At 45.2% G+C, this 71305-nt stretch overlaps 3 protein-coding genes and 2 pseudogenes across 4 annotated transcripts in view; all 5 read right to left on the bottom strand.

The window, feature by feature from the left end:
• Nucleotides 1-10780, bottom strand: part of NUP93 (nucleoporin 93) — a 113157-nt gene extending 102377 nt beyond the window's left edge. Inside the window, exon 1 of one of the 2 annotated variants that reach the window (XM_023209982.3) lies at nucleotides 10638-10780. The gene's annotated coding sequence lies outside the window, so the exon portion shown is untranslated. Of the gene's footprint in view, nucleotides 1-1164; nucleotides 1198-10637 lie in introns of those variants that run through there. The other variant, XM_023209983.3, reaches the window with a different exon arrangement.
• A 41934-nt stretch (nucleotides 10781-52714) lies between these two features.
• LOC111541456 lies at nucleotides 52715-53931 on the bottom strand (annotated as a pseudogene).
• A 2652-nt stretch (nucleotides 53932-56583) lies between these two features.
• Nucleotides 56584-58332, bottom strand: LOC111541273 (metallothionein-1X). Its single transcript, XM_023209981.2, has 3 exons — nucleotides 58195-58332; nucleotides 57528-57593; nucleotides 56584-56814 (listed from the first exon to the last, which is right to left on the bottom strand). The coding sequence occupies exons 1-3, from the start codon at nucleotides 58220-58222 to the stop codon at nucleotides 56723-56725; spliced, it is 186 nt and encodes a 61-aa protein (XP_023065749.1). The 5' UTR covers nucleotides 58223-58332; the 3' UTR covers nucleotides 56584-56722.
• Nucleotides 58333-63045: 4713 nt separating this feature from the next.
• On the bottom strand, nucleotides 63046-64293 carry LOC111541271 (annotated as a pseudogene).
• A 4336-nt stretch (nucleotides 64294-68629) lies between these two features.
• LOC111541269 (metallothionein-1F-like) lies at nucleotides 68630-69958 on the bottom strand. Its single transcript, XM_023209979.1, has 3 exons — nucleotides 69863-69958; nucleotides 69199-69264; nucleotides 68630-68856 (listed from the first exon to the last, which is right to left on the bottom strand). Exons 1-3 carry the CDS (start codon nucleotides 69888-69890, stop codon nucleotides 68765-68767), a joined length of 186 nt encoding a protein of 61 aa, XP_023065747.1. The 5' UTR covers nucleotides 69891-69958; the 3' UTR covers nucleotides 68630-68764.
• Nucleotides 69959-71305: the final 1347 nt, after the last annotated feature.

Raw genomic sequence — 71305 nt, 5'->3', positions numbered from 1 at the left:
TGCCTATTATATTAAAATCTCACATATCTGTTTTCTGATATTATTAGTTCATTGGTTTCTTTTATTTTTAAAGCACCAGCCACAAGTAGAATACCTCTCTTCCTTTACTCAGGCCTTATGGACTCTCAAGCTGGGGAATCATTGCGGTCATCCCAGAAATAGCTATTACTCACTAGTTCTCTAGACTTAAGCCTATGTTACTCCCAGGATATATTCCAGAAAAATAAAGCACCAAAGCTGAAAAAGGGAAACAGAAAATGAAACAAAGGAAGCTATAAAAGAGCCTCAGAGTCATCCATCCTAGACATATCTGCCAAACGCTTGCCCAGTTTCTAGTCTCCCAGGGCAAGAGTGAGCAAACTTCTTCTGTAAAAGGACAAGTAGTGAATAGCTTGGGCTTTGTGGGCCAGGCTCTGTAGCAACTACTCAACTGTGCTGTTGTAGCTTGAAAGCAGGCACAGATAATATGTAAACCAACAGGCATGGCTGTACTTTAATAAAACATTAATCATGAACACTTAAATTTGAGTTTCATATAATTTTCACATGGTTATAAAATATTTTTCTCTGGATTTTTTTCCCCCCAAGGATCCAAAGATGTAAAAATCCTTCTTAGTTTATTTGGCACATAGGCCATAGTTTGCCAACCCTTGGGCCTAAGGTATTGAAGCTAGACTTGATAAGTAAGCTACCCTAACTAGGCCCCAGTATGAAAACATTGTTAAAAAGATAAAATGAGTGACACAATAGGTGTGTTGCCATCTTGTTTCCTCTTTAAACTGTTCATTTGGAAAGCATATTTGGGGAAGAAATCTGTTTTGTAAATGACAATGCCTGTCCCATTGACCTAACGCACAGGATGCTAAAGGGAATCCACTGCTCTTTGTAAGTATAATGCAACATATTAAACCCATGTGAATTTTCCCTTTTCCTTATCACTCACAATCCAAACAGCACATTTATCCAAGAAATACAAAGGGCTGAGAAAAAGATGAAAGAATAAAGACAAAGCCATCTGTCTTTTCTTCCATGTTAAAGAAATCTCTCTCCAATCACTGACTTGCATGGGGAGATGACACCAGCTATTTTCCTGCAGAATTACAGTATAATCAAACAATACTGACTGAGGAATTCTAATTTAGTAAAATGTATGTAGTAACATACCCAAATATTGTCTCTTTCAACTTCAAAGATCATGCAACCTAAAAAAGACAGTTGTTAGGGCTGTTATTTTTTTTTATGTTGTCAAGGGGGGAGATTTTATTTACATCAGAGAAAGTAACAGATGTTGCTATTTATATCTTTTCTTCCAAATGTACAACTGACAATGTTCTTCCTTTTTTATTTTAAATACTTGATTATTTAAAAAATTTTAAATAACAGTAAAATAACAGTAAACAGTACTGTTTTTAATAACAATAAAAGAAATGAAAAAAAACATATTTTAGACAGAATGGGTGAGAAGATTACACTGTGAACCTAAACACCTGGTTCCAATCCAGACTGTTCATTTACTAGCAGATAAACTGATCTCCCTCTGAGATAAAACCCCAATTTCTCTGTCTCAGTTTCCTCATCAATCAAAAATGATAATTTCTACCTACTTCAAGGAGCTGTTGACACATAAAAGTATCTTATAAACTCTGCTGATTTATATCATTGTAAAATCCTATTTTAGCTTTTTTCCAAAGTTGCCAATTTGGCAACATTTTATCATTTAATTATAAACATCTCTGCTTCAAAAATTCTTTTAGTAAATATTTAATCCCAAATTATAACTTATTTAATCACAACTTTGTATCATTAAGTAAGAACTTCTGGAAGACAATTAAAATGTTGAAATGTATGTTGTACTGCCCACTATCAAATATGCTTTTTATTATAAATCCAAATTCCATAATGAAGGTGTGATTCAAAAGAAATTTAGCATTTAATTTTAAGCAGAAACTTTGCCCTCAAACCTTATTAATCGCACTATGACAGGAGTAAAACACAAGAATGGTGTTCAATATTCTTGTGAATGATTCTGATTCTTTGATTCTTTTCTCATCCAAGATTGATGAGAAAAACCTCACTCAAGGTATCGAAAGTTTAATATTGATTCTGTTCTCTTATCTTTTGAATATATAAACTAGCTAGATGACAGTATCATTCCACTTTTTACTATTATCTGTCAGCTGTCAATTACAACAACAACTCCCCAAAAATTACATCTTGACATCAGTTTCAGACACCTCTGGAAGAGAGAGGAGAGGATAAAAAAAAATTGTTGTTGGAAAGTTCTTTATAGCCCTGTGAGACTAAGTAAAAGAGTTAAACCTTATCATTATTCAGAAGGTAGAGTTCTGGAGAAAACAAAAGACCTAAAATAAATTAACCTAGACAGAAGAGAAAGACTGGGGTGATTTAGTAGCAGTACTGCCCTCAGTGACTCAATATTTGCAATAAGGAAAGCATAGTATCAGCTTTCCTGATACATAAAATATCACTTGTATCATTTCCTCTTCAATGAGCAAAGAGAAGTAATAACCTGGCATCACAAAGAAAAATAAAATATCCACATAAGTAACTTTATTAAACTTTTGGCTGTCCAGTCCTGCAGAAGGCCCAGCTGGGAAGAAAGTGCTGTGGACTACAGCTTGGCTCCGTCCCACACCAGCCCTCTGACCCTGGGGTTGGATCCTCTCTGGATGAGGGGGTTGCTCAGGTGGTATCTAAGGGCCTGCTCACCTTAAAGAATTTACAAATGTGAGATGTTTTAATAAACTTACTTGATGCTTCCTGGGAAACAGCCCATTTTAGTGGTGATGGAAATTATCTGTACAGAGAACCTTAGGAATGATATTAGCTGTCTTACAACTAGCATAAACTAGCATAAACGGGCAGATCGCCAAGTCAGCCCCCAAAGGCCTTTGGCTTTGGCTCTGGCTCTGGCTCTTCTCTCTAAACCAATGCTACTCAACTCTGCCCCATAGGGGACATTCAGCAATAGCCAGAGACATTTTTGGTTGTCACATCTTGGGAGGCAGAAGGTGTGCAGATTCTAACAAAAGTCTGGGTTCCTCCCATAATAATTTTAAAACCACTGCATGTACAGAATTATCCCAGTTGGGCTTTTTATGGCAGTATATTCATACCTTGGTAAACACACAGCAATGGAAAAGATCAAACTACAGACTACACAGAACATGGATGAATTTCACAGACATCACAGTGAGCTCAAGAAGCCAGATACAAAAAGAAAAAAAAAAAAAAGCACTGTATGACTCCATTTATATGGATCTTAAAAACAAGAAAAACTAATCTATGGTGCTAGAGATGAGAATACTGGTTATCCCTGGGGGAGTGCTGATTGGGAGAAAGCACAGCAGAGCTTTTTGGGTAGTAAGGACTGAATTGTGTTCTCTCAGAATTCCTATGTCGAAGCCCTAGCCCACAATGTGATGGTATTTGGAGATGGGGTCTTTGGGAAGTAATTAGACTCGGATGAGGTGACGTGGGTGGGATCTTCAGGATGGGATAAGTGCCCCTAGACACACCAGAAAGCTTTCTTTCCTCCACCTACCTCTCCCCACACATACATATCAAAGAAAGCCCGTGACTACACAGTGAGCAGCTAGGAAGAGGGCCCTCACTGGAACCTAACTATGCTGGCATCCTGATCTCGGACTTCCAGCCTCCAAAACTGTGAGAAAATAAATTTCTGTTTAAGCTAGAACAACAGATATTTTGGTATTTTGTTATGGTGGTCTGAGCCGACCAGGGTACCAGAAATGCTCTGTATCTCAATATGGACAGTGGTCACAAAAGTGAATAAATGTGTAAAAATTCCCTGAGCAGTATACTTAAGGCTGACTCACAGTTTTTTAGAAGGAATAGCAAGAAACAAAGCACTAACTTAGCAAGAAACAATCTAGCATTACGAAGGTGAGAGTTGGGAGACTTTTCTACTTTTCATTTGATTCCCTTGTCAGTGCAAATTCTTTTCCATGAGTATATGTGATCTCACATAATTTTTAATAACTTGCTAATTTTAATATTGCTCTAAATTCCCTACTTCAGAGGGTGTGTCTCACCACTGCCCCTGAAGCCTCAATGACAATGACTGTCAAATCCACACCTGCCCCCGTGCACTCAAACTCCAACCATGAGTTTCCAGGCACCACTGGTGCATCTCCTCTCAAGCACATAACTGTCACACCCACCATGTCTCCAAATGCAGTTATCCACCCCCAACTCCTCCTCCATCTTTGCCCCTGGCTTCTGTCCCTTCTCCTTTGTGTCTCTGTGTGCCCTCAGATTGTTTACTTACAGGTGTCCCTCCACTCTCAGACTTAGAAACCAAACACATGTAGGTACATTTTTCCACAGCAAGCAGGTAGGTATTCCTCATTATCCAAACTATGGCTACTCTCTAACTAAAACTCAGGAAATGAAATACTATAGACTCAGATAACATGAGATTCCTCTCTCTCCAAACTCTCATTACCGAAACAGATTGATTGATTGATTGATTGATTGATTGATTGATTGATTTTTGAGATGGAGTCTTGCTTGGTTGCCCAGGCTGGAGTGCAATGGCGTGATGTCGGCTCACTGCAACCTCCACCTCTGGGGTCCAAGCAATTCTCCTACTGACTCAGTCTCCCGAGTAGCTGGGATTACAGGCACGTGCCACCACGCTGGGCTAATTTTTGTATTTTTAGTAGAGATGGGGTTTCACCATGTTAGCTAGGCTGGTCTCGAACTTCTGACCTGAGGTGATGCGCTGCCTCAGTCTCCCAAAGCGCTAGGATTACAGGTGTGAGCCACTGCGCCCAGCTTCTAAACAGATTTAAATGGCATGCAGTAATCATATTTTTGCAACATCCTCTAACTGTTGCTTTCACCCCCATCACTATCACCCAAGGCCAGACCTTCATTCCCTTAAGTCCAAGTCCTTCTTAGATGCTAGAACATGGCCTTCCTCCTTCTAGCCCTGCCCCCCCACTCCATGCACCCTACTCTATCTTCCTTTTTTTTTTTTTTTTGAGATGGAGTTTCACTCTTGTCCCCCAGGCTGGAGTGCAATGGTGAGATTTCGGCTCACTGCAACCTCCACCTACCAGGTTCAAGCGATTCTCCTGCCTCAGCCTCCCAAGTAACTGGGACTATAGGCACGCACCACCACGCCCAGCTAACAACTTCTGTATTTTTAGTAGAGATGGGGTTTCACCATGTTGGCCAGGCTGGTCTCGAACTCCTGACCTCAAGTGACCTGCTCGCCTTGGCCTTCCAAAGTGCTAGGAATACAGGCGTGAGCCACTGCGCCCAACCCCATCTCTCTTTCTGACATGGCTGTTGCCCCTGCTCAAAAAAACCTCACTGGCTCCCACGCACAGGGATCCAGGTGAGATACTGCTTTTAACTTTCTACCTCCCAGAATAAACCTTGTGTACCAGTCACCTGATTTACTTGGTCCCTGACCATCCTTGTACATGTCCTGCTCTGTGCCATTTTTCCCAAAAAGAAACACCTACCCAACCTTCCACAGCAGCCCTGAGCTCCAGCCAGCTCCTTCACTCTTTAGCTAGATGACTCTGCCCAAATTAATTACTCTCTCTGGGCCTCATTTGTGAAATGGAAAAATAACTGTATCTCCTTCACCTGTCACATAGTAACCACTCAATAAACATTAGCTATCATTATTACCACCAACTCAAGTCCTACCTACCAAATGGTCTTCCTCAATACACATTACCTACAGAAATTTTCCCTCATCTAAATTCCTTTTACTCCATTCATTTGTTTGCCCAACATCATCTCCTGAGCTCTGTTTGTGTATGAGTCCCCACTATGGGCTTTATTTGTATAACCTAATGTCATCCTCACAGCAGACCTCTCGTGTCCAAAGGAGCCGACTGGTACACGGGTTTTTCAGCAGGGGCAACAGCCGTGTCACAAAGACAGAGATGGGCACAGAGAATAAGGTGCATGGAGTGGGAGGGGTTAGAAGGAGAAGGCCGTGTTCTAGCATCTAACAGGGACTTGGAACTTCTCCATCATCCTCATTTCAGTAAATGGTATCTTCATGCTAGAAGTTGCTCAGGCCTAAAACCTTGACATTGTCCTTGACTTCTTTTCTCCCCTTATACCCTACCTAAGCAATTCATTCCTACACTACATTTATTCATATATACATGAGTCAGACCCACTTTTTGTCTCTTCTACCACTATCATCCTGATGCAAGCCACTCTCATGTGTCACATCTAGGTGATACAGTAGCCTCCTGTCTCCCTGTCCTTTGTCCCCTCCCATTTCCCAGTCTGTTCTCCACACCACACTGGGAAGGAGTCTTTGAAGGGGCTCAAACCTTCAATAGCCCCCAACACTCACAGACTGAGATCCAAAGTCCTTACCCTGTGCTATGAGGCCTACATGACTGCCTCCTGACCCAACTCTTCTGTTACCACTCTTCCCCAGGATTATGTGCTTTGGTCCTATGACCTTCCGCTCTTCTTCAAATACGCTAAATATACTGCTGACTAGGGCTTTCACAGTCACTATTTCCTCTGTAGCTGCAGGAATATTCTCCTCCAAAATGCCTACCTGGCTCACCCCCTTACTTCCTTCAAATCTCTGCTCAAAGGTTTCCTTTTTAAAGAAGCCTCTCAGCACACCCCAGTTAAAGCAGTCCCACTGTCCACTCTACCACATTTCTGTTTTATCTTCTTGGTAGCACATTATCAATTTCTGGCATCACATGTCTACCTGTTTGTTCATTTACTGTCTGTCTCCTAATAGGCTCCTTGAGTCTGGGAACCTGGTCTGGTCTGTCCACAGCCCCATTCCTCATGCACTGAACAACAGCACCTAATGTTCAATAAATATGTGTTAAATGAATGAAGGAAGAGAAGACTATAACTTTGGTGTACCTTACAGATCAATGTAGGAATTTCTGGCAAGGTTTGAGGAAGGTTCTTCTGGCAGTTAGCAATGTGTATGGGGGATCTAGCTGTTTGAGGACACTGTTGAAGCTATAAAAAAGTATAAAGCTAGAAAATATTTCAAACTTTATGTTATTTAGGGGAGAAGAGATGTAGGTATTAATAGACATTAATATAAAGCAAATAAGTGAGCTAGGAGGACGCTAACCTACCAAAACAAAGGGGATTCTCATATCTCTATGTCCAGCCCAACTCTTTTCCCAAGCCAGTATTTCCAACTGTCCACCTAATACCTACACCTGGATGACTCATAGGTGCCTCAAACTACACATGTCCCAAATCAGACTCATCACTTCTCTCCCCTTAGCCACTGCCACCACCAATGCTTCCTTCTCGTGGGTTCCCAGTCTCTTTTGGTAAAACAATTAGCATGCAGTCAAGTAAGCCAGAAACCACCTTTGAGTTACCCCGGGGTCCCCATTCACCTCTTCAACACTCAACCAATCTCAAGATCCACTTCTCAAACCTTTTGCAAAGTCATACCCTCATCTCTCGCCACTTATCTGACTTGCATGCCGACTAAGCCTTCCTGTTCCTCCAACCAGCCTCCCCATGGTCAGGAAGGTCTTTCTGAAATGCTTTCCTGCCTTAAGTCCATCAGGGACACCTTCCATCCCCTACAGAATAAGATGCTCATGTTTTGACAGAGCTATAAAGGGTGCTCTCCACAGAACAGACACTGCCACCCTTACTACCCTCATCTCTTGCTGCCTTCCCCCAGTTATACCCTAGTAATTCTCTATTCTTTGGGATGCCTGCTTCCTCCCTTCATACTCCTGTACGTGCTAGGTACACACTCTCTATAACACATCCCCAACCCTATCTTGTCACATGGGGAACTCCTATGTATGCTGCAGCCAGCTGGGAAAGTCTCACCTTTGCCAAACCCCTCCCACACTATTCTGAATCTTCTATACTGTTCTTCCCTAGTGCAGTAGTTGTGATTATTTCATCACACATATGTCTCCCTCTCTAGTGGCAAATTTCCTATATGGTAAGGTCCACAGATGCTCAACTCTGAGTCTTCAGCATTAAGTCTGGCACATAATAGGTACCAGATACATGTTTGTTGAATTAAAGTGACCTGTTCCCTGAACACACCTTGTGAAAGATCTTCTTTCTAACTCCACATTCTTTAAATAAACTTTTTCATGAGGAGTGGCCCCTCTCACCTTCGGATCTTTGCTCCAACCTGTCCCTCTCCTTGGCACATCCATTAACCTTATTTTCTATGTCAGTCCATCAAGAAGCTGGTTCAGACCCTCAGACTCACTACATCTCCAGCTGCTCACACTGCAGAGGCTTTGCACTTGCTCTACTCCCTACCAGCAGTGCTCTCAGATAGTTCCATGACTTGCTCATTCATTTCAAGCAGGTCTCTATTCAAATATCCCTGTCCTCCTTTAAGAAACAGCCCTGACATCACACTTCCTATCTGTGCTTTTATTGCTAGTGGTACCCTCCATAGGCATATCAGTTCAATGAGGGCAGGCCTGTCTCATTCACCACTACATCCCCATGCCTGCAAGAGTGCCAGCAACATTCATCCAGTTCATATTTTTTGAGCACCTACTGTGTGCCAGACCTAGGTGCTAGGAACACATCAGGGAACAAAACAGATAAAAATCCCCTCGCATTCTACAGGGGGAAGACAATACACAAGAAAAATACATAAAATGTAAGTGCTAAGAACAACTAAAGCAATGAAGGGAGGTGGGAAATGGGGAAAGCCTCACTAGGTGCCTCCCTAGTAAAGAACCTGAAGAAGTGAGTGCAAACTACATGGATACTAACTTGCAAGCACAAAGGCCCTGGGCCAAAGCATGTCTAACGTGTGGAAGGGGAGGGAGCAGAAAATGAGACTGGGAAAGTAACAGTGGGTCAGATTATGTAAAGCCTTATAGCTCACTGTAAAGGGGTTAGTCTATCATATTAATGAGATGGGGACCCAGTGGAGGGATTTTTTTTTTTTTTTTAAGTAAAGGAATGATACAATCTGACAGCTTGTGTTTTAAAAAGATCCCTCTAGCTGCTGTGCAAAAAATAGGGGCCAGGACAGAAGCAGGAAGACCAAACGGGAAACCATTTCAATAATCCAAACCAGAGGTGGTGGCTTGGCCCAGGGTGGCAAGTACTATTTGTGGCGTTAAACACAGAGGGCTGGGTGTGGTGGCCCACACTTGTAATTCCAACACTTTCGTGGGAGGCTGAAATGGCAGATCACTTGAGGCCAGGAGTTCGAGACCAGCCTGGCCAACATGGTGAAATCCCGTCTCTACTAAAAATACAAAAATTAGCCAGGCGAGGTGGCATACGCCTGTAGTCCCAGCTACTTGGGAGTCTGAGGCAGGAGAATCGCTTAAGCCTAGGAGGCAGAGGTTGCAGTGACACGATGACATGAGATCGCACCACTGCACTACAGCCTGAGCAACCGAGGGAGACTGTCTCAAAAGAAAACCAAAAAAAAAAAAGAAAGAAAAGAAAAAGAAAGAGAGCAGTCAGCAATGCCTCAAAAGTTATTAGCCAGGGTCTTTCCTATAATTCAGATAAAAAAAAGGCAACAGGAACAGTTTGGGGAGGGTAATGAAGGGGAGCTTCCTAGCCCTCTCTTGGCATGTTTGAGTTGCCTATCATCCATCTCAGCGGAGATATTAAGTGGGTGGCTGGATAAAGGTCAGGGGTGAGGCCAGCGATGGAGATATAAATATGGAATCTGTTAGCCTCTGATATGTAAGTATTTAATGCTATGAGATCACCATCAATGAAAATAAAAATACTGCAAACACAAATGCACAAAGGAAGATTTAAAGAAAAAAAATAAAGAAGAAAAGCTAGGATGACCGAGGATACCCTTCCACATCCCCCGGAAAGAATACAAAAAGGTGATCCTCACTTTTGCTGAAAGACAACTCGGTCAAAACAAAGATTAAATAAATAAAACCTCCTTCCCACGTCTAGCAGAAGGGCAAACCCAGACCAGAGGCTCTGTCAACGGGTCTTTCACACTTTCACCAAGGACCCATGGGGCCGGCCCCATAATTTTTCCAAAAGAAAGCCAGTGAACTTGGGCTTCGCCTTTGCAGAGGACGGGATGGAGTAAGCACAGAGAAGGGTGGGCCACCCCTGGGTTCCAACCACTAGCATCCTCTTGGATGTACAAAAGGTAAGCCAAGGGTTGGGAGAAGTTGCCCTCGCCCCAAAGACCCCTTCCCTCGCAGGGCAATGCCTCTCTAGAGGGTATGTCCACGAGGGGTAGGCGAGTAGGCAGGGCACGGTCAGGAAGGTAAGCAGGCAGGTGTTGTGGCGCAGGCTTAGGAAGGGTGGGCTCGCGGGGCACTAGGTGGAGGTGAGGGCAGGGGCGTGGCGCGAGGCCGCCACAGTGGGGAAGGGCGAGTCGGGAGGCCTAGGTTCTGCATTCAGAAAGTGGGCGAATGAAAGGCACCCCCAGGGGTGCAGCCCGACTCTAAGCCTCTGGGGCGGCTCGACAAGGCGTTGTGTCGCCGGCATCAGGCGTGCCCGGCTGCCATGAGGAGAACGGGAAGTGTGAGCGGCGGGGCTCCGAGCGTGGGTACGGCGCTCCACCCAGTGACGGGGTCCTGGATTCAAGGACAAGCCCAGGGTCGGAAGAACGCGACCAGACACACCCTTACCTTGTACTACAGCCGTCTCCGCCGCTCAGGTGCCGGCTTGAGGACGCGGCCGCCGCTTCTCGCGCCGCTCTACCCCTCTTCCTGATTGGCCAAGGCTGGCTGCTCCCAGAAACCCTCGCGCGGCGCGCCGCCAAAGGAACTTTATGGAGACCCGTGGGGAAGGACAAGAACAGGGGCGGGGGCGGGGGCCGGGGGCGGGGGCTGGGCCGGGGGCGGGACGAAGGCAGGGCCTTGGGCCAAACCGTCACCCCTGGGCCACAGGCAGCCGCAGACCTCACCTTTCCCACTTGGTTAGAGTGGGCTCTGCCGGGAGAAAGCGATTCCAGAATTCCCTAAGTTAAAGGAATTTCTTACTCCTTGAGCGCCATCCAAGGGCCACGCCCTAGTCTAGGAGTTGGGAACACAGTGGCGACCACGACAGACAAGATCGCTGCCCTCACTGAGTTCCCAGGCTGGCAGGGGAAACAAAATATAATAAATAAGTAACTGCAGTTCGCAAGAAGAGCTATGAAGAAAAAACAGGGTGATGGGAGAGAGAATGCTTGGATGTTGAAGGGAGGCCTTTCTGAGGTGGTGACATCTTGAGCTGAATAAAGAAGGATGAGAAAGGATGGGGCTTGCAAAGTTCTGGCTTCAAAGAATTCCAAGCAGAGGGAACAAGAGTGAAGTCTCCAGGGGAAGCCAGCTTAGTGTTTGAAGACTAGAAAGAAGGGGTATGTGGCTGGAAGATGGTGAGCAGGGACAAGTGGCGTCAGACTCATCCATAGAATGGATGGCTTACACACAACAGAAATTTATTTCTCACAGTTCTAGAAGCTGGGAAGCCCTAGATTAAAGCACCCGCAGATTCAGTGTCTGCTGAGGGCCTGCCTCCTAATTCATAGATAGCACTTGATAAGGTTTGGCTCTATGTCCCCACCCAAATCTCACCTTGAATTATAATCCCCATAATCTCCGCATGTCAAGGGTGAGACCAGGTGGAGGTAACCAGATCATGGGGGGCAGTTTCTGGCATGCTGTTCTCGCGATAGTAAGTCTCATGAGATCTGGTGGTTTCATAAGCCTCTGGCATTTCCCCCTGCTTGCACTCATTCTCTCTCCTGCCGCCCTGTGAACAGGTGCTTTCCACCATAATTGTAAGTTTCCTGAGGACTCCCCAACCACTCGGAACTGTGAGTCAATTAAACCTCGTTTCTTTTTAAATGACCTGGTCTCAGGTATTTCTTCACAGCAGCATGAGAACGGACTAATATATCACTCCTCTCCCTGTAACCACACACAGAAGAAGGGTGAGGGGATCTCTCCAATATTTCTTTTATAAGGGCTCTAATCCCATTCATGAGGGCTTCACTCTCATGGCCCAATCACCTACCGAAGTCCTCACCTCTTAATACCATCTCATTGGGGGGCAGAGTTTCAATATATAAATTTGAAGGGGGAGGACACAAACATTAAGAAGTCTATAGCAACTAGTGTCCAGCTTTGTTTATTTTTAATACCTCACACTGGCATATTGTGAGTTCACTATAAATAATTGGTGCTTTGCCCTGAAGCTATTAAATATGTAACCAGACTCTGCTGTGATCAGAGAATATCCACAGAGATAATAGTATCTTGCATCTGAATAATGTTTTATACTTTTACCTTGCTTTTCCTTTATGTCAAAAAAAAAAAAAAAAAGAACTTTTAATGACATAGACAAATGCTTGGGCAACATTGCCAATTGAAAATCCAGGACACTTGCCTTTTACAGCTGAGTATTTCTACATTGTAAAACCCAGCAATTCAACTCCTAGATATATGCCTTAGAGAAACTCTTACACATATGTACAAGGGTTGTAAGCAAGAATCTTCATAGCAGCACAGTTCATATTAGCAAAAAACTTGAAACAAGCCAAATATCTGTTAACCAAAAAAAAAAAAAAAAAGGATAAATAAATTGTGGGATATTATGCAATGGAGCATTACACAGCAGTGAAAAATGAGTGTGCTTTAGCCACAGATACACAATGGATGAATCTTGGAAACGTAATGTTAAATGGAAAAAGTGGCCAGACACGGTGGCTCACACCTGTAATCTCAGCACTTTGGGAGGCTGAGGCAAGAGGGTAGCTTGAACCTCAGAGTTCAGGACCAGCCTGGGCAACATGGTGAAACCCTGTCTCTACAAAAAATACAAAAAAATTGGCTGGGTGTGGTAGTGTGCAGCTGTAGTCCCAGCTACTGGGGAGGCTGAGGCGGGAGGATCGCCTGAGCCCAGGAGATCAAGGCTGCAGTGAGCTGTGGTCATACCACTGCACTCCAGCCTGTGTAACAGAGTGAGACCTCATCTCAAAAAACCTTGCAGTTTTCCAGATGGTCTTCCCATATACCTTCCTATCCCCAGAGATAACCACAATCTGACATTTCGTATTTATCATTCCAATGTTTTATAGTTTTATCACAAATGTATCTGTGCATAAACAATATATTATTCGGGTTTTTTGGTTTGTTTGTTTTTTGTTTTTAAGAGAACTGGGTGCATTGGCTCACTCCTGTAATCCCAGCACTTTGGGAGGTCAAGGTGGGAGGATCACTTGAGCCTTGAAGTTCCAATACCAGCCTGGGCAATGCAGTGAGACCCCCATCTCTACAATAATAACAATAATAATAATAATAGTAAGCCAGGCATGGTAACTCATGGTTGTAGTCCCAGCTACTCAGGAGGCTGAGGCAGGAGAATCACTTGAGCCCAGGAGGTGGAGGTTGCAGTGAGCTATGATCACGCCACTGCACTCAGCCTGGGCTACAGGACAAGATCCTGTCTCAAAATTAAATGAATAAATACACAAGAGACAAAGAAAGAGGATATCAAAATATGACCAAGTGGGAATGATGTCTCTCCTGGCTGAGGAACCACAAATGAGTCCTTAAAAGCTAGTGTACTTTTCAAGGTTTCTGCAATGAAATGACCATGCATAATTCCTGTAATCAGAAAAAATACACTAAAACCGAGTTGGTTGGTTTTGTTTTGTTTGCACAGAGTTATAACCAACATCAGCTTCCCAAGATTTGCCCAGGTATATGATTCAAAGAAGTTCCTTTGAGGATTCTGAACTCACCTCTAATGCCATTCCTTGAACTATCGTCTTGTCCAAATGCCACAGAGACAGGAGTTTTTATCTCCTGGTGGCAAGATCTGTAACCAAGCAATTTCTGGAGCTGTTTCTGTCTGTCAAGTAATTACATAGCTTAGAAGAGCTTTTTTTTTTTTGAGATGGAGTCTTGCTCTGTCGCCCAGGCTGGAGTGCAGGGGTGCGATCTCGGCTCACTGAAACCCCCGCCTCCTGGGTTCAAGCAATTCTTCTGCCTCAGCCTCCTGAGTAGCTGGGATTACAGGTGCCTGCCACCATGTCGGGCTAATTTTTATTTTAGTAGAGACAGGGTTTCACAATGCTGGCCAGGCTGGTCTTGAACTCCTGACCTCATGATCCACTCACCTCGGCCTTCCAAAGTGCTGGGATTACAGGCATGAGCCACCATGCCTTGCCAGAAGAGCTTTCTTAAACATCACTTTATCTGAGCTCAGAATCTTTCAAGAGCCTTTGCCTTGAGAATTGTTCTGAGATGTGCGCCAGAGCCCCTGCAAAGCCCCTTTCTCAGAGGTGGGGATTTTCAAGCTCTTTCCTACTTAAAAGGGAGCTGGGTGGTGGCAGAGAGTTCTTACCTTCCCTCATTTAGTCCTACTGGGTCCCAAACATTATTTAACAGAATCCTGTTTTTCAAAGGAAGTCTCTGATGGAACTCTGTATTGTAACACAGATTTTGCATGTCTTCTACACATACCAAGTGTATAACTCTACCTTTTTTGGCTGCATGATCATATCACACAAACACAGGCCTTTGTACTCTCATCTGGTTGAATTGTGCTTTTGAATATTCTTAGTCTTCAGATGAACTCATTGAGTATATAGGATGTGCATTCAATGCACTATACCGTATTACCAGACAGTTGCTCTCTAATGAGACGTCTTTTAACACTCCACTCCCCTGTGGAGTGTTCCTGCCCCAAATCTCAGTCCCTGTGTTTTGATTGGTGGCATGTGACTCAGGCATAGCCAATCAGAGCAGAGTACTGCAGTACCCTAGCCACAGGGACTGGTCCAGGAACTGGTTTATAACCCAACAGGGTCAAGAAAATGCACTCTTAAGATGTTCTGCTTAGACAGTTCTTTGTATGACTGGAATAAATTAGAACTGTGAAGATGTTTTTGTAGGCATTATCATCCCTTTTACAATTTTGTTTGTTTGTTTGTTTTGAGACAGAGTCATACTCTGTTGCCCAGGCTGGAGTGCAGTGGCACACAGTCTTGGCTTGTTGTAACCTCCGCCTCTCAGGTTCAAGTGATTCTTATGCCTCAGCCTCCCTAGTTGCTTGGATTACAGGTGTGTGCCATCACGCCCAGCTAATTTTTGTATTTTTAGTAGAGATGGGGTTTCACCATGTTGGCCAGGCTGATCTGGAACTCCTGACCTCAAGTGATCTGCCCTCCTTGGCCTCTCAAAGTGCTGGGATTACAGGTATGAGCCACCATGCCCAGCCTGTTTAATTGTTTATTATCCACAAGGGAAGAATTTGTCTGGGAAGGAAGACAATACAGAAGAAAGCAATGTAGTGATGGAGAGAGAGCCTGAACTCAAGCGACATTGTGACACAGCTTCTGGATCAAGCTGTGCCTAAAGCTAACCCTATCCCTGGAATGTTTCGTTGCATGACCCAGAAAATTTTATTTTTTGCTCAATTTCACTGAGGTTTTACATCACTTGCAATCAAAATAATCCTGAAGGATTCAGGTATTACTTGAGCCCTTATAGCATCTCATCTAACATGCTTGTTATAAGGTCAATAGGCCAGAATTCAGTAAGCTTAATTCAGTAAGCTTTTCTCAATCGAATTGCTTTCCCATCACATGCAATATAGGGAGGCATTTTCCACAATGTCAAGAAGAATGCTTTCACCATCAGATTACATTTTATTCTATCCATTAACAAAATAATATTAAACAGCTCCATTTACAAAGAAGCCAAGAAAGTTTTATTTTCATGTTCATTGCATTTTGTTCCAAAATGACATTGTAACTTGGCAGGGAATACAGAATTATATTGCATGGTTTTGTTTCTGTGTAAGTTCGATCAAGACAATGGTCAATTTTTATTATTAAAAAGATGAGACTTTTGGATACATGGTATTATAAATCTGCTTGAACCCACAGAATGTACAACACCAAGAGTAAACCCTAATGTAAACTACAGACTGGGTGATCATGATGCATCAACATGAGCTCATCAGTTGTAAGAAATGTACCACCCTGGTGGGGGATGTTGGTAATGGGAGAGGCTAGGCATGTGTACAGGCAGGGGGTATGTGAAAAATCTCTGTACCTTTGGTTCAATTTTGCTGTGCTCCTAAAACTGCTCTAAAAAAAAGTCTATTAAAACATTTTTTAAAGTAAGGCTCAGCTGGGCACAGTGGCTCACGCCTGTAATCCTAGCACTTTGGGAGGCTGAGGCAGGCAGATCACTTGAGGTCAGGAGTTCGAGACCAGCCTGGCCAACATGGGGAAACCCTGTCTCTACTAAAAATACAAAAATTTGGCTGGGCACGGGGGCTCACACCTGTAATCCCAGCACTTTAGGAGGCTGAGACAGGCATATCACGTGGCAAGAGATTGAGACTATCCTGGTCAACATGCTGAAACCTCATCTCTACTAAAAATACAAAAATTAGCGGATGTGGTGGCGCATGCCTCTAGTCCCAGCTACTTGGGAGGCTGAGGCAGGAGAAACACTTGAACCCAGGAGGCAGAGGTTGCAGTGAGCCAAGATCATGCCACTGCACTCCAGCCTGGTAACAGAGCGAGGCTCTGTCTCAAAATAAATAAATAAATAAATAAAAATACAAAAATTAGTTCGGGTGGTGAGCTCCTTTAATCCCAGCTACTCAGGAGGCTGAGGCAGGAGAATTGCTTGGACGTAGGAGGCAGAGATTGCAGTGAGCTGAGATAGCACCCTTGTGCTCCAGCCTGGGCGACAGAGCAAGACTCCATTTCAAATAAAAAATAAAAATAAAAAATAAAAATGAGTTATTGTTCTCTCATGACTTTGTGGGGAAAGGGCCTCCATCTGACCTTTCATTTTAGTCTCTTGAAAAATATTTGTTGAGTGCTGCTATGTGCTGAGTGCTGGGGATTCAGAATGAATGAAATTGACGGGATCCCTGGCCCCATGGAGCTCACATTCTAATATGGCAAACACACAATAAACAAATGAACAGATTTCGGGGAAGGTTAATTTCAGGGAGTGAGAAGCCTGTATGTAAAAAAATAGAAAGGGCCAGGGGCAGTGGCTCATGCCTGTAATTCCGGCACTTTGGGAGGCTAAGGTTGGGGATCACTTGAGCTCAGGAGTTCAAGACCAGCCTGGGCAACATGGCTAATCATCATCTTTACAAAACATACAAAAATTAGCTGGGTGTGGTGGCACGTGTCTGTAGACCCAGCTACTTGGGGGGCTGAGGTGGGAGGATCACGTGAGACCAGGAGGTTGAGGCTACAGTGAGCTATGATTGAGCCACTGCACTCCAGCCTAGGCGAGAGAGCGAGACCTTGTCTCAAGAAGAAAAAAAAAATAGCCGGGCAAGGTGGCGGGTGCCTGTAGTCCCAGCTACTCGGGAGGCTGAGGCAGGAGAATGGCGTAAACCTGGGAGGCGGAGCTTGCAGTGAGCTGAGATCCGGCCACTGCACTTCAGCCCCAGCGACAGAGCGAGACTCCGTCTCAAAAAAAAAAAAAAAAAAAAAAAAAAAAAAAAAATTGAAAGTGTAGCTGAGGAGAGTGGGTGCTGCTTCAGCTGGGGAAGTAATGAAGGACCTCTCTGAGAAGGTGGCATTTGAGCAGAGACCTGGATTCCCAAAGGAGCAGCCAAGTGGAGCTATGCAGGGTCAGCAAGTGTCAAGGCCTCTGGAATAGATAGGATTTCAAAATACAACTTCTACTTACCACCAAATCGAACAAACACACCAAAACCAGAAAACTCCAGGTGTCTTCACTGGTGAATTATTTCAAATATTTAAGGAAGAAATAATACGAATCTTACATAAACTCTTCCAGAGAATAGAAAAAATGAGAACACTTGTCAACTAGTTCAATGAGACTGGCACAACCTTGATTCCAAAATCTGACAGGACCTTACAAGAAAAGAAATAGAAGAACAGCCCTACCAAACATGAAGGCAAAAATCTGAAATAAAATATTGAGAAACCAAATCTAGCAATATAGCAAAAGGATAATACATCAGGATCATATGAAGAATTTTTTTTTTTACCAAGAATGTAACATTAGAAAATGTATGTAATTCTCTACACTAACAACATAAACGAGAAAAATAAATGTTTATCTTAATAGATGCCAATAAAAAGCATTTAATACAATTCAACATGTATTTATGATAAAAACTTTTAGCAAACTAGGGATAGATGGGAACTTAATCTGATGCAGGGTATCTATAAAAATCTTTCAGCAAATATCACTTAGTGGAAAAATATAAATATTTCTCCTAAAGTCATATAAACATAACAAAGATGTCAGCTGTTACCATTTATATTCAACATTGTATTAGAGGTCTTAGCCAGTGCAGTAGGCAAGAAGGAGAAATAGTCAGTATAAAGATTAGCAAGAAAAAAATAAAATCATCATGGACAGATGACATGAATACATGAGAAGAAAATCCAAAATAATCTACAGACAAAATATTGAAATCAATTAATGAAGTTAGCAAGGCTGTAAAAAACAGGTCAATATACAAAAATTAATTATATTTCTATATATTTGTGGAAAACAACTGGAAAATGAACATTTTAAATGATAACCATTTGCATTAGCATAAAAATCATATAAATAGGATTAAACCTCACAAAAAGATGTACAAGATTTTGATGCTAAAAACTACAAGGCATTAATGAGAGCAACTGAAGAAGACCTAAATAAATGTTGAGATAAGCCATGTTTTTGGATTGAAGACTCAAGATGCCAGTTCTCCCCAAAGTGATTTATGGATTCAATGCAATCCCAACCATAATCCTAGCACATATTTAATGGAAATTGACAAGCTGATTCTAAAATTTATCTAAAAATGCAAAAGGCCAAAAACATTCTTTTCACAAATTCTTAAAGAAGAAAATGTGGGAGAGGGACTTATGCCTCAAGATGCCAAGACTTATTTAAAAGCTGCCATAATTTAAAAAGGATGATCTTGGCAAAAGAATGAATAAACCAATGAAACAGAATAGAGAGCCCAGAGACAGACCCACACTTATATAATTACCTGATTTTAAAAAAAGTAACTCAGGGGGAGAAAAGATTCTATTTTCAATAAGTGGTATTGAATCTATTGGCTCTATAAAAATTTTAAAAAGAACAGCAGCATTCATCTCATCCCTACCTCACACCATATACCAACAATGAATTCCAGATGGCTTATAGACCGGAATGTGAAAAAAAAGAAAGTACAATAAGCTTTCTTAAAGATAAGATCATAGACTTAATGACCTAGAGATTCTGGGGGTTGGCAAACATTTCTTAAACAAGACACAATAATCATTAACCATAAGGAAAAGACTGATAAATTAGATGGAACTGAGAGAGTGAAAAGGCAAACTGCTGGAAGAAATTTGCAATACACTTATCTAACTAAGACTCATATCTAGACTATATAGAGAACTCTTATAAATCAAGAAGAAAAAGACAGATCCTGTTAGAAGTGGGTAAAAACCTAAACAGGTATTTCACAAAAGAGGATATGTGATGGTTAAATTGTATGTGTCAACTTGAGTGGGCTATGAAGTGCCCAGACATTTCATCAAATGTTATTCTGAGTGTGTCTGGAGGGGTGTTTCTGGATGAGATTAGCATGTGCATGGATAGACTGAGTAAATCAGATTGCCCTCCTTAATGCAGGTGGGCCACATCCAATCAGTTGAAGGCCTGAGAAAAATGCAAAGGCTGAGTAATGGAGAATTCCTTCTGCCTATCTTTAATCTGGAACATGGGTTTTTTTGTTTTTTTTTTTTTTTTTTCTGTCTTTTGACTCAAACTGAAACATCAGCTCTTCCTGGGTCTTGAGACTGTCAGACTGGGATTGGAACTCACCAACCACTCTTCTAGGTCCTGGGTCTCCAGCCTGATGACTGCAGATCTTGAGACTTGTCAACCTTCATAATCATGTTAGATCTATCTATCTATCTATGCACACACATCTGATTGGTTGTATTTCTCTGGAGAACCCTGACTAATACAATATCTGAATTGCCAATAATATATGCAAGATGCTTAACACAATTGGTCATCAGGATAATGAGAATTAAATCCATAATGAAAAACCACTACATATCTATCAGACCAGAATAACTAGATACTTTACAGAGGATACTTTCATACAAACAAATGCACTTGTTTTAAGAGTACACTTAGATATGTTTAGTACATGTACATATCTGTATGACCATCGCCACAATCAAGATGTAGAACATTTCCATCATCCTGGTGTTTCCCTCATGTCCCTTTGCAGTCAATGCCTGTTGGCTAAATTTCATGTAAATGGAATCATCCTTTATCTTTCGTGTCTGGCTTATTTAGCTCAGCATCATGTTTTTTTATGTTGTCCATGTTGATGTCTGTATCAATAGTTCATTCCTTTTTATTGATGAGTAGAATTCATTATATGGATATACCACATTTTATTTATCCATTCATCTTTGTTTTGTGTTTTGAGACAGAATCTTGCTCTGTGGCCCAGGCTGGAGTGCAGTGGTATGATCTCGGCTCACTGCAAACTCTGCCTCCCGGGTTCAAGTGATTCTCCTGCCTCAGCTTCCCAAGTAGCTGGGATTACAGGTGTGTGCCACCACACCCCGCTAATTTTTGTATTTTTAGTAGAGACAATGTTTCGCCATGTTGGCCAGACTGGTCTTGAACTCCTGACCTCAAGTAATCCACCCACCTCGGCCTCCTAAAGTGCTGGGATTACAGGCATGAGCCACCACTCCCAGCTTATCCATTCATTTTAATGGATGTTTGGGGTTATTTCCAGTTTTTGGATATGAGGAATAAAGCTGCTGTGAAAATTCTTGTACAGATTTTTGTGTAAACATATGTTTTCATTTCCTTTGAATAAATACCTAGCAATGGAAATTCTGGGTCATATGACACATATATATTTAACTCTATAAGAAAATGCCAAATTATTTTCTCAATGGGTTGTATCATTCCCACCAGGAGCAATATATGAGTTCCTGTGGCTCCAATCTTTGCTCACAGTTGATATTGTCAGTTTTTTTCTTTATTTGAGGCATTCTAATAGACGTGCAGAGTATCTCATTGTGGTTTTGGTCTTCATTTTCCTGACAACTAATGATGTTGAGAAAATGGCTATGCTTTAAAACTGACAATACTAACTGTCCAAGAGGTTGTGGAGCAGCTGGGACCATCATATGCAGCCAAGGGTTTATAAATAGGGACAACCACTTTGGAAAACTGGCAAAATATATTAAAGCTAAATATGCACATACTCTATAACCTAGTACATCTATCTATCTATCTATCTATCTATCTATCTATCTATCTATCTATCGATAGATCTATCATCTATCATCTATCTTCAGCATAAATGTGTACATATTTTCATTAAAAGCCATATACACCAATGTTCATAGCACCATTATTTGTACTAGCCCAAGAGTGGAAACAACCCAGAAGTCCATTAACAGAAGAAGGGATAAATAATGTTGTGGTCATATAATAAAATAATTCCGGAACAAAAAAGAATGAACTCCATCCGCAAGCAACAACATGAGTGAATCTCGCAGACGTAATGGCATACAAAAAAAGCTAGACACAAAAGTATAATTTCATTTATATAGAGTTCAAGTAAGGAAAAACTAAACTATGGTGACAGATGTCCTTATCATGAAGTAGGGAGTGGTTGTTGCCTGGGAAGGGGAATGAAGGAAACTTCTGAGATCTCTTAATGTTCTATTTCTTAATCTGGATGCTGAGTGCTTATTTATTTGTATTTATTCACTTTTTAAAAATTCATTGAGCTGCACATTTAAGATTTGTGCACTTTACCATACATATATTATTCATTATGCTACAATAAAAAGTAAAAATAAAATAGAATATTCCCTTCAGCATGGAATATTAAATATTTTTGCAATCCAAAATTCATGTCACTTTCCCTAACTTTTTGCAGTCTGGACCCTTGCTTTCCCTCTTTGGTATTCCCCACAATACCTGGCATGTGGTTCATGGAAGGAAAGCAATAAATATTTCTTAAATAACAGACAGAATCCAGCTCCACTAATTGTTACCCCCTATCTTGAGCTGCTGCTGCCAGAGAAGATTTCTTAGTGGGGAGTCACAAATTACATAAAGCTTGGTGAACTGTGGCTGAGTGATCAGCAATATTCTTCAAAATTCATTAAAAACTTTGGTTAGGCAAAGTGGCTCACATCTGTAATCCCAGCACTTTGGGAAGCCAAGGCAGGCAGATCACTTGAGGTCAGGAGTTCGAGACCAGCCTGGCCAAAGTGATGAAACCCCGTCTCTACTAAAAATACAAAAATTAACTGGCATGGTGGCACGCACCTGTAGTCCCAGCTCTCAGGAGGCTGAGGCAGGAGAATCGCCTGAACCCAGGAGGTGAAGGTTGTAGTGAGTCAAGATTGTGCCACTGTACTGTGGCCTGGGTGACAGAGTGAGACTCTGCCTTAATTAAAAAAAAAAAAAAAATCATTAAAAGCTTAAAAGGGAAGCCTCTTACTTTGCCCTTCAGATGGGTTTTCATGTCAGCGGCACAGAAGGTGACTTGACATTATCCAGGATAGCAAATGGGCTTTCTCTAGAACACCATCCCCTGGCAATTGGTTGAGATTGTGGGAAGCCAAGGGTTAAGGATACTAAGAGCAAATCCCAAATCCAGGCTCAGTGGAGGAAGTCCAGGACCATTTGATCTGCCAGTCGGGATGTTTGAGCTGCAAACAACCAGTTTGAAATTGGCCTGAACAGTAAGAAAATGTATTAGCTAAACTAATTAGAAGTCCAGAGGTAAGGTGAGTGTCAGGTTGGTCGATTCAGCAGCTCCCCAATCTTTCCATCTCTCTGCTCTGCCATCCTCAGTATACACTCCATCTTGGGGCCAGTAAAGATGTTTCTGGTCAAAAAAGGTGGGCAGCTCCTACCCTGTAAAATGGATCGTAATTATTAGGCTCTGTCAGCACTCCTGACAGATATGTGGGACTTAAAGGTATTCTCTCCTGCTGGGATCTGTTAAAGAGCAGACAAGAAAGGCTTGCAGTGAGCCAAGATCATGCCATGGCACTCCAGCCTGGGGGACAGAGCGAGACTCCATAAAAAAAAAAAAAAAAAAAAGTAGACAAAGAAGGAAAGATAAAAAAAAAAAAAAAGAAAGACCACAGCAATCACTAATTAAGCACAAACTGTGTGCAATGCCCTGTGCTAAGGTCTCTACAAGATTTTTCTCATTTAACCCTCACAATGACTCTCAGAGAGGGATGCTATAGAAAGCCCTGTTTTACAGACGCAGAAAATGAGGCTAGAGGGCCTCAGTATTTCAAGGCCATGTAGCAAGCCCAGTGCAGAACAATGATTCAAACAAGACTCAGACCCATGCTTTGTATTAATCCCAACACTACATCTCCTCCCTCAGAGTAACAGTGATACCCCCTACTGTAGAGGGAGCCACAGTTTAAAGTTAACAAGCATAATAAAGATCTAGAGCAACTAGAGTTCTCACAACTTTCTGGAGGGAATATAAAATTACACACCTCTAGCTGGGTGCCATGGCTCACTCCTGTAATCCCAGCACTTTGGGAGGCCAAGGTGATTGGATCATTTCAGCCCAGGAGTTCAAGAGCAGTTTGGGTAACATAGTGAAACTCTGTCTCTACAAAAAATGCAAAAATTAGCCAGATGTGGTGGTGCGCACCTGTAGTCCCAGCTACTTGGAAGGCTAAGGTGGGAGGATCACCTGAGCACAGGGAGTCAAGGTTGCAGTGAGCCATGATTGTGCCATTGCACTCCCGCCTGGGCAACAGAGCAAGACCCTGTTTTAAAAACAAACAAACAAACACACACACACACACACACACACCAAAAAAACCCACAATGGCTTTGGAAAACTAGCAATTTCTAAGAATGTTAAACACATACCTACCCTATGACCTGGGCGTTCTAATCCTGGGTTATTTACCCAAGGGAAATTAAAACACATGCACACACAAAAAAATACTTGTACAAAAATGTTCATAGCAGTGTGTGAAATATGCTCCTGACTAACAGACAAAATGGACTTCCCATGGCAAACTGAGGTACTCCAAGTTAAAACAGAATCAGGCAATGATCGAGCAGTCACATACTCTGTGATCTCAGAAAGATGTAAAAGTGTCACAGGACCTCCCTTTCTACACTCAAATCAAACTAGTACCTGTTTTCAGTGAGAAGATAAACTGCCCCTTCCCCCCACCGAGCCTTTCGAAAGAAACCTTTGATAGAGACTTCTGGTTCAGGGCTTAGAAACCACCCAATCAGGGCTCAACTAATTTTTTTTTTTTTTTTTTTTTTGGTGAGACAGAGGTCTTGCTCTGTTGCCCAGGCTGGAATGCAGTGGCGCAATCTTGGCCAACTGCAACCTCCACCTCCCGGATTCAGGCGATTTTCCTGCCGCAGCCTCCTGAGTAGCTGGGATTACAGGTGTGCACCATCATGCCTGGCTAATTTTTATATTTTTAGTGAAGACGGAGTTTCACCATTTTGGCCAGGCTCATCACAAACTCCTAACTTCAAGTGACCTGCCCGCCTGGGCCTCCCAAAGTGCTGGGATTACAGGTGTGAGCCACTATGCCTGGCTTAGGACTGGACTATTTTGACTAATCAGAACTGAACCAGTTTGAATCCTTCATTTGTATAAGCAGACCTAATTGAGAACCAGGGTGACAATTTTCCCTACTGAAGCCAGATCTACCTTTATTCTTCCCAGAGTAAGATTTCACTTATGCTGAAGACTGTGCCTCCACATTCTGCAGATTGTTTTCCATATATATATAGAGAGAAAATAAAGCTCTCCCTCTTCCTCTGCAGATTTCATGGTCTTTTGTTAACGGCAGCTTTATTCATAATAATCTCAAACTGGAAACAAGTCAGATGTCTACCCACAGGAGAAAAATTCATAAACAAACTGGGATAGCCACCCAGTGGAACACTACTCAGCAATGGAAAGGAACATACCACTGACTGCTGCACCAATAAAAATGAATCCCCAAAACCTATGTCAATTGAAAGTGAGACACGAAAGATTACATACTATACGATTATACTTATCTCAATTTCAAGGACAAGCAAGCTCTCCTCTAGTGATAGAGGTGAGAATAATTGTTCCTTGGAACTATGGGCCAGGAAAGAGCACAGGAAACTTTTTGAGGTGTCAGAAATATTCCATATCTTGAGCTGAGTGGCAACACAGGAGTATACATATGCAAAAATTTATCTATTTGTGTATTTATTTAATGTATTTTTTTTGAAATAGGGTCTCATTCTGTCACCCAGGCTGGAGTGCAATGGTACGATCTTAGCTCACTGCAACCTCCACTTCCCCAGCTCAAGCTAACCTCCCACCTCAGCCTCCCAAGTAGCAGGGACTACAGGTGCAGGTCACCACGCCCAGCTAATTTTTGTATTTTTTGTAGAGACGAGGTTTCACCATGTCACCCAGGCTGATCTCCAACTCCTGGACTCAAGCGATCTGCCCACCTCAGCCTCCCTAAGTGCTAGGATTACAGGCCAGGTGCCAGTAGGCGTGGCCATAAAAATTTATGAAGCTGTACACTTAAGATTTGTGCATTTTACTGGATGTAATTATTTCTCAAAAATTTTAAATTAGGGAAAAGTTGATTGACAGCTATTACTCCACTTGAGCCTTGCAACAACTTAGGAGTAACCAGGGCAGAGTTTATCATCATTATGTATCCTATAGGGAACCTAGGCCTCAAGGGGATTGAATGACTTTCCCAAGTCATGTAAGGAAAGAGTGGCAGACCGGGGCTTGCACTCAAGTCTTCTGAAGTCCAGGCCGGTCTGGGTGCAGTGACTCACGCCTGTAATCCCAGCACTTTGGGAGGCCAAGGCAGGTGGATCACTTGAGGTCAGGAGTTTGAGACCAGCTTGGCCAATATGGTGAAACCCCATCTCTACTAAAAATACAAAAATCAGCCAGGTGTGGTGGTGCGTGACTGTAGTCCCAGCTACTCGGGAGGCTGAGGCATGAGAATTACTTGAACCTAGGAGGCAGAGGTTGCAGTGAGATGAGATTACGTCACTGCACTCCAGTGTGGGCGACAGAGTGAGACTCTGACTCAAAAAAAAAAAAAAGAAAGAAAAGAAAAGAAAAAGAAAGAAAGAAAAAAAAAATCAAGGGCAGTTCTTTTTGTCTCAAGAAAGCCTCCAAGGTGAATTTAGAGCCCTTAGTTAACTCTGTTAAGGAATTATCCAGAGAAGTCCTTACATGGACATTCCTGCCGGCTTTCTGAATTGAGATTGGAATGAATCCCACACTTATTTAGCAGCAGCAGCTGACTATCAGATGACATTGTCAAGGTGGTAGGTTTTTTTTTCAACATCTGGTGGTTCTATTTGTTATTAAACATACTGACTGTTGAATGAGAAAAATCCCCATCCTACACATCTCTCCATTGCTGCTGTTTAAAAACAGCTTTGCCTACATCTATCAACTTTGTTTATGTCAAATTGCGCAATTTGTCACTGATGCTGAATTTGCCAAAAGAAAAGTGAATTTGATTGACAAAGCCCAAGGGCTTCTCTCTTTCCCTTTTCAACATTCCAGATGTTTAAAAAAGTTGGATCCACCCCCAGGAAGGCTCATCTGGGGGTGAAAAATGTACCAAAGGAGGTTGGGGGAGATGCTTTCGGTTTTTGTAGAAACTTTGCCTCTAAGAGACCCCATCTTCTTGATTGGTTCAAATTACCCTCCAATTTTAATTGCTGCCTTTCAATGGAGCCATCTGTTTCAAGGCCCATCTGTCAAGGGCTCTCTTGTGGTTGATTATTAAATGTATTTGCAGCTGGAGTTTCAAGAAAAAAAAAACTTAAATGATAAAAGAAAAGTGTCCCCAAGAGTGAAAGTAGAAAACAGAAACGGACTTGTAGCTATCGCCACTCTTAGAAATCAGAGGACTTAGGCCAGGCACGGTGGCTCACACCTGTAATCCCAACACTTTGGGAGGCTGAGGGGGGTGGATCACTTGAGGTCAGGAGTTTGAGACCAGCCTGGCCAACATGGTGAAAACCCATCTCTAATAAAAATACAAAAATTAGCTGGGCATGGTGGTGGGCACCTGTAATCCCAGCTACTTGGGAGGTTAGGGCATGAGAATTGCTTGAACCTGGGAGGCAGAGGTTGCAGTGAGCTGAGATCACACCACTGCATTCCAGCCTGAGTGACAGAGAGAGACTCTGTCTCAAAAACAAACATATATATATGTGTGTGTGTGTGTGTGTGTGTGTGTGTGTGTATATATAAATAGAGAGAGAGAGAGAAAGAAAAAATAAAGAGAGAAAGAAAGAAATCAGAAAACTTAGTTTTTCTCTGCAAACCCGGAAGAAAATTAATTATCAGCAAACAAGCATGGAGAAGAGTAGTGAATACGGCTGGCTTTGAGGCCTTCCAACACCCTTCTTTGGTAACTATACCAAGAACCTCTCCCCATTTACTTTCCAGGGATTTACTTATTTTACATTGTGGATATTCTTATGGGGATAATAGTGACCTACCATGAAGGGTTGTTCTAAGGATTGAGCTACTTAATATATGTGAAAGATTTAGAACAGAGTTTGCATATAGTAGGTGTTCAGTAAGTGTTAACCATTTTATTTTTGGCAAGGCTGGTGGCCCCAGTACTCTAGAATTGAGTAGAGGTCTCCTCACCCCACTAGTGCAAAGCTGTCAAGTACCCTACATACATCATAAAAAGTTGCAATTTTTTATTTTTATTTTTTAGAGACATGGTCTTGCTCTGTTATCCAGGCTGGAGTGCAGTGGTGCAATCATAGCTCACTGTAACTTCAAACTCCTAGGCTCAAACAATCCTCCTGCCTCAGCCTCTGGAGTAGTTAGGACTACAGGCACATACCACCATGCCCAGTTACTTAAAAAATAAATTGTTCAGATGGGGTCTTACTATGTTGCCCAGGTTGGTCTCAAACTCCCTCAAGTTATCCTTCCGCATCTGCTTCCCAAAGGCCTGGGATTACAGGTGCAATTTTTGTTTTGTGCATAAATTTCACTAGAATGGAAGCCCTTGAAGGCTTTGTGTCCATTAGTGGGTGTTCAGTGAATCTCAGTTTAAAAAGATCCTGAATGACCTGCCAGGAGACTCTCAGAATGGAGGCTCCAATCACCCAAGTTATCCAATTGCTTGAAGGCAGAGTCTTAACTCAAATTTGACCCAAACTGGGGCTAACACTGGCATGTGTGGCGTAGCAGGGAAGACCAGCTCCTATACATGATGCCTCTTGGGGGTCTGCCAGTGCAGCTGTTCTGCAATGTTACTGTCTAGATCTTACCAGCCTTGAGGGATAAGACTGTGCCCAATGCTGGCCACTGGGCAGAACTCAGACTTCAGTAAACCAACACCACAGTTCTGACAACTGTGGGATACACAAGCTGGAGGCTGTAGCCCCCTGGTTGATGGCAGTCTTAGAGGTCTCATTCTTTTTTAGGATAGGTAATAATTTTTAAAAATCTGAAAAAGTCAAACAAAAAGTCAGGAAAGAGGATGCACAGGCAAAAGCAAAACTTTCTTTATTCATCTGGCTGACAATGTTGTAATTTGTTTTCATGGAAACGTAAGTTTACATGCTTTTTTAATCCCTAAGTGTCTTCACAGCATTTACTCTTTGTAATGTATTTGATTTTGTATTATGAGAAGTCTGATTTTTAGTTTCATGGTTCAGTTAAAACTGGGAAGTGTGCGGCCAGGTGTGGTGGCTCATGCCTGTAATCTCGGCACTTTGGGAGGCCAAGGAAGGAGGATTGCTTGAAGCCAGGAGTTCAAGACAAGCTTGGGCAACATAGTGAAACTCATCTCTACAAAAAAATGTTTTAAAATTAGCTGGGCGTGGTGGCATCTGCCTGTAGTCCTGGCTACATGGGAGGCTCAAGCAGGAAGATTCCATGGCCCAAGGAAGTTGGGGCTGCAGTGAGCTGAGATTGTGCCACTGGACTCCAGCCTGGGCGACAGAGGGAGACACTGTCTCAAAAAAAGAGAAAAATTCAGAGGTGTGAAGGAAGAGTTTTTATTCAGTATGGTCTTAATTTTTTTTTTTTTTTTTTTTGAGACAGAGTCTCACACTGTTGCCTGGGCTTGAGTGCAGTGGCACGATCTCGGCTCGCTCCAACCTCTGCCTCTCGTGTTCAAGAGATTTTCCTGCCTCAGCCTCCTGAGTAGCTGAGATTACAGGCGTGCACCACCATGTCCAGCTAATTTTTTGTATTTTTAATAGAGACAGGGTTTCACCATGTTGGCCAGGCTAGTCTCGAACACCCGACCTCATGATTTGCCTGCCTTGGTCTCCCAAAGTGCTGGGATTGCAGGCCTGAGCCACCGTGCCCGGCTATGGTCTTAATTTTTTAAATGATCAATTTCTCTGGTGTTTTTTGAAAATCTATCCTGGCAAAAATCAACTTCTCTATTTTGTTTTTCCTGAAATTAATTACCACAAATAAAATGAAAATAGTTCACTTCAAGCAAAGCCCTGTGTAGAATAAACCATTACTACACGTGTGCGATGAATAAAAGAAGTACAACAATCCGAACAGAACAGGAATAACTTCTATGCTGTGGATTTGGCTGGGCATGGCTTAGCCCATTGTTTCGTTACACCTGTTGACAACAATGACATTTATAGAGGCTGTAGGGAACTAGTTAGGCCTTTTTGGCTTGTTTTTGTCTTGCCCTTCTACATTCTGCCATGTGAGGAAAACAGTGTCCAAGGTGCCATCTTGGAGCAGAAACCAAACCTTCACCAAACACTGAACCTGTTAGCACGTTAATCTCTGTCTTCCCAACCACTCCAGAACTGTAAGAAATAAAGTTCTCTTATTTATAAATGACACTGTTTGTGGTATGCAGTCATAGCAGCACAAACAGGCTAAGCATCCATTAACAAAAACCAAAAAGTTGATTTTCCCTATCCCCTCACAGGAATAGCAGCCAGGTGTAGAAATTAGACTTCAATTCAGCTATGTAAAGAAACAAAAAACAATGATGACAACAATGCCGAAACTTAGTGGCTTGAACAAGATAAGACATTATTTTTGTCACATGAGAGAAGTCTGAAGAGAAGCTATCTAGGCCAGGTGGTGGCTTCAGTCATCAAGAACCCAGCCATCTACATTGCTGCTCCCCCATTCTTAGCATCCTGCCTCAGTCTCCAAGATGGTTGCTGGAGCTCCAGCCATTATGCTCTTGTTCCAGCCGTTAGGAAAGAGGACAGGGACCAGAAGGGGCGCCTCATCCCTTTCAAGGATACATTCCTAAAGTTTTACATCCACTTCCACTTACAAATCATCGGACAAAACAGTCACATGGCCACTCTTGGCTGCCAGATAGTCTAGGAAATGTAGTTTTTGCTGTATGTCTGTGTCCCAGACACTTGTCAGGTTCTTATTACTAAGAGGAAGAGGGGATAGATACTAGGGCAAACCCACTGTCTCTAACCCACAATTTCTTGGGTTCTTAAATTCTGGGTTTCTTGTTCTATATGGCAGGTGTGTGTGTGTGTGTGTGTGTGTGTATGCGCACGCACTCAAAGGCATGTATGTTAGGGGAAATGGTGTCAACCAGGGCAAAAAAAAAAAAAATCCAGTAGTGCTTCATTATCTGAGACCAATGGCCCTCAAATTTTAGTGCATAACGGAATTACTTGAGAAGTTTGTTAAAAATATAAATTGTCAGTAGGCAAATATTCTTAGAAAACTAGCACTAAACAAAAGAGACAAAATGATAAACTGGTCCTCAGGAAAAATGAAAACTTCTGATAATCAAAAGATACCATTAAGAAAATGAAAAGTGTGGCCGAGTGCTGTAGCTCACGCCTGTAATCCCAGCACTTTGGGAGGCCGAGGCAGGCGGATCACTTGAGGTCAGGAGTTCATGACCAACCTGGCCAAGATGGTGAAACCCCGCCTCTACTAAAAATACAAAAATTAGCCAGACGCTGTGGTGCGTGCCTGTAATCCCAGCTACTCAGGAGGCTGAGGCAGAAGGATGGCTTGAAACTGGGAGGCAGAGGTTGCAGTGTGCTGAGATCACGCCACTGCAGTCCAGCCTGGGCGACAGAGTGAGACTCCATCTAAAAAAAAAAAAAAGAAAATGAAAAGTGGCAGCTTTCTTGGTGCAACAAGCAGCATGTTGGTCTCATAAGCTGAAGAAAATGAAAAGGCAAGACATAGACTAAAAGGACATCTTCTCAACACACATATATGACAAAGGACAGGTATCCAAAATATACAAAGAACTCCTGCAAATTAATAATTAAAAAGACAACCTGACTTTTTTAATGGGCAAAAGATTTGAACAGGCACTTCATAAAATACAATACAAAAATACCAATGAACACATGAAAAAATAGTCCACATCAGTAGTCATCAGGGAAATCTAAGTGACACAGTGAATAACACTTCACACCCAGTAGAATGGCCACAATTTAAAAGCCTGACAATAGCAAGTGTTGGCGGGAATGTGAAGCTACTGGACCACCCATATTCTGCCCGTGGGGGTGTAAAATACTATAACCACTTTAGAATAGGCCGGGCAGGGTGGGTCACGCCTGTAATCCCTGCACTTTGGGAGGCTGAAGCAGGCAGACCATGAGGTCAAGAGATCGAGACCATCTTGGCCAACATGGTGAAACCCTGTCTCTACCAAAAATACAAAAATTAGCTGGACATGGTGGCACATGCCTGTAATCCCAGCTACTCAGGAGGCTGAGGCAGAAGAATCATTTGAACTCAGGAGGTGGAGGTTGCAATGAGTCGAGATCACACCATTGCACTCCAGCCTGGCGACAGAGCAAGCCTCCATCTCAAAAAAAAAAAAAAAAAAAAAAAGAAAGAAAGAAAAAGAAAAAAGAATACTGTTTGGCAGATTCTAATAGGGCCCCAGCAATTCCACTTCTTGGTGTCTATCCAGGAGAAATAAAAGCACAAGTCCACAAAATGACTTGCACAAGAATGCTTATAGCAGCTTTATTCATAATATCCCCAAACTGGAAACAACCTAAATGTCCATGAAAGAAGAATGGATCAACAAACTGTGATACATGCATACAATGTAACACTACTTAGAGATACGAAAGAACAAACTCGTGACACATACAACCATATGGATGGATTTCAAAAACATTGGGCTGAGTAAAAGAAACCAGAACAAAAGTGTACACACTCTCTGATTCCATTTACATGAAGTTCAGGAACAGGTAAAACTAATATGGGATAGAAATCACAACAGTGCTTTCTGGTCAGGGAGGGGTGGGTTATTGACTGGCGGGGGGATGAGGGAACTTTCTAGGGTGATGACATGTTCTGGATCTTGAATGAGGTATGGGTTACATGGTGGTATACGTTTGTCAAAACTAGTCAAACTGTGCCATTAAGATTTGTGCATTTTAGTCGGGCGTGGTGGCTAACACCTGTAATCCCAGCACTTTGGGAGGCTTAGGCGGGTGGATCACCTGAGGTCAGGAGTTCAAGACCAGCCTGGCAAATATGGTGAAACCCCATCTCTACTAAAAATACAAAAACTAGCCAGGAGTGGTGGTGCGCACTTGTAATCCCAGCTACTCAGGAGGCTGAGGAAGAAGAATTGCTTGAACCCGGGAGGGCGAAGTTGTAGTGAGCTGAGATTGCGCCACTGCACTCCAGCCTGGGTGACAGGGTGAGACTCCACCTCGAAAAAAAAAAAATATATATATATATAAAATATATATGTGTGTGTGTATATATGTGTGTGTATATATACATCTGTATATATCTATCTATATCTGTATCTGTATCTATCTGTATCTATCTATATCTATCTATATATCTATATATGCATATATTTCTGCATTTTATCAAATGTTACTGTAATTTTACCCCCAAATATCTGTGTATGCGGGTGCAGTGGCTCACGCCTGTAATCCCAGCACTTTGGGAGGCCGAGGGAGCAGATCACTTGAGGACAGGAGTTGGAGACCAGCCCGACCAACATGACGAAACCCTGTCTCTACTAAAAATACAAAAAACTAGCCAGGTGTGGTGGCATGCTATTATAGTCCCAGCTACTTGGGAGGCTGAGGCAGGAGAATTGCTTGAACCCGGGAGGCAGAGTTGCAGTAAGCCAAGATCATGCCACCGCACTTCAGCCTGGGTGACAGAGCGAGACTCCATCTAAAAAAAAAAAATTCTGTGTGTGTGTATGTGTGTGTATATAAATTGTTAGCCCTGAGCTCAGAGATGGTGACTGATGAGATGGGGGAATTGACATTTTGGGGCACTTTTATTAACCCTCCTTCCCTGGGGAATTTTGATGTAAGTAGACAGAATGGACAGGGGTTGCTCACGCTGGGGAGGAAGGGGTGGAGGAGTGTGGCTCTGAAGGGAATGGTTCCCTAAAATCTGGAGGACCACAGGGTCTTGGGTCTGCTGCACACTGCCCTGAAGGAGGCTCTCAGATACAGCTGGTACCAGAATGTCTGGGGACACTGGTGCCTATTACTGGGGTCTTGGGGGAGTAGACAGAGTTCCATTGTGGAGGCTTGTGGTCAGTGGTGAGGGTGGCTGGGAGGGCATCTTTGTGGCCTGCTGAGAGCAGCTACGGCCAATGGCCAGTGGAAGCACAGCCCCAAAGCAGCCTTGTTTGTACAGCAGGATACCTGGTGACAACAGTGTCCGGGCTAGTAATCACAGTCATGTGTGACACTCACTAGTGAGCACTTCATCAATGCTAAGTTTTACATGTATTTACTCATTTCATTATTCCCATTTTATGGATGAGAAAACTAAAAATCCAGGGAAGTTAAGCAACTTGCCTACCTCACACAACTAGTAGCAGAGCCAGGATTTTAACCTAGACAGTTTCAGGTCCTTACTCTCTGGGCTGGCCTTCCCCCTCCACTGCCCCCTGACACCCTCACTTTTCTGAACATTGGACTCATCCCTGTAGCTGGAGGTAGAGGATGGAAACTCAAAAGATGATAGAAGATTAAAACAAGATGATTGAGGTTGGACTTCTCAAAGCCTTGGTGAGTGGGAAGCCACAACCGCCTGCAGGGCCAACCTGGTCTTGTAAACGATTAAAGCAGCAGGTGTGATGCATTAGGGAATGGTGTGGCCTGTGGCAGGACTGCTTTAAAGGGGGTGGCCATTACTTAGATGTGTGCTTGGGACCATGCAGAAACAATGGCCCAGGGCTCCAGAAGATCTAGGTTTTTTAAGATTTTGATTTTTGTAGCCCATGTTGCAGAAAAATAAAACATGTCTGTGGGTGTGCTGCAGCCCGGGGCGATGGCAATGTCTGCTCTTCTCTCCCTCCTGGGTAATCTGCACCAGGATGGGCAGCAGGCCAGTGACCTTCAGAGGCCCAGGCCTTTGAAGGATGAGAGCGCTTAGCCCTCTGTGAACCCACTCTCCCCTGCACCTTGAGCCAGGGTTTTCTGAGACTGCTCTCCTGCCTGCATGCCCCCATCTCCTAACAAACGGGAGCTCCGTCTCAGACTCGAACGATCCTCTGCCAGGTCTCTCCGTTGTTTTGTCCAAAAGCCTACACGTCTGCCAAAGTTCAGGGTTATCTCCCCTCCACCTTTCCCCTTGTCTCCAGCCACCTTTCTACTGACTGGTTTTGTTGTTTCTTTTTATAATTCCATTTGGGCTATCATGCGGCCCGATCTTCCATCTCATTCCACATCAAGCTGCAGCCTGAGCTTGGGCATTGGTGGGCTTTGCAGCCAGATATGAACAGAAGGCAGATTCATTTCCTGCTGCCTGCTTCTCCAACCCCAAATCTCCCAGTTTGATCCAAGAGCTCTGAAGATTTGCCTTCACCTCGCACCCCCCAGATGCTTCTTTATAAGCCTTGCTTGTAAATAGGTGTCAGTCAGGGTCTCACCGTGCAGCATGTGGGCGTGTGGGTGCTCCAGATCCCTCCACCAGCTGTCACCATCCTCCTGCTGCTGCCAGTGCATCCCTTGAGGATGCCTGGCAGGTTACACCCCACCCAAGGGGCAAATGGTGACTGACAACAGAACAAGCGCTCACCCCCTTGCCCCACCGCAGGGCAGTTCAGTGGGAGGAATTTGTTCTAGAGCACTCTGGATCAGGTTGAGGCTTTCCCCTTCCACATTCAGCTTCCTTTGCTCCTCTAATAAGTCACGCCTGTGGGGCCCTAAGGAGCTTTTAAGAAAAGCTTTTTTCTTTTAAGAAAATTAGAAATGAGCTTAGCTGGCAAGAACAGACACAGGGATAGAGGGGAGTGAATGTTCTGAGAAATAGGGTCAACCGCAAACAACTCACTAGCACCCAAACATCCTGTTGCAAGAATTCAACTCACTGCCCACCTGCCCCCAAGCTTCCTGTCTGCAAGCCTTTAGCCCAGGCAGCATGACCTCATAAAGTCCGCTGCAGCCCCTGCCTTTTTGCAGACAGCATTCCCTCTGCTGTGTTGCTCGTTGCTCCCTTGCAACACATCTCCCGCTTTTCTCTAATAAATCTACCTTTCTTTCCCCACAACTGTCTTGGTAAATTCCTTCATCACCTGTGACACTGCTCCCAGGCAGCCAGTTGTTTGTTTGTTTGTTTGTTTTGAGACAGAGTCTCGCTCTGTTACCCAGGCTGGAATTCAGTGGTGCCGCTCAGCTCACTGCAACCTCTGCCTCCCAAGTTCAAGCAATTCTCCTGCCTCAGCCTCCTGAGTAGCTGGGATGACAGGCATCCACCACCACGCCCGGCTAGTTTTTGTATTTTTAGTAGAGATGGGGTTTTACCACATTGGCCAGGCTGGTCTCAAACTCCTGACCTCAAGTGATCTGCCCGCCTCGGACTCCCAAAGTGCTGGGATTACAGACGTGAGCCAACGTGCCCAGCTAGCCCCCAGGCAGTCGTTGACCATGGTAACATGCATCTGAATCCCTGTCTCCAGCTCTGCATCTGAGAAACTTGGACGTAAGACAGCTCCTTACAACACTACAGTAGGAGAGAGGGTGTCTGTGGGCAGAAAAGAGGCAGCAGTAGGCTAAGTGGAGACCAGGGCAAAACACTCCCATGCTTCCATTACCAAAGGTGAGGCATTTAAATCCTACATGTCATAGTGACAAATTAAACAATCTCAACTTTCCAACAGTAAGGAACAGACTCAATATATTATAAAACATGCTTGTGATATATATTATGCCATCATTAATGGTGCTGTATGAAGTATTAAAAAAGTTGATATTTATTGAAGCTCAAGGAAAGGGTATATGGGGGTTCATTTTACTATTCTCTCTACCTTTGTATATGTTTGAAATTTTCCATAATAAAATGTATATTACAAATGGATGGAGAAATTGCTGTAGCATATTGAATGGTATTTAGAAATAGCTCACACTGTATAGTTAGGTGAAAAAACTGGCTAATATATAACATAGTAAGTCTATATGTATGTGGATTTTTTTAAATATTAAGAAATTGAAAGCTGGATGCTGCAACTCACACCTGTAATCCCAGCAACTGAGGAGGCTGAATGGGAAGATGGCTTGAGCCCAGGAGTTCAAGGCTTCCGTGAGCCATGATTGCACCACTGTGCCCCAGCCTGGATAACAGAACAAGACCCCAAAGCTTAGGGAAAAAGAAAATAAAAGAAATTGAAATGTACTTTCCCATTGACCCAGCAATTCCACTTCTAGATAGAGAAATCCACATGGGAAAGGAGATAGGTTCAGCCTAAATGTCCGTTAATAGGAAAATGGCGTTTAAAACTGTACCATATTAAGCCGGGCTCAGTGGTGCATGCCTGTAGACCCAGCTACTTGAGAGGCTGGCTCATGCCTGTAATCCCAGCACTTTGGGATGCCAAGATGGGAGGATCACTTGAGGTCAGGAGTTTGAGATCAGCCTGGACAACATGGTGAGACACCTGTTCAACAAAAAATAAAAATAAAAAAATTAGCCAGATGTAGTAGCTATTGCCTGTCGTCCCAGCTACTTGGGTAGCTGAGGTGGGAGGATCACTTGAGTCCAGGAGTTCCAGCCTGCAGGGTGCTATGACAGTGCCACTACACTCCAGCCTGGGGGACAGAGCAAGACCCTGTCTATAAAAAAAAAAAAAAAGAAAGAAAGAAAGAAAATAAAGAAAAACAGGGGCCAGGTGTGGTGGCTCACACCTGTAATCCCAGCATTTTGGGAGGCTGAGGCAGGTGGATTGCTTGAGGTCAGGAGTTCAAGACCAGCCTGGCCAACATGGTGAAACCCTGCCTCTACCAAAAATACAAAAATTAGCCAGGTGTGGTGGTGTCTGACTGTAGTCCCAGCTACTCAGGAGGCTGAGGCAGGAGAATCACAGGAGAATTGCTTGAATCTGGGAGGCAGAGGTTGCAGTGAACCGAGATTGTGCCAATGTACTCCAGCCTGGGTGACAGAGCAAGACTCCGTCTCAAAAAAAAAAAAAGAAAGAAAGAAAGAAAAGAAAAGTCTCTATATTTCTATGTATATAAAGAATAGTCCAGAGTGCTATTTCTTACCCTGAAGAAGTGGCTATCTGATCTGAGAGGTGACAAGGGCTGAAGGGAAAGAACCAGGAGTGGGGCTGGCTGACGACTGAGACTTAAGACTTATCTGTTATGTTTTAAATTTTTACAAGAAGAATGTATCTGTCTATCATGCATAATTAAAAAGTAATAATGCCAAAGACTACATAGATATAGACTAAAGTGTTTGCAAGAATCATCTCTGGGTGGTAAGAGTTTCTTAGTTCTTTTCTATAATTTATGAATTTTCTACTGCAAGCATATATGACTTCAGCAATCAAGGTTGGGGGAGGGAGGAAGGGAGAAGAAAGAAAAAAGAAACTAAAGTATCATTATTGTACCAAGATATGCCCCTACTTTCACCTCCTGGGTGCGTTCAGTTCATTCTCCCTGCTCACGGCCTCCCCATGCAAGGATTCCTGATCCCCAGCCCCTCCCTCCAAAAAGAGGCTGCTCTTTCCTCAGTGCTCTCTGAGCCTTGGATAAGACCCCCATAGCAGGCACAAACCCCACAGGCCCACACTGGATGGATGTGTAGGCTTCCATGCCCAGGCCAGGCCCTCCCTGCTGGCCTCTGACCTCCTGGCAGCACCCCCAACCCCACTGTCCACCCTGAGCCTGGCCCCTGGGCATCAATTACAGTTGGCGAAATTTATATTATTCAGAGACCTTCAACAGAGAAGAGGAGTCTTTCACATGTGCCTTTCCTTCCCCACTTGGGGCCTCCTTGTGCATCCCAGGGGTCTTCTGACCCTTCCTCCCACCCCCAGTACCCCCAAAGGTGCATTGCCACCCCAGCTTCTTGCTCACCTGTTCTTTCTCACTAAGTACCTATTGTGTGCCAGGCATTGTTCTGGGCACTGAGATATAGCAAAATAAGTTAGCGGCCCACAGTGACATGGCCAGTAAATGGCAGAGACAGGACTTGACCCCAGGCCTTCAGATGCCATGTCCGACACTGACTCCAGAACCTCACACCCCAGAACCATTGAGGGTGAAATTCTTGTTTTTATTAGAGCCACAGCAGCAATCACGGTTCATTTCTTGGCACTCATCTGCCAGTGTGGTTATTCTGAAGTTCAGGACGATTACTTCACAATTACCCTTTGCTGTTCTTATTCCTTCCTTGACTGAATAAATCTTTAAGGTAATAAGAAGGGAAAATATAGGTCAGATCTCCTCTGGGCCTATAAAACCAAGATGTGAGATCATTATATTGCTTCATATGCTAAGTCAAAAAGATCAAATGTTTTAATGCATCATTATAAAGCATCTTTTCCTATAATGACATAATATATGTCAACTTAAAATTGTTTTCCTTCAAACCCTATTTCCAAAGAGGAAGATATTTAATTTGCAAGTTTGCCTTGTCTGACTTTTTTTGTTTAGTTTTTGTTTTTTGTTTTTTTGAGAAAGGGTCGTGCCCTGTTGCTTAGGCTGGAGTACAATGGCATAATCACGGTTCAATGCAGCCTCGACCTCCTAGGCTTAAGTGATCCTCCTGCCTTGGCCTCCTTAGTAGGTGGGACCACAAGCACATGCTAACATGCCTGGCTAATTTTTTTAATTTTTCTTTTGTAGAGACGAGATCTTGCTATGTCCCCCAGGCTGGTTTCAAACTCCTGGGCTCAAGCAATCTTCCCGTCTTAGCTTCCCAAAGTGCTGGGATTATAAGTGTGAGCCACCATGTCCAGAGTGTGACTTATTTCTTAAGTATACACCCTGCCATTTATGTATTTATTTATTTATTTTTATTTAATTTTTGAGATAGAGTCTCGCTCTCTTGCCTAGGCTGGAGTGCAGTGGTGCCATCTCGGCTCACTGCAACCTCTGCCTCCTAGGCTCAAGCGATTCTCCTGCGTCAGCCTCCCAAGTAGCTGGGACTACAGGCCTGCACCACCAGGACTAATTTTCGTACTTTTAGTAGAGATGGGGTTTCACCATGTTGGCCAGGCTACTCTGAAAGTCCTGGCCTCAGATTATCTACCTGCCTCAGCCTCCCAAAGTGCTGGGATTACAGGCATGAGCCTGAGTTCTGGCTGCAATCGCCTGAAGCATCTCCTAACCTCTTGAAACTTCATTGTTACTGCTATTTAATATCCAATTTACGATGGTTTGCCTTCGGATTTCTTGACTTAAAATGGTGCAAACACATTCAGTAGAAACTGTGCTTCAAATACCCATACAGCCATTCACCTTTTCACTTACCGTGCAGTATTCAATAAACGACATGAGATGTGTGATACCTTCTTATAAAATAGGTTTTGTGTTCAATGATTTTGCCCAATTGTAGGGTAATGTAAGTGCTCTGAGCATGTTTAAGGTGGGCTAGGCTAAGCTATGATGTTCAGTAGGCTAGGAGTATTAAATGCATTTTCAACTTAAAATATTTTCAACTTATGATGGGCTTATCAGGATGTAGCACCCTCCTGCCCCCTTAAGTCAAGGAGCATCTGTATTGTTCAATTTAAAAACAGCTAAAGAACTTGACTTCTGCCCAAGTCTAAACCTCAAATAACCATTTTATCTGGGCCCAGATGGACAGGGAGGTGGCTCAAGCCTGGAAACTGAGGGTCAGGAAGACTCCTCACCCTCAAGGTCACCCAGCTCACTGAGTCACTATAGCAACAGCTCTGACACCCCACGACACAGGATTCCCAGAGGGCCTTGCTCCTAACAATGTGCTGGAAGGTTCCATGCATTAATTTGTCTATTTCTAATGATCAGACAAATTTGGAAAACGCTGCTTTGATGTATAAGATGTTCCTCTCTTATGGCACTCTGAGTGTGTCTAATTATCTCCAAGTATACAAAATTATCAAAAATATACTTACAGAAAGAATTCAGATGCACTGGATCATAAATTATAAATGCATTTCAAGTGGAACCTTTAGCAGTAGGAAAGGTAGGGGCAGAGCTGGTGTCCTAAACATTCAAACTAAGGTAGGCCCAAGGAAAATGGGCAGGTCACTGCTTATTCCAGCTCTTGCTGACTCCAGACGATTTTCTCAAGGGCCTGTGTGTGCACCTCTCACATGATCTGAGCTGTAAGCCCCAGGGCTTCTTTCTAGAATCTAAGGAAAGCAAGTCTGACAGTCAGTCTTAACCTTTTTTTTTTTTTTTTGAGACAGGGTCTGACATTGTCACCCAGGCTGGAATGCAGCGGCGCAATCTCGGCTCACTGCAGCCTCGACCTACCAGGTTGAATTGATTCTCGTGCCTCGACCTCCCAAGTACTGCAAGTACAGGCATGTGCCACCACGCCCAGCTAATTTTTCTATTTTTAGTAGAGACAGGGTTTCAACATCGTCTTAACCTTTTGATGTGCTGGTTGGGTTGACTAGTGACACTGAACTGGGATTTCCATCAGCTTGCAATAAAGAGAAATGACCACCAGGGGACAGCAAACGTCCAGTAAGCAAAGTCAGTGCCTTTTGAAAACGTACTCTAGGCTTTGCGCAAGTGAACAGAAGGGCGGGGAATCTGTGACAGTGGGCAGGGGAGCACTTTCTTGGTAACCATGGCTGACTTGTGTTACTGATTTTTTTTTTTTTAATATACCCAGCTTTCAACCTGCCTAGAATCCCCCTGCCTTTATCTAGGATCTTAATTTTAAGAAAGTATTTACTTGATAAACTGATCAATGAATTAAACCAGTTCTCAACTGGCAATGGTGTTATTTTGCTTCCCAGGAGCATTTGGCATAATCTAGGAATATTTTAGTTGTCACAATTAGGGGTATATAATACTACTGGCATCTAGTAGGTTGAGGCCAAGGATAATGCTAGACATCCTGCAATGCACAGGAAGGCCTACAGCAAAGGATGATCTGAACCTATATGAAAAGGCTGAGACAACCTGGGCTAAACCAACAAAGTCCTGCTCTCATAATGTGAAACCTGAGCTTCCTGTGTCTCTTCTCTCTGTAGCCCAGGCCCTGGTCTAGGATGTAGCAGGGGGAATCACCCATGACGTCTGGGAAGATATTATCGCTGTCCTCAAGGAACTGACAGTCTGCAGGAATTGAAATTTCAGATGCCTACAGGGCCAGGGACGTAATATAAAGAGATGAAGCAGACAGGTAGGAGATGGAATGGGGAGTGGTGAGGACTGGGGCAAGTTGGAGAATGCGGCTCTAAAAGAACCACCACTTAGCTCAGCTTGTTGCTGCCATGTATAAAAGTGGGCCCACAGGCCAGTCGCAGTGGCTCATGCCTGTAATCCCAGCACTTTGGGAGGCCCAGGTAAGTGGATCGCCTGAGCTCAGGAGTTTGAGACCAGCCTGGCCAATGTGATGAAACCTTGTCTCTACTTAAAACACAAAAAATGAGCTGGGCGTGGTGGTGGGCTCCTGTAATCCCAGCTACTCCGGAGGCTGAGGCAGGAGAATCACTTGAACCCAGGAGGCAGAGGTTGCAGTGAGCCAAGATCATGCCACTGCGCTCCAGAGCCTGGGTGACAGAGTGAGACTCTATCTAAATTAAAAAAAAAAAAAAAAAAAGCAGACCCACTCTTGCCAGACCTCCAGCTGTGGGGAATAAAAAGGGGTGACATTTGGGCCAGTCCTTGAAGGATCAGCAGAATTTTGCTGGGTGGAGAGGAAATAGATGAGAATTAGTATTTCAGACAGGGATGTTCCAACCAGAAGCTGCAAATTGTCCAAACCTGGCCCTCTTTGGTCCACACAATCTTTTTCTTTCTTTTCTTTTCTTTTTCTTTTCTTTTACTTTATTTTATTTACTTACTGAGACAGGGTCTCACTCTTTAGCCCAGGCTGGAGTGCAATAGCACAGTCACAGGCCCCTACAGTCTTAACCTTGCAGACTCAAGCAGTCCTGAGCCTTGGCTTCCAAGTAGCAGGGACTCCAGGTGCAGGCACCATGACCAGCTAATTTTTTTTTTTTTTTTTAAGAGATGGGGTCTCACTCTGTTGCGCAGGCTGGTCTCAAACTCCTGAGCTCAAGCAATCCTCCCACCTTGGCCTCCCAAAGTGTTGAGATTGAGGTGAGCCTCTTTTGTCTTATCTTCTTTTTTTTTTTTTTTTTTAGTTTAAACTCCTAGAACTGACTCTTCTTTTAATGCAATTTTTTACTGCAGTAAAATATGCATATAGTAACCATTTTTAGGTCTATAACTCAGTGGCATTAAGTACATTTACAATGTTGTATAACCATCACCACCATCCATTTCCAGAACATTTGCATCATCTCAAGCAGAAACTCTGCACCATTAAACATAACTCCACATTCCCTTTCCCACTAGCCCCTTGTAACCTCTACTCTGTTTTCTATCTCTATGAATTTGCCTCCCTTAGGCACCTCATGTAAGTGGAATCATAAAATATTTGTCCTTTTATGTCTGGCTAATTTTAGGTGGCATAATATTTTCAGGGATCCACACAATCTTTTTAAAACTTGGATATTTTACATAAAAATCTGGATTTCTGGCTTGTCCTAAAAAATTGTAAGATTTGAGTGGTCTAAGAATGGTTTCACATTTTCAATTTTTTTTTTTTTTTTAAGAGAAGGAGGAGGAGGAGGAGGAGGGGAAGGAAGAGAAGAAAAAAGAAAATATGCAACACATATTGTATATGCCCACAAGGCCTAAAATAATTACCCCCTGGCCCTTTACAGAAATGTTATGCAGACTTCTGGCCTGCATAATAATAAAATATAATATTTTAGCAATAGCAATTAAGAACTGATGAGTTTTGAATATTTATTCCCTTTATTTTATTTTATTTATTTTGTTTTTTTCCAAGATGGAATCTTGCTCCGTCGCCCAAGCTGGAGTGCAGTGGTATGATCTCGGCTCACTGCAACCTCCGCCTTCCGGGGTTCAAACAATTCTGCTGCCTCAGCCTCTCGAGTAGCTGGGATTACAGGCAAGCACCACCACGCCTGGCTAATTTTTTTTGTATCTTTAGTAGAGACGGGGATCTCACCATTGGCCAGGCTGGTCTCGAACTTCTGACCTCATGATCTGCCTGCCTCAACCTCCCAAAGTGCTGAGATTACAGGAGTGAGCCACTGCACTGGCCTATTCCCTTTATTTTTAATATAACTTATGTAATTGTAAGTTTATATAATTTTTAGTAAATGTTGGGTTTGAAAGTGGTTTGCAAAATTTGTGAAAATTTAACAATTGACTCCCATGAGCCACTAATGGCTGGTTTCAGAGCCTCTGTTTATCTTTCCAAATCTTTCCATTTGTTTAGAAAGTCTTAATATCTCTTAATAAAGTTCTATAATTTTCCCTGTAACAATTTTGAACATTATTTGTTAGATTTATTCCTGGGCAGTTGGTATTTTCTGATAATGCTGTACATGGTATTTACTCTTTAATTGCACTTCTTAGTCGTTTGCTCCTGGTATGACTCTTGGAGGTACGCAGTCACTTTACTAAACGCTCCTATTACTCCTAACAAGTTAAATGTATATTCTTTTGTTTTTCTATGTTAATGAATGCATTACCTGCAAATAATGACATTTTATTCCTCTCTTTTCAATCTTTATGTTTCTAATTTCTTTTTCTTTTTTTATTCTTCTGGCTGGGACCTCCAACAGAATGTGGATAGGAGGTGACAGTGGGCATCTTTGTCTCATTCCTGACTTTAAAGAGAATCGTTCTAGGTTTTCTGGCTTTTTTGGGTGTTTTGGGATTTTTTTGTTTTTGTTTTTATATTTTGTTTTGCTTTGTATTTTGTACTCCCTCTGTCACCAGGCTGGAGTACAGTGGCAATGATCATGGCTCACTGCAGCCAGGCAGTGGGAGCAGACACTTCTGAGCCTGTGAGGTCATGGGGGGCCTTCATGGTTCCCCAGGAGTGCAGGGATGCCTGAGTCTACAGCTACAACTTGGGTGGCTGCAGCCCCATCCAGGGGGGCAGAACTCCTGCCTGCTCCTGGCTCCCCAAGAACACAAGGTGGCTTGGATTTGTAGCCACAATTTGGGTGGCTGCAGCCCCAACTAGGAGGGTGGGGCTCCTGATTGATCTGTGGAGTGTGCAGCCCGTGTGATGGCAATAGCAGGCCATCTGGAGTGGTGGCAGCTGCCATCACAGTGAGCCCTGATGGCATCACTGCACTCCAGCCTGGGTGACAGAGTGATAGCCTATCTCAAAAAATAAAAGTAAAAATAAAAACAAATAAAAGTAAGATGTTTTGCCCATGAAAGGACTCAGTTAGGCAAGGGATGCAATTCAAACATATATAAAGAACATCTATGTTGCAATAAGAGTCATACAAGTAACTCATAGAAAAATGGGTGCAAACAGAAAGTAATGAAGTACTGAAAAAAAAAGATAGTCCACAAGGATAGGGATATGTCAAAGGGACACAGGAGCCACCTGAAAGAGCCCCCAGTTGCCAAAGCTGGAACAATTGGAGCAATACAATAAACTAATACTGGATTATAACCCGAAGTATAGAATACATATCCATGAATCCATTCTGATATAACTAAACAATTGAATGTATAAACAAAGGAGAAGAAAAAAATCTCATGTATAAAGGAATTCCAAATAATTTATGTAGGTCCTTGCCCTCAAGGAGCATAACTTCCCATTCCTTAAGTGTGGGCTGTACATAGTGACTTTTTTTTTTTTTTTTTTTTTTTTTTTGAGACAGGGTCTCACTCTGTCACCCAGGCTGGAGTGCAGTGGTGTGATCAGGGCTTACTGCATTGATCTCCCAGGTTCAAGCAGTTCTCCCACTTCAGGCTCCTGAGTAGCTGGGACTTTGGGTATGCGCCACCACAACTGGCTAATTTTTTTATTTTTATTTTTACTAGAGACGAGGTCTTGCTATGTTGTCCAGGCTGGACTCGAACTCCTGAGCTGAAGCGGTCCTACCTGCCTCGGCCTCCCAAAGTGCTGGGATTACCAACATGAGCTACCATGCCTAGCCCATAGCCCATTCCTTCCAAAGAATACAGCATGTAAATGGAAAGATGTGGGGAAAAGAGAGGTCAGCCTGTTACTGTGTCTATATAGAAAGAAGTAGATTTAAGAGACTCCATTTGGTTCTGTATTTGAGATGCTGTTAATCTGTGACCCTACCCCCAACTTTGTCCTAGCAAGAGATACCTGCTGTGGTGACTTAAGGTTTAAAGGATTTTGGGCTGTACAGAATGTGCTTTGTTAAACAAGTGCCTAAAGGCTGCTTGTGGTTAAAGGTCATCACCATTCTCTTAAATCTCAAGTAAGAGAAAAACATTTGTCTCCTGCCCGTCCCTGGGCAATGGAACATCTCCATGTAAAACCCATTGTGTGCTTTGTTTACTGAGCAAAGAGAAAACCACCTTTAGGAATAAGGTGGGATTTGCTGGAGCAATACTGCTAAAAGGTTTATGGAGATGTTTGCATATGCATCTCAAGGCACAGCATTTTCCTTGAACTTATTCAGGTCACAAAGATCTTTATCTATATGTCTTACTGCTGATTTACTCCCTTAACTTTTAGATGGTAAAGATAATTATCAATAAATACTAAGGGAACTCAGAGACGGGGCGGTGTGGGTCCTCTGTAAGCTGAGCGCCGGTCCCCTGGGTCCCGCTTTTCTTTCTCTATACTTTGTCTCTGTGTCTTATTTCTTTTCTCAAGTCTCTCGTTCCACCTAACGAGAAATACCCACAAGTGTGGAGGGGCAGGCCACCCCTTCAGAAAGAGGAGGAAAAAAAAAAAAAGAGTAACTTCACAATGGAGACACCAGACAAACACTAGCTCAGCCAGGTTATCATGGTCAACATCAATAGTGGTGAGTCATATCGATAGTATTATATCACTGATACTACATGGTGAGGAAGACCCTGTTGCCTTCTTCCCAGAAACCTTTAATTCCAGTCTAAGGATGAGGAAAACATCAGACAAATTCCAGCAGAGGGATATTCCACAATGCATCTGCCCAGGACTCCTCAAAACTGTGAAGGTTACCAAAGCAAGGAGAATCTGACAAAAGGATCACAGCCCAGAAGAGCCTATGGAGACCCACAAACTACGTAGTGTCTTGGATGGGACTCTGGAACAGAAAATAGGCATTAGGCAAGAAATTGAGAAAATCTGAACAGCATTGGACTTTAGTAATTTTTATTTATTTATTTATTTGTTTATTTTTTGAGACAAGGTCTTGCTCTGTTGCTCTGTCACCTAGGCTGGGGTGCAGTGACACCCTCACGACTCACTACAGCCTCAAACTCCTGGGCTAAAACAATCCTCCTACCTCAGCCTCCCGAATAGCTGAGACCACACGTGCATGCCACCACACCTGGCTAATTTGTTGTTCTTATATTTTTTTGTAGAGACAGGGTTTTGCCATGTTGCCCAGGCTGGTCTCAAACTCCTGAGTGCAAGCGATCTGCCCATCTTGGAGTCTGAAAATGCTGACATTACAGGCATGAGCCATCATGCCCGGCCTAGTAAATTTTTTTGAATGAGACAAGATATAGACAGGCATTTCTCAGAAAAGGAACTATATAAATGGTAATAAATATATGAAGATCACTAATAAACATCATTATTGATCAGGAAAATGCAAATTAAAGTCACAACGAGATACCATTTTGGACCCATCTGATCTGCAGAAATTTAAAATTCCAATGTATCAAGACAGGATATGGATCCATAGGTTCTATTTCAGCCCTGAGGGCCATTGTAAAGACTCTGACTTTCACACTAAGTGAGACAGGGACCAGTGAAGCTCCTACAAATAAAGGAGAAGAAAAAAACCTCCTGTATAAAGGAATTCCAAATAATTTATGTAGGTCTTTGCCCTCAAGGAGGATAATTTCCCATAGGGGGAGCAGAAGATCCCCTTAGCTTCTGGGCTGAGAGTAGGCTTCAGATAGCAAGGACAGACTAGGGAGAGCAGGTTGGAAGCTGGAGCAGTCATCCAGGAGAAGCAGGTGGTGATTTGGACTCATAGCAGGGGGGATGGTGGGAGTTTATGCGGTGGTGGGAAGTGACGGGAGCTGGTTTGATACCACACTGCCTTCTTTCCCTCTATGTTGAATTTATTTGTGCTCTTGACTCCCCTGTCTTCATGCCATAGACTGAGAACCCCAGGAGGGCAAGGATTATCTTATTCGCTGTTATTAATAAGTCCTTGTTACAGGCCCAGCACAGTGGAAGTAGCCAGGAATTAATAAATGAATACCCCCAGTCACATTGTTTCCTTGTCCCTTAACCCTCTTGATCAGACAAGACTCTTTCCCATCTCTAAGCCTTTTCTTATCATCCCCTCCTCCATGAGAAGCAAGGGTCCATACTGGGGTGGGTGTGCTGAAGGGGAGTCAGGGGTGCTGAGGGCCCTGCACACATGCCCTCTTTGGTCTCTTTCCCTCTAGGGGAGCTTGCCTTGGGGATTTTGGCTTGGCTTTTTCTTTTTCTTTTTCTTTTTCTTTTTTTGAATCAGAGTCTCACTGTTTCACCCAGGTCACCAAGGCTGGAGTGCAGTGGCATGATCTCGGCTCTCTGCAACCTCTGTCTCCTGGCTTCAAGCAATTCACCTGTCTCAGCCTCTGTAGTAGCTGGGATTACAGCCACATCCCACCACGCCCAGCTAATTTTTATATTTTTAGCAGAGACAGTGTTTCACCATGTTGGCCAGGCTGATCTCGAACTCCTGACCTCAAGTAGTCTGCCTGCCTCGGCCTTCCAAAGTGCTGGGATTACAGGTATGAGCCACCGCGCCTGGCCTTGGCGTTTTCATTCATACCCGGGATTCAGCCCATGTGATCCACCAGACTGAAGAGTCAGTTCGGACTGTTACAAACTTTGAATCCTTGCCAGGAAAGTAAGTTTTCCCAGGCCTGAGAGTGGCAGGCCCCACGGGCAGGAAATGCCTACCTGCTCACCCAAGGGCGTGTCTCACAGGCCCAGGCAAGAACGAATGTTGCCCCAGGAGGAGACATGATATCCAGTTCCCCATCCAGTTCCGCCCTCAGAGTCTCAGGCCCTGCATGTCAGGTGAGGACAGTCTTGCTTGGTCACAGTGGATGGCCCTGTGATGCCATGGAGAAAGCCCCTTCATGCCACCAACACCTTTCCCACCAAAGGGATATCTGTCCAGACTCTGGTTGCAAGCAATAAAATTAAGCTGAGGCAGGAGAATCGCTTGAATCAGGGAGGCGGTGGTTGCAGTGAGCCAAGATCACATCACTGCACTTCAGCCTGGGCGACAGAGGGAGACTCCATCTCAAAAAAAAAAAGAAATAATTAAGCTAAGGGTCGTTTGCTGGATGGGTAAAGTAAAAGGTGGGGGCTGTAGGGGCAAATGCTGTGGGGTTGGGGTGTGCACTTCTGATGGGTGTCCTTTGAGACACATTCTACCCCACGTCTCAGAGTTCCCAAAGGGAACATCCAATCGACTGAGGCTCCCTGGAGAATGAGATTCTGGCCCTCCAGCTTTTATAGCTGAAGCCAGCCCCTGGCTCTCCCCTCCCATCAAGGCTGTGCCCAATGGAGGCGGGGGAATTCCCCTAAAGTAAGTTGGGGAGACGGATACCAGACAGTCAAACTTAAGCAATGCCCATGCCAGCCCAAATGCACCCCAGAGAGTCACTTCTCTGGGTGAAGCATTGCCCTGTCTCTCTGAAGGACCACTGATGCTGGCATACTCTCTCAGGCTGGGAGACCCAAGCTTATTGACCTCCTGGTGTAGGTTCTGGCTTAGCCTAGCTCAGGTTTGAGGGGGTATGCCCACCCCAGGATGGAAATGATATTTCGGACAGGCCTAGGTGGCTGGTGATGGGGCACAGGTCTGTACCCCAGCTTTGTGAGGCTGTCTCTGGAATCCCCAGGGGACCAGACCACTGAGCCTTTCATATCACCTAGGCCTGGGTGACAACAACAGCTTCCCAGCCTTGTCTCTGCTTCCTCCCATGCAGACTCAAGAATCCCTAAGTCTGTCCAGCAGAGGCAGAGCCTCAGAGGAGGGAGGGGCTCTGACCCCTGAAAAGCAGCCAACCCTTCCATCCCAACCTAGCCTCCCACTCCCTGCACAGAAGAGTTGTGGGTTTCTGCAGGGAGGGATAATCTTTCTCTGTGGAGGGTGGAGGAGGCCAGAAAGGATGGCTGATGAGGGTAAGGGGAACTAGGGCCAGCCTCGCTGACTTCATAGCTTTACCCAGGTCAGGAGGTGGATATGGTGCTTTGGCCAGCCAGGGATGGCCCCAGGGATTACCCTGAAAAGGTGGCTCTTGCAGCACCATTCGCAATAACAAAGACATGGAATCAACCTAAATGCCCATCAGTGTCAGACTGGATGAAGAAAATGTGGTCCATATATACCAGGGAATATTATACAGCCATAAAAAAGAATAAGACCATGCCTTTTGCGGGAGCATGAATGGAGCTGGAGGCTATCATCCTTAGCAAACTAAAGCAGGGACAGAAAACCAAATACTGCATGTTTTCACTTATAAGTGGGAGCTAAATGAGAAGAACTTATGAACACAAAGAAGGAAATAACAGGCCAGGCGTGGTGGCTCAAGCCTGTAATCCCAGCACTTTGGGAGGCCGAGACAGGCGGATCACGAGGTCAGGAGATCGAGACCATCCTGGCTAACATGGTGAAACCCCGTCTCTACTAAAAAATACAAAAAACTAGCCGGGCGAGGTGGCAGGCGCCTGTAGTCCCAGCTTACTCGGGAGGCTGAGGCAGGAGAATGGCGTAAACCTGGGAGGCGGAGCTTGCAGTGAGCTGAGATCCGGCCACTACACTCCAACCTGGGCGACAGAGCAAGACTCCGTCTCCCGAAAAAAAAAAAAAAAAAAGAAGGAAATAACGGAAATAACAGACACTGGGACCTACTTGAGAGGGGAGGAGGGAAGAGAAGCAAAAAATATAACTATTGGAAACTGAGCTTCGTACATGGGTGATGAAATAATATTTACAAGAAACCCCCATGATACGTGTTTACCTATGTAACAGACCTTCACATGTACCCCTCAAACCTAAAATTAAGAAAAAAGAAAAGAAATTTGGAAAGAAGAAAAAAAAAAAGGTGGGTTAGTAGGTATTGTGATGCCACAAATGGAGCCAGGTAAGCATCCCATGGGGACACACAGGTGTGTGATTCATGTTCTCCCCCCACCTCCACTCCTCACAGGGCTCTGAACAGAATTGCTCAGCCACATCTGCAGACAGGCATTCTGAGAGCCCTCGAATGCCTGCACCACCTCCACCCCACCCTGACTCCTGCTTCCACCATACATGGCTTCCACCATCACCCCTGACCCCCTCCAACCCCTTAAGCTGTATTTGTCTTTAGATTAGTTCCATTCTCCCAGGGTGTAAGGAAGAGATGCACATGGCCTTTAGTGACGGGACATACTCTATTTGAGGGTGTGCTGAGTATTTTCTAGACCCACTCTCCACCTCCTCCCGCCACCCAGAGAGAAGGAGGGAGCGGTGGGGCCAGCATCTGTTTGGGTTCAGCCAATGAGCACATTGGCAGGAGATGGGAGAAAAAAGGAGGTCACAGAATGGAGAGGAGGTCACCAAATGGACTCCCTCTTCACCAAGTTGAGTGGCAACTTGAGAGTCACAGCTCCCGTTGGGACATCCTCTCCTGCAGCTACTTTCTCTGGGTTCCAGGGATAGCCACGCCTGGGCCTGGTAATTGCTCCCCAGTGTTGCAGGCCTGAGGGTCTTTGCATCTTTTGTTCATTTCTTTTAATCCTTCCTGCTCCTTTGTAAACAACCCCTTTATTAAATTCTCCCCAATGACTCACTGATCTTCTGCAAAGCCTCTTCCTGGTATAGGAAGAAACTCCACAGGCTGAGTCTCAGGGTGTGCAGGGTCCTATGTCCCACTAGGGAACCTGAAGGTGGCCAGATTCTCCTCCCTACTGCCAGCCAGTGGACTTCCTGAGACTTTGAATCCTAAGCTGGTGGTAAAGAATTCAACGAATAGTTTAGAACTCGTTCACAGTACCGGTGGCCAATGGCAGTGGTGGGGACATTTGGGGACAGCAGAAGCAGTGGTGATAGCTGTGCAAACTGCTGCAGCCCAGCCGGGTTGCTCCTGTGACATGACCTGCTACCTGACCACTCACAGCAACCACCCATTTTCTGAGTCTAGTTCTTCATCCTTCTAGTTGACTCCATGGATCCCCAGTATCCTTCCAATGAATTTGTTTTGCCTAATTTAACTGGAATCCATTTCTGTTGCTTGCATCCAAGGAACCCTGACTGACACAGAGTTTGTTTTCAGGATTCAAAGGAGCGCGGGTATCGTTGGGACCCCTGCCAGCAGATGTTCAGCCTCTCTGGGTCCCTAGAGGACTGAGATATATAGCAGTTCCCATGGAAAAGCAGGCATGTGGTTTGGTTTAATTGTCCTCATGGCTACTATTTAGGGTGGGTTTTTTAGTATTCTCATGATGCAACTCCAGTTATATCACGAGCTCTGGCAGCCCTGTTAGCCCCTCAGGTCTCTCAGAAGAGAGGATCAGAGTGGTTCAGTTTGCCTTCACCATCCACATTGGGCAGTGTCGGGACAGCCCCCTCCAGAAGAGTTAGCCTCCTGCTTGTCCAGCCCACCCATCAATGCTCTATCTGCTGTGGCCAAGATGTGATCGTGTGAATGAATGAATGAATGAATGAGTAAATGGGTTTTGTTTTGTTTGTTTGAGACAGAGTCTTACTCTTGCCACCCAGTCTAGAGTACAGTGGTGCGATCCCGGCTCACTGCAACCTCCACCTCCTGGGTTCAAGCAATTCTTCTGCCTCAGCCTCCTGAGTAGCTGGGATTACAGACTTGCGCCACCACGCCCTGCTAATTTTTGTATTTTTAGCAGAGACTGGGTTTCGCCACTTTGGCCAGGCTGGTCTCAAACTCCTAACCCCAGGTGATCCACCCACCTTGGCCTCCCAAAGTGCTGGGATTACAGGCTTGAGCCACCACGCCCAGACTGTTTTTGTTTTTATTAAGGCCAATTGCTGTGACTTTATTTTAATGGGTTTTCAGACTCACTATCTGTGAGTCTTTAATGGGTTTTCAGACTCACTTTCTGTGGAGCTCTTTAGATGAGGCTGTGTCGCTAGTCAACCATCTTCACTGTGGAGGCCTACTCACTATGATTTTGCTTTGTAGATCACAAGGATTCATTCAAATTGTCTTTACTTCCATTCCTTCATAGTATGTTGCATGGTGTGAAAGTATATCTCTCCTTCTCTAGTACATTGTATTCAAACAGGTTGCTGCTGCTTCTCCATTGTCATTCATCTTTTCATTATCTTATTCCTCTTAGCACAGTCAGCACATAACATATTATCTTCTATGCATAGGGATGGGAAAATTCAGGCAGGTAACAAAAAGAGAGAAATCATCCTCCTATCGGTGGTAGGCACCCAGGCCTGACCTGCATGAAACTGCAGGTGTACCCAACCCTTTGTGTCTGCCGAGATAAGTCTGCCATGGACCACACCCAACACCAGAGGCTTACATCAAAAAGGCCTCAACAGAAGCTGAAATAGAACACGAATTCACAGCCTTAGGCTGAACAGCTCTCACAGCAATTCTTGCCCATGATGCCAACATGGCTTCCTGAGCTGAAGTTATCACTTCAAATGTTCAAATGTATTAGTCTCTTCTGCTTTCATATTCATCTCAAGACTTTTCTGAAGCCTTGCTCCCTCGGTCGCTGCCTTGCATTTCCTCGACCATGGCTGTAATCTGGTCTCGTGTGACATTTCAGGAATAGCTTGCTGTTGTTCAGGGTAAGCATGTCTATGGAGTCTCAGATAAACTTAAACTTTTTTTTTTTTTTTTTTAGATGGAGTCTCGCTCTGTTGCCCAGGCTGAAGTACAGTGGCACGATCTCAGCTCACTGCAGCCTCTGCCGGGTTCAAGTGATCCTCCTGCACCGGCCTCCCGAGTAGCTGGGACTCCAGGTGCACGCCACCATGCCTGGCTAGTTTTTTGTTTCTTATTTTTTTGTATTTTTAGTAGAGATGGGGTTTCACCATGTTGACCAGGCTGGTCTCGAGCTCCTGACCTCAGCCTCAGCCTCCCAAAGTGCTGGGATTACAGGCATTAGCCACCATGCCTGGCCCTCAGATAAACTTTTATTTTCTTGCCATTAGGAGTCAAACCTCATTGTTGACACCAGTTCCACCAGGTGTCCTGACACAACTTATTAAGGGGAGGCAAAATGGTCGGCAAGGGAAAGACTGGTATTTTGCATCTAGTTTTTGTGGAGCTGTGAATTGTTTATTTGTTTGAGGTAGATGAACTTTATTATGTTTCTTAGACTTCTCCAGTTTGACATCAGAAGTTGAAGGAACACTTGTTCTATATTTGGATCACCTTTAACTGGCACCAGTGTCAAAATCATACTTTCCTCACCATCTATTTCCCCCTCAAAGAAATTATTCCTGCTACTATCAAAAGTTGAGTCTGACATTTTCAGCAATGTCCCTGTCTTGACCATTTGGTGGTAAGTTTTTTAAAAAATTAAGCCAGGCGCGGTGACTCACGCCTGTAATTCCAGCACTTTGGGAAGCCCAGGTGGGTGGATCGCTTGAGTCCGGGAGTTTGAGACCAGCCTGAGAAACATGGTGAGACCCCCATGTCTACCAAATAATCTGGCTTTTTTTCTTTTGAGACAGGGTCTTGCTCTGCCACCCTGGATGGAGTGCAGTGGCATGATCGCAGCTCCCTGTACCTTCGACCTTCTGGACTCAAGTGATCCACCCACCTCAGCCTCCTGAATAGCTGGGGCTAGAGGTACATGCCACCGTGCCCAGCTAATTTATTCTTTTTTTATTTTTGTAGAGACGTTGCTTTGCCATGTTGCCCAGGCTGATCTCAAACTCCTGGGCTCAAGCGATCTGCCCTCCTCTGCCTCACAAAATGTTGTGATTACAGGCATGAGCCACTGCGCCCCGGCAAGTGAATGTTTTTCTCCTACTCCACTGGCCCAGCTAAATCACATTCTTCTCCCAAAGCATCCATACCTCTGTCTTAGCCTGTCTCACGCCCAGTCTATCCCAGAGTCAGCGTGAAATGGGTCCTTCTCCTGGAGATAGAAATCTTTGGCCCCCATGTGGCTTTCTGTCCCAGCCCAGCAGCTGCATCTTGCAGTGGTCAATAATTGCTCCCTGAATTCAACAGAGACTTAAATAAGATCTCCAGCAAGGGAATTGGCTCTTATTTATATATTATCTTACCTCTCTGTGGGCAGTACAATGGTTTACATACTGAAGGGGGTCCCATAAGTGCTCATCCAATTACGTAGATAACATTTAATGGATCGCCTACTGATTGTCAGACACCAAACCTGGCCCACACTTACTGAGGACTTGATATGCTCCAGGGACAGTGCTAGCCACATTCAACCTCACCACAACCCTATGGGGTAGGTCCTATTATTGTCCCCACATTGCAGTTAAGAAATGTGAGGCACAGAGAGACAACGAAATTCTCCTAACTAATGGAGCTGTGGGTCTAGCCAGGCAGCCTGGCTCCAGAGCTGACGCACTTAACTGCTTTAGCAGGCTGTTTCATGATGGTGTGCTTGACACTGAAGCTTCTGGAAATTAAACAAGGCATTCCAATAAGAGCCACATCAAAAAAAATGTGAATGACTGTAAATTAATCTCTCCAACAGACATCCACAATAATCATGCCCCACCCAGCCCCAAGGAAGATGGGGCTCAGGACTGGGGGTGATGGATGGAACAGGATGCCACTTCACACATGACTTGGAAAAGAAGAAGTTGTAAGTTGAATGATCATGTTTGTCAGACCTGGCAAAAACATTTTGTACCTATCCCTTGAGAGGTTTGGCAGCTGCAATTTCCCAGAACAGAGTTATGAAAGAGCAATGGCTGGGTGCATTTTTGACTTTGGCACCAGGGCTTCTGGACCAAATCTTAAACAGGGCGGTGCCCACATCACACTCCTGCCCATGTCTTATGAGGTCCCTGCCAGATTCTCTCCCCAGAGGATGGCACCTCAGACACCAGCCCAACCTCAATGAGGTGGTATTTCCCTAGCATGAGCCCTCAAGGAGGCTCAGATCTGCCCTCTGAGCTTGGTTTGGTCTCCATGAAGACACTTGCTACACTGCTTGGTGAGGCTTGCCAGCCTCTCCCTCCACAGCCAGCCAGAAGCTGGGCACCTCCAGGTTCCCTCAGCCACCAGGACACGCAGCCACATGTTGAAGAGTTGCTCCAAATACCAGCTGGGATGGAAAATACCTCCTGGTCCTGAGACCAGAGAGGAACTGGCAGAGGCCATTTTATTTCACCAAATAATTCCGTGTGACTGCTTCAGTGGGTTGCAACCCTAGGTACTTATTAAAAAGTAAAAGATAGGTTCCCTGGGCCTGCTTAGCCCTAAACAAATCGGAAACGGGGCTGCAGGGGTGGGGGAAGTGGAATACCGGCTTGAGCACTTTTCCAGCCTCTTCAAGTGGTTCAGCTGTGCTGAGTGAGGCCATCCTTCAGATTAATGAGGCATGTGGCCTCTGCCCTCCCCTCTCCAAAGGGAACATGGGCTTCTCCCCTCACACAATCACACACACACTGGCCTTCTGCGTGCCAGGCTCTTCCCCACTTCCGGACCTTTGCTGGAGCTGTGCCCTCTGCAGGAATGCAGCTCTCAGATCCCAGTGGAAAGAGTTCTTCATTCAGGCTCACCCCAAGTACATTCAGTCACAGCACCTTCTCCTTTACAAGATTCCTTCTTCTATAATTCTCTCTCCCCCCAGCAGTCCATAAGCTCCCTGTTCCCCTCACCACTGAGAACCCCATGCCTCACTGTGTATGCAGTAGGTACGCCATAGGTGGCCGGTGAGTATAGGCTGCGTCACAGCTACACAAAAAGGGCAGCTACTACCTGTTAACTGTTGCTAGAGGGTGGTAGAATAAACCCCCTAGTTTACCATAGTTCACAAAGGAGAGCCAAGGCCAGGCAGGATTGCAGGAACCTTGCACACAGACCCCCACTGCCATGGTCCCCTGTCTGAAATGCCCCACAATCTGGGTTTACTACAACCCAACTGGAACCAAGTGCCATATACCCAATGACAAGTGAGGCGCCCGGAGCCAGAATAGTCTAGATGAATTTATTGCCATTCACATATTTCATAGAAAAAAAGATGTAGCAAACGGGTCAGGGATGTACAGAAAAAAAAATCCAGGTTTATACAGGTTGCTCTATTTACATCTGAGAGCAGGGCTCTTCTAGCATCAGGCACAGCAGCTGCACTTGTCCGATGTCCCTTTGCAGATGCAGCCCTGGGCACACTTGGCACAGCCCACAGGGCAGCAGGAGCAGCAGCCTGGGGAAGAAGGGGAGAGTGAGAGGTCAGAGCAGACTCAGGCACCTCCCTGCCCCAACAGAGGCCTGGCTTGAGCCCTGCCTCCAGCCCCAGAGGACCATCATCATTTCAGGATGGCATGGCTTTGTCAGGAGAGAACTGGTGGATCTTTGGGATGAGGGTTTTATATGAAAAAGCTGCCCAGCCCCACCTGAGTCCGAGACAGGACAGAAGACTGGACAGGTATAGGAACAAAAGGAGGCCAGTTCCCCAAAACCTATACTTAAATGAAGAAAATCTTCATAATCAGACAGGGGGCAAACCCCTGACACAGCAGTTCTGGGGAAGGCCAGGGAAGCTCTGGGCTGCCTCTGCAGGAAAGGGCTGGATCATCAGGTTCCAAATCACCTGGGGTCTCCAAGATCCAGGGCCTTAAGTGCTTCAGGACCCAGAAAGGTTAAGAAGGCTGCATCAGGAGGCAGGAGACCTAGATTCACATTCCAGCTTTGTTCCCAACACTACCTGGTAACCTCTCTGGGCCTTGGTTTCTAGTTTGGTAATAAGAGGCTGGGATTCACCCATTTTTAAGGCACTTTGAGGTCTGATTCTGAATCAGGTGTTGAGGGAGGGGTTTGGGGAAGCTGGTCATAGGCCTGCCCCTGCCTGCAGAACTCTGGGTTCCCTGCTCTAACCTAGCCCATACCCCAGATTCCCAGGGAAGGCCCCGCACTCACTCTTCTTGCAGGAGGTGCATTTGCACTCTTTGCATTTGCAGGAGCTGGCACAGGCACAGGAACCATCTGCAAGGAAAAAAGAAAAAGGCAGTGAGCGGTGAGTGAGATGCGGAAGGTACAGCAGCTGGTCAATAACGCTTCAGTCCCCCCTCCTCTCTGCTGCAGGACCAGCCCTCAGAGCTCCTTTTCCACTCAGAGGAGACGAAAAGAACCCCATCTCCTCTCCCTTCATTCTGGGAAGGGCAAGTGTCCTCTTGCTTTTACCCCACAAGCAAGGTCCCAGGCTCCAGACACAGCCCAGGAAGCCTAAGAAGAGGGGAGGCCAGAACCTTCTGTTCGGAACTCCGAAGAGGCAACAGCCCCCCGGGTTCCCATCCACTCTGGCTGCTCAGAGCCTGGTCAGAGCATTGGGGCTCAGCCAGCAGCGCCCTGACCAACTGGGTGACATGGAGCAGGACAGCCTTGGGCCTCAGTACCTTCAACTCTGACTTAGAGGCACAGGGAGGAGGGAAGTGGTCTCAGGGACGTGATAGGGAAGAAAGCACCTAACGAAATAAAGGAGCCCCTGCAGCTCAGAACTTAAAATGCGACTTCTTCAAACCCAGGAATAGTCTGTACTGTGGCTGGGAAACGAGCATCCCAAGGCGTGGAGCCAGGTGTCCCTTACCAGGCGAGCAGGAGCAGTTGGGGTCCATTTCGAGGCAAGGAGAAGCAGGCGCTCCCAATGAAGAGACAAACACGCAGCGGAACAGACGAAAGGGGTGTGGAACCCAGGGGCCGGCGGCTCCCTTTATAGCACGGGAAGCGGGCCGGGCGCAGAGGCCCCGCCCGGTCCTTGCACCCGCCCCCGCTGAGTCTGCACCGCCAGCGATCCTGGGCCGGGTGCACCACCCCGTGAGCCAAGAGCCGGGCGCACCGCCGGGCCCACCGCCGGGCCCGACCTTTTGACCCAGCTGATTGTGAATCTGGCGGTACGTGGCGTCCCTGGCGTCCTGCCTGCCCTTCCCAATTTCCCTGACATTGCCTGCCTCTCCCTTTCCTAGAAGTGCCAGGAAACTTGGAATCCCAGCCGTCTACACACCCCCAGCCCCGCTCCACTGTGTGTAGCTTTGCATTTCCTAGAGCCCCTGGGTGATCCAGGGATCACCTGGATCGGCAGGAGAGGGGAGCATAGTGAGGGAGCAGTGTGCAAATGAGAGGCCGAGGATGTGACACTCGGATTTCCTGCATTGCCGGTCCCTGTCCCTGTCCCCACCTCGGTCTGTTGGCCACGTTTCTCTTATGTTTAGGGACAGAACAGACTCAGGGCTCTGCCCCCGTGCTTCCATTCTCCACTCTTGAGAGGCTGAATGGGCACATTTGCCCGGGTCCTCCTTTGCATAAAACTCTCCAGGTCTCCCCACAGCCTAGCTGGGCACCCCACTACAGGATGACAGTGTGGAAAATGTGGGATGCCCCCAGAAAAGGGATCATTTTAGGTGATATGCGGATTCTGGGTTAAATTAAAATGCAAGAAACATGGTTATTTTTCCTTCCATATTCCTATTACTCTACATAACATTAATCCGTGTTAGGCCCTGTTTAGTCACTTTGCATCTTTGAACCTTCACAGCAACCCTAAAGGGATATGCATTCTATTTATGAACCCATATTCCTAATCTGAACAACGACAATACAAGGAGCTTGAGCCACCAGCCCAGGGTCAGAGGGCTACGAAATGGCACTGCTGGGTCTGAATCCGGTCAGCGTCCCAAGGGAGAGAGGGCACTAATGAAGCTTCCCTTTGGCCTAGGTGTATTTATCTCTCTACTGTTTGAAATCTTTAAACATAAACCAAGCATCAAGGTCAGTCCTGGAAGCAAAACAGAGATGCAGAGGGAATATGAATAAGCATAATTTGATGGCAACCTTCTACGTCCGGAAGTTAAACTAATTCTTTTTTCAGTGGTGGTAAGGAGTTTGCTTTTCATCTAAATATCTCTAAGCAAATAGGAATCATTTGAAAGAAAAAGTTAACTCACATATTGGTACAGGTGATAGCAGAACTGGCAGGCATCCTTCCGTTTCTGTTATGGGGACAGGGACTGTCTTGTTCATGGCTTTATATTGCTGGTGTGAATCCCTATTTTGTGCGAAGAGTGCAGGACCCTGTCCGGACCACAGGTCAATGCTCATGTGGCTGATGAGAAAGACAGAGGACACACAGGAAGGAACACCAGGCCTGGCTCTTTTGTCTGGAGTAAAAATGTCAACTATGCCATTATTTGAGATGTTTGGGCTGCCATAACCAGATACCTTAGACTGGGTAACTTAAAACAGCAGAAATACATTTCTCTCCGTTCTGGAGGCATGGAAGTCCAAGGTCAAGGCACCAGCATATTTGGAGTCTTGTGAGGGCCCCGTTCCTCATGGATGTCTCTTTCTTGCTGGGTCCTCACATGGTGGAAAGGTTTAAACAAGCTCCCTCAGGCCTTTCTTCTTAATCCCATTCATAAACACTAGGTCCTCTTATTTCAGTCACCTCCCAGATGCACCACCTCAATACCAACACATTGAAAATTAGATTTGCACATATGAATATTGGAGGCACACAAGCAGTTAGGCCATACCAACCATGAATAAAAATAACAAAATAATAGTTAATATTATAGATCATTTGCCATGTACAAGGCACCATTCTAATTTCTTTATACCTATTAAATCATGTCTTTCTACAAGTCAGACCCCATTACAGTCATATGCTGCTTAGTGATGGGAATACATTCTGAGATATGCATTGTTAGGTGATTTCATGGTTGTGCAAACCGTGTAAAGTGTATAATAACAAACCTAGATATTATGGCCTACCACAGACCTAGGCTATGTGATATGGCTTATTGCTCCTAAACTTCAAACCTATACAGCATGCTACTCTGCTGAATACTGAAGGCAATTATAACACAGTGGTATTTGTGTATCTAGACATAGCTAAACATAGAAAGATACAGTACAATTACCTTATAACCTCATAGGACCACCATCCTGTATGTAGTGCATCTATAACTAAAACGTCCTTATACAGCACATGATGTATTACTATATTCTGCCCCTTTTACCGTACAGGAAACTGAGCCACAGAGAGGTTGTGTCACCCAGGTATACAGGATAATACATCTGGGATTGGCACTCACACAGGCTGACCATAGGATAATTCCCTCAACCACAACCCTATGTCACCCTGTCATGTGACACATGAGAACACTAACTCTGTCACAGAGGCACAGGGGGAAGAGCACTTAGCTGGCAATCAGAGCCTCTGCATAGCTGTATGTCCTCTCTGGGCTTCAGTTCCCCAGCTATCAAGTCAGGGGCACAATTGGGCTAACTAACCATGGGCCCTTCCAGCTCTGGAATGTGAGGGGCTGGGCTTAGCATCCATGGACAGCATGATCTTCCACTACAGCGAGGGCATGAGGACAGCCACAGCATAGATTCATTCATGCCTTTACTTCTGAACTGTGTGACCTTGGGAAGATTGCTTAACTCCTCTAGAAGACAGTACAACTCCTCTAGAAGACAGCACCATCTCACCAAACCCTGCACATTCACTGTGTCCCTGGTTTGTATGACAATCAAATGACTTGAAAGGTGGGAAAGGCTTGTTCTCTGTCTGAATGCTGGAGCAGTCTCTTATCCCACAGAGCTGGTGCAGGTCATCCACATGCCCTTGAGACCAGAACAGCAAGACTCCAAACCCATCTCCAACTTCAGTCCACTTAATACCTGCAGGCAGATGGGCCTTTTCCAAGGAGCTTGATGGGAGCTAACAGGATTGTCTGTCTAGAAAGTCCACATGGAGAAATGATTATAATAGCACTGTTCAGTAAGCCCTAGGCCACTAGTACCAGGCCACTGTCCCATTTGATCCCTGCATGGAAATATAATCACCTGTATACAGATGAGGAAATGGAGGCTCAGAGAGGTTAAGTGACTTGTGCAGGCCACACAGCCAATAAGGAGTGAAGTGGGCTGTGAACCCAGCTGTGTGACAGCAAAGCCTGCACTTGGCCCAGGCTACCTTCTGAAATTCCCTCTTCACAAAGAACACCTGCAGCCCATTTAGGTCTTGACTCCTGGGCCACCTGTCTCATCTTCCTTGTGATTGAACCACAAATAACAATTCCCTGAGCAGATAGCCGGAGGGACCAGCTGTTGGTAGCAATGATCAGTCCTCATCCTTCTCAATGCACACCGCAGCCCTTTAAACTACAGAATATGCCATCACTGCTGCAGAGGCCGAGTCAAATACTTCACCTGGGAGCCCCAGTTGCTATCTATAGTCAGCTTGCCAATACAACGCTGGACACTTCTCTCCACCTCCCTATTCACTGTGCTGGCCTAGAGTAACCAAGGGCTAGAATTTGAAGGAGGAGACTGCAGCCTGACCTTGGGAGAAACTTCCAAAGATTCAGAGCCAAGTCAGAACAAGGAGCTCTCAGGGGTAGCAAGAGTTCCATGAGCGACACGGGGCAGTTCAGGACTCATAGTTCCTTCTGGACATGTCCAGGCCAGCACTGCTGAAGGTGAGTGATCCACGCACAAGGGTCAGTCTACACACCGTTCCCAGTGTGAAATACACACCCTAGGAGAAATATGCAATGTTTGTACATTTTTATTTTTCTGTTTTTTATATATTTATTTAAATATAGTCATATATTTTGTTTTTCATGTATTATGTTTTTCATATGTATTATTTTATTTTCATATATTTATATTTATTAATAATTTTCCTGTTGAATATAAAAAAGTAGATTTTGTTTTTATATTTCATACTAATTCATTTTAGTTCATTTTCCCAAAGCTTAGGTCTGTTACAGATGCCCATAGCATTATATCTCTTGCATGTATACTGCTTTTTTTTTTTTTTTTGAGATGGAGTTTCCTTCTTGTCACCCAGGCAGGAGTGCAGTGACGGAATCTCAGCTTATTGCAACCACCGCTTCCTGGGTTCAAGTGATTCTCCTGCCTCAGCCTCCCAAATAGCTGGGATTACAGGCACCTGACACCACACGTGGCTAAGTTTTGTATTTTTAGTAGAGATAGGGGGTTCATCACATTGGCCAGGCTGGTCTTGAACTTCTGACCTCTTGTGATCTACCCACCTCGGCCTCCCAAAGTGCTGGGATGACAGGTGTGAACACTGATGCCCGGCCTACATGTATAATGCTTTTACATTTTTTTAGCTGAGACAGGTAATGTGATTTGCCTTAAGGCACTCAGTGTGTAAGGTGATAGGACATGGTACCAGCACCCATGAGTCTGGACTCTCAGTACAGTCCCTCATCCCAGCTCTGTTGGGTATCAGGTCACTTTTGTCCAAGCCACACAAAATAAAACTGAGCCAGAATAAAGTCAACTTTTATTATCATTAGCATATTTTATTTAAAAAAAAACCAAATGTACTAATGGATCAGTGCTGTATGGAAAGCAATTCCGGGTTCATACACTTTCTACTTCCGGGAACAGAGCTTTCCCTATATCAGGCGCAGCAGCTGCAACTGTCAGATGTCCCTTTGCAGACACATCCCTGGGCACACTTGGCACAGCCCACAGGGCAGCAGGAGCAGCAGCCTGGGCAAGAAGGGGAGAGGGACAGGTCACAGCTGACTTTAACAGGCACCTCTCTGCCCCAACGGCGGGCCTGGCTCCAGCTCGCACTGAGACCCGGAGGAGCCTTCGTGCGGGATGGTGCGCTCTGTCAGGAAACAATGGTGGATCTTTGCAGTGAGAGCCTTCCTATGAAAAACTTGCTCAGCCCCACTGAGCCAGGACAGGGCAGAAGACTGGACAGGCAGTGACTGGGACTGTGTGGACAAAGGAAGGACAATTCGCCAGGACCATACACTTCAGTGAGGAAAGTCTTCAAGAATCAGGTCTGTGGTTGGCCAGCTGGTGCCTCTTGTGACCTCAGTTTCCCCATTGTTAAGAATGAAGATTGGTTGGGAATCAACCATCTCTAATGTTCCACCAGCTCTGATCCTGAATCCGTTTCAGGGGATGTGGGAAGCTAGTGATGAGCCTGCTCCTGCCTGCACAATCTGAGATCCCTCCTCTCACTCAGCCCAGCCCCGAGATTCTCAGGGAAGGCCCCACACTCACTCTTCTTGCAGGAGGTTCATGTGCACTCTTTGCATTTGCAGGAGCCGGCCCAGGTGCAGGACCCACCTGCAAGGAAGAGAAAAAGGCAGTGAGCAGTGAGTGTGGTGCAGGGTTAGGAGCAGGCCCTCAGCATCCTCCTGCTCAGTGCACGGGAAACCTGGTACCCTATTTTGCTCAGGCACACGGAAGCTCAGCTCCACCTTTTCTCCACACAGGCTCCGATGGGCAGGTGCCCTCCTAATTTTACTCCACAAGGCCTTCTGTCAGGAATCCCTTAGAGGCAATGCTTCCTGCCTCCCATCCAACTCAGGCAGCTCTAATGCTGGACAGAGCACTGGGTCCTAGCCCAGGACCCCACTGGCTATCTGGGTGACCTGGCACTTTTGAGCCTCAGTCTTCTCAAAAATGGGAGGCGCTGGGAAGATGGCAGCGTTCTAAGTGGTGATGAAGGCGCTTGACGGGGAAAAAGCACGAGAAGTGCAAAGTAAAGGAGTTCACTTTAGGAAGAGCTCAAAATGTACCTCCCTCCTGCCCTGGGGACATTCTATCCTCTGGAATGAAAATGGAGATCCTAAGGCCTCGAAACCCGGTATCTCTTACCAGTGGAGCAGGAGCAGTTGGGGTCCATGACGAGGTGAGGTGAAGCTGGAGTTCTTAAGGGAGAGGCGAAGAAGCAGTGGGGCAGGTGGGAAGCGTCGTGGATTCTAGGAACCCGTTGTTCAATTTATAGTTAGAGGAGGGGGCCGGGTGCAGAGCACCCCCTCCCCTACCACCACACGGAATCCGCGGGGCCCGCCGTTTTGGGGTGGGCGGTACGCAGCAGGCGGTTCGGGCGCACAGTCCCCTGAGTGCAGCCTGGTGGGCTCCCTGGGCCCGCCCCTTTGGCGCCCGCTCGCGCGGGAGGGGCTGTGTTGCCAGAAGTACTGCGTCCCTGCCACCCTGAGGGTCATTTCCCATTCCTAGGTGGGTCGCGCTTTCCCCACCCCCTTCTCTCCTCTCGCCCTGCACCGTCTCCATCAGCTTCGACTCTCCCGGGTCCGTGCGCAGCTCCGTCCTCGTGCTCACCTTCTTCATTGGCTGGAGTGGGGAGCAGAGCGAGTGAGCCTTGCGCAGATGAACGGCAGTGGAGGTGACTTTTGCTTTTCCCTTGCCCTCCCCCTGCATTGCCTGTACCTCTTCCTACCTAGGACCCTCAAACTCGTTGCCCCTGTATACAGAACGTGGTGACCACGGGTCGGCCTCTCTCTCTTCCCTCCATGCTCCTCCTCTGAGGTGATGGCGGGCACACTTGTCAGTGTCCTCCTTTCCATATAGTTCTCTGGGACTACCCCAGGCCTACCGGCCACCCCACTGCAGTGTGGCAGTTTTAAAAATGAGGGATGCCCTCCAAAGAGGATGACTTTAGGTGACATGCAGACCCTGCTTTCAATCAAGGAGAGAAGTGGATATTTCTCTTCAGTGTTCTTATGTAACATTTAGAATGAGACTGACCTCTTTAAATCATTCATTATTGGAACACTCCCAACAATCCTAATGGGAAATACTATTTATGAACACTTTTTACTAATCTGACAACTATAACAAAAAGTTTAAGTAACTTGCTCAACATCGCAGAGCTGAAAACTTGTCACTGATTTGAATCTAGCCAGCCTCTTAAGAGAAGGTGTCCAAGATCAAGCCTTCCTTGGGCCCAAGTTTGTTGTCAGCACTTCTCTATTGCGGGATTGATTGATTGATTGATTGAGAAGGAATCTCCCTTTGTCGGCCAGGATGGAGTGCAGTGGCGTGATCTCGGCTCACTGCTACCTCTGTCCCCAGGGCTCAAGCAATCCTCCTACCTAAGCCACCAGAGTAGCTGGGATTACAGGCATGTGCTACCATGCCCAGTAATTTTTGTATTTTTAGTAGAGACCGGGTTTCACCACGTTGGCCAGGCTGGTCTCGAACTCCTGACCTCAGGTAATCTGGCCTCCTTGGCCTCTCAAAGTGGTGGGATTACAGGGGTGAGCCACCGTGCCCGGCCTTTTCTGACTATCCTCTATGTGTGGGATGAAACTGAATTTCATTTTCACTGGTGGAAAAGTGTTTGCTTTAAATAAAAAATAATATTTAAGAAAATATCAATCACTTCAATGTTATATGTTAAGTAAAATACAGTACTGTGAGTGCAGAAATGAGATTCTTTTTTATCTGACATGAGGCATGAAATGTTGCTTATATCTCTATGTCCCTAGAGTTGATTAATATTATATGGGAAGAGCAGATGTCCCTTTTGATCACAGGACACATGTTCATGTAGTAGATGAGAGTAACAGGATACACAAATGAGCATATCTGGCCAGGCTGTTTTGTCTGTGAGTAAATAAATATCCCCCATGCTATATGTAATGAGGAAAAAAAAAAAGGAGCAGTTAATGTTATAGATGACTCACCCCTGGCCAGGTGCCATTTTAAGTTCCTTACATGAATCAAAACTTTCAATTTTACAAGCCAGATATTATTATACTCCAGCTGATGAGACTGAGACACAGAGGTTGTGTCACACACATAGTGGCAGAGGTGGGATTCATACTCATACAGTCTGACTGCAGCATCATGTCCTTACCCCATGCTCTATGCCACCAAGTCAACACAAAGATAAGGACGCCGAATGTCTGGCTGGAGGCAGCAGTGGAAGGATGTTGAGTTAGTGGTCAGATCCCTGTGCATAGCCGTGACCTCTCTGGGCTTCAGTTGCTATCTCTCAAGCCAAGAGCAAAATTTGTTCATCTCCAACATCCCTTATAGCTTTGAACTGAGATGGGCAGGGTTCGGCATCCAGGGATGGCATGATCTGCCAGCTGCAGGCAGGGCCAGAGGCCAGCTGTACCATAGGTTCATTCATCCCTTTCCTTCTCAGTTGTGTGGCATTGGGCAGGTTGCTTAATTCCTCTGAAAGATGATTCAAGCACGCCAGCCCCTGAATATTTTTTGTCCCTGTCCTGAAGCTTGTGACTTTCATTCAGCAAGTTGCATGAAAGTCAAATGACATGAAGAATGGGAAAGGATTTTATGTGTGTTCAAATGTTGGGGCAGTGTCTTATCACAGAGCCCTCTTTGCAGGAGGACATCCACACTCCTCCTGGCACTGGATCAGCCAGGGATGCAACACCTCCACAGCATCCCATCCAGAGCCATGCTTCCAAACCAATGAGCCTTTCTTCAAGAGCAAGTTAGGATTTAATGGTATCTTTTTCCAAGAAAGTCAGTGCAGAGAGAATGATCATAATCACTGTTGCTTATTAAAACCTAGGCAGCTGCCAGGCCACTCTCTCTCTCTGTTTTTGTTTTGCTTTGTTTATGTTTTTGTTTTGTTTTGTTTTGAGATAGCGTCTTGTTCTGTTGCCCAACCTGGAATACGGTGGCGTAATCTTGGCTCACTGCAACTTCTACATGCTGAGCTCAAGTGATCCTCCCTACTCAGCCCCCAGAGTAGCTGGAACCACAGGTGTATGGCATCATGCCATCTAATTTTTGTAATTTTTTTAGAGGCGGGTTTTCTCCATGTTGCCTAGGCTGGTCTCAAACTGCTGGGCTCAAACAACCTTCCCACCTCTGCCTCCCAAAGTGCTGGTATTACAGGCATGATGAGCCACTGTGCCTGGCCCACTATCTCATTTAATCCCTGCATTGAGAATAGTCTCCTTTTTACAAATGAGGCACTAGATGCTCAGAGAGTTTTGCCCAAACCACACAGCTAGTAAGTGGTGGAGTGGGCTGTAAACTAGGACTGCCTGACAACTAAAACTACACCCTAGGTGTAGGCTGCCTTCTGCAATCGCTTCACAGGGAAGCAGTAGGTAAGTGTGGTAACTGACTTCTAGGCAAGGAGACTCACCTTCCTCCTTAGGGATTAAACATCAAATAGCATCCCCCTGACAAATGGAGGGACTAACTTGTCATTAACAAGACATCCAGGACTCTTTCCTTCCTGAGGAACATCACCACACTCAGCCAGTTGCACAATCTGCCATAGCTGTGTTCTAAGAACTTCAGTAAATAAAGTATTAGCAATTATGGAGATGATGAAATCAAAAGCAAAATTCCAAAATAACTTCATCTGCAACCCACAATCTCAGTGTCTTGCCAGGAGCATGCTGGTTTGAAATAGTCAAGGGCTGGAGCTTGAAAGAGGAACAACTTCAGCCTGAACTTGGGAGGAATTTCCAAAGATTCAGAGCCAAGTTCCAACAGGGAGCTCTCAGGGTTCAGCGAGTGTCCTGAGTGTGCTGTCTGTGACGCTGGCTAGGCCAAGCCTGATGGTTCCTCATGAGAATGTCCTGGCCTGTGCTGTTGAAGGTGTGTGGTCCACAGTGTGGCCAGTCTGCTGTTTCCAGTCTGCAATGCAAATCATCTATGAACATATATGCAGAGTTTGTAAATCTTCCATTTTTCTGTTATTTGTGTATTTATTTTTTTGTGTGTGTGTAAAATGTAAAAAGTGGGTTCTATATTTTGTGTTTCACTATCTTCATAATTAATATTACTTTATTTATGAAGGTTTAGATCTGGGATGGATAGAAAACGAAAACTGTCCCTTCGCCATGGGTTTGAGAAGCCCCGTGTAGGATTCAAGCAACTCAGGCATTGGAATCTGCCCACTGTGGTCACTTTCAAGCCTAAAATCTGCTGAGGAGCTGAACTTGGTCAGGGAAAGCTGAGAATAAACATGAGGAATGGAGAAGTCTCTGTGCCACATTTAACATGATTGGAGCTGATCGCGTATGTCTCCATCCTCATATGATCCGGCACAATGCAGGTGCATTTTACAGAAGATGGAGGTCTGTGATGTAACTGGGCTTGCCTGAAGGCACTCAAACTGTTAGAGGCTCACATTTCCATCCAGAGCCCAGTCTCTAAACTCCCAGTTCAATCTCCCACCCCAGTCCCTTATTCCTAAAAAAACACAGGAACCAGAACCAGAATCAAGTCTGTCTTTAATTATTATTCACATATTTCACAGAAAAAGGAATGTAGCAAATGGGTCGGGGTTGTAGAAAACAAAATCCTGGATATTATGTGTCATTCTGTTTTCATCTGACAGCAGGGCAGTCCGGACATCAGGCGCAGCAGCTGCACTTCTCTGACATCTCTTTGCAGATACAGCCCTGGGTACACTTGGCACAGCCCACGGGGCAGCAGGAGCAGCAGCCTGGGGAAATAGGGAGACAGAGGTCACAGCAGACTTGACCAGGGAGCTCCCTGTCCCAACAGCAGGCCTAACTCGAGCTCAGACCCCAGCTCCCGAGGATCCTTAGTTCAAGATGACACGGCTTTGTCAGGATACAACTGGTGGATGCTGAGGTGAGTCTTCCTATGAGAGACTGCCCAGCCCCACAGGAGCCCTGGACAGGGCAGAAGACTGGAAAGGCAGTGATGGCCTAGGGGGACAAAGGAAGGCCAGTTCCCCAGAAGCAAGCACTCAGGGCCAGCCTTGGGTTCCCTCCCAACCTTAGCCATAGCCCCAGATTCCTGGAGATGGCCCCGCACTCACTCTTCTTGCAGGAGGTGCATTTGCACTCTTTGCACTTGCAGGAGCCAGCGCAGGCGCATGAGACACCTGCAAGGAAGAGAAAAAACCAGTGAAAGGTGAGTGAGATGCAGAAGGTACAGCCTTGGGTCAATGAGTGTCCAGTGTCCCTTCGTCTGTGCAAGGCCAGCCCTCAGAGCTCCTTTCCCACTCAGCAGAGGAAGAGAAACCCCTTCATGCTGGCAAGGCCGAACACCCTCCTGTTTTTATTCAAAAGGAAAGTCCCAGGCTCCAGGCACAGCCCGGGAAGACTACAACTTCGACATTCTGTCAAGAACCCCGAAAAGGCAATGTCCCCTCCTATCCAATGCCTCCCATCCAATCCGGCGGCTCAGAGACTGGTTAGAGCATTGAGGCTCAGCCAGCAGCCTCCTGACCAATGGGATGATGTGGAGCAGGACAGCCTTGAGTCTCAGGACCCTCAACTCTGACATAGAGGCAGAGGGAGGAGGGCAATGCTCTCAGGAGCTTGGCCAAGAGGAAAGAATAGGAAGAATCTTTCTCAAAGGAAGAATAAAGGAGTCACCTTCAGCTCAGATCGCAAAACGCGACCTCCTCAAACCCGGGGACACTCTTGTGGTGTCTGGGAATTTGGCATTCCAAGGCACAGAACCCAGGCTTCTCTTACCAGCGGCGCAGGAGCATTTGGGGTCCATTGCAACCCGAAGCGAGACTGGAGTTCCCAAGCGAGAAAGGAAGAGGGAGTGGAACACGTGGAAGTGTGGTGAAGCACAACAGTTGGCGGCTCCTTTTGTAGTCAGGGGTAGGCGCCCAGAGCAGAGACCCCGCCCCGCCCTTGCACCCGACCAGCTGAGTCCACGCCGCCAGTAATCCTGGGCTAGGCTATGTGCAGCAGAGGTGCCGGGTGCAAAGCACCCTGAGTGCAGGTCGGTGCACTCCGCACGGCTTTCGCACCGGCTCGCGCCGGAGGCACTGTGCACCCGGGTTAGCCGCTTCTTTCACCCTGCCGGGTCTGCCCAGTTCCTTGAGATTACCTGCTACTCCCCCACCCTTGGCGTTCCGCGTGGCCCGAGACCCTGACCTGCGCCCCACACCCCGAGGCCTGCCCACCCCCTTGCCAACAGCTAAGCCTTTTGTGGAGTCCATTGCAACCCCAGTCTCTTGTTCAACTGTCTAGATTGGCAGGAGCAGGGAGCATTGCAAGGGAGTAGTGTGCAAAGGACAGGCGGAGGATGCAACCTTCGGATCTCTGGCATTGCCTGTCCCTGTCCCCTTCCCCACCTCAGTTCTTCCACCACGTTTCTCCTGTGCACAGCAACACGGAAGACACAGGGCCCTGCCTCCCTCCCATCAAAGTATACTTATTCATATCCCTCTATGTCTCTGTTTTGCTTCTAGGACTGACCTTGATGCTTGGTTTTGTTTAAAGATTTGAAGCAGTGAAGAGATGAACATACCTAGGCCATACGGAAACTTCATCACAGACCTCTCTCCCTGGAGAAGCTGACAGGATTCACACCCCGCAGTGCCACTTCCCAGCCCCCTGACCCTGGGCTAGTGGCTTGAACTCCTGGTATTGTCATCGTCCAGATTAGGAATACGGATTCATGAATAGAACTCACGTCCCTTTAGGGTTGCTGTGAGAGTTCAAAGATAGAAAGTGACTAAACGGCCAAACACGGACCCGTGTAACATAGAGTAATAGGAATATGGAAGAAAAAATAACCAGCTCTCTTGCTTTCTAATGCAGTATCTTCATATCACCTTCAATGATCCCTCTTCTGGGGACATCTCACACATTCAAAACTGCCATCCTGTAGTGGGGTACCCGGCTAGGCTGCGGGGAGACTCTGGAGAGATTTATGCAAAGGAGGACCTGGACAAAGGTGCCCATTCAGCCCCTCAAGAGTGGAGAATGGAAGAGAGAGAGAGGCAGAGCCCTGTGTCTTCCGTGTTGCTGTGCACAGGAGAAATGTGGCCAAAGGACTGAGGTAGGAACCGGGACAGGGCGGATAAGGCCAGAGATGTGAAGTTTGCACCCTTGGCCTGCCTTTGCACACTACCACCTTGCTGTGCTCCTTGCTTTGTCAGATCCAGAAAGTGGAGCACA

The sequence above is a fragment of the Piliocolobus tephrosceles genome, chromosome 17 (assembly GCF_002776525.5).
Source record: "Piliocolobus tephrosceles isolate RC106 chromosome 17, ASM277652v3, whole genome shotgun sequence".
NCBI classification, from domain to species: domain Eukaryota; kingdom Metazoa; phylum Chordata; class Mammalia; order Primates; family Cercopithecidae; genus Piliocolobus; species Piliocolobus tephrosceles.
This window is presented reverse-complemented; position numbering and strand designations above follow the sequence as displayed.

Bases quoted from the DNA above. Each gene is read 5' to 3' on its own strand.
- LOC111541273 (XM_023209981.2), bottom strand. From the start codon at position 58,222: ATGGACCCCAACTGCTCCTGCTCGCCTG. The intron at 57,594-58,194 runs GTAAGGGACACC...TTTTCCTTGCAG, and splicing joins CAACTGCTCCTGCTCGCCTG to ATGGTTCCTGTGCCTGTGCC. The intron at 56,815-57,527 runs GTGAGTGCGGGG...CTTCTTCCCCAG, and splicing joins ATGCACCTCCTGCAAGAAGA to GCTGCTGCTCCTGCTGCCCT.
- LOC111541269 (XM_023209979.1), bottom strand. From the start codon at position 69,890: ATGGACCCCAAATGCTCCTGCGCCGCTG. The intron at 69,265-69,862 runs GTAAGAGAAGCC...TCTTCCTTGCAG, and splicing joins CAAATGCTCCTGCGCCGCTG to GTGTCTCATGCGCCTGCGCT. The intron at 68,857-69,198 runs GTGAGTGCGGGG...CTATTTCCCCAG, and splicing joins ATGCACCTCCTGCAAGAAGA to GCTGCTGCTCCTGCTGCCCC.